This window comes from Monodon monoceros, unplaced genomic scaffold (genome assembly GCF_005190385.1).
Source record: "Monodon monoceros isolate NGI ecotype Baffin Bay Population unplaced genomic scaffold, NGI_Narwhal_1 Super_Scaffold_3, whole genome shotgun sequence".
Classification (NCBI taxonomy): domain Eukaryota; kingdom Metazoa; phylum Chordata; class Mammalia; order Artiodactyla; family Monodontidae; genus Monodon; species Monodon monoceros.
Genome location: NW_021703780.1, coordinates 37,679,312 through 37,750,627, shown reverse-complemented (window position 1 = coordinate 37,750,627; position 71,316 = coordinate 37,679,312). Strand labels below are relative to the sequence as shown.

The 71,316-nt window shown below is 43.6% G+C and overlaps 2 protein-coding genes, 1 long non-coding RNA gene and 2 pseudogenes across 5 annotated transcripts in view; 2 read left to right on the top strand and 3 right to left on the bottom strand.

The window, feature by feature from the left end:
* STK38 (serine/threonine kinase 38) overlaps nt 1–1,748 on the bottom strand; it is a 43,625-nt gene extending 41,877 nt beyond the window's left edge. Inside the window, exon 1 of one of the 2 annotated variants that reach the window (XM_029242376.1) lies at nt 1,420–1,748. The gene's annotated coding sequence lies outside the window, so the exon portion shown is untranslated. The remainder of the gene's footprint in view (nt 1–1,419) is intronic. The other variant, XM_029242377.1, reaches the window with a different exon arrangement.
* Nucleotides 1,749–14,525: 12,777 nt separating this feature from the next.
* On the bottom strand, nt 14,526–15,466 carry LOC114908024 (annotated as a pseudogene).
* A 9,188-nt stretch (nt 15,467–24,654) lies between these two features.
* On the bottom strand, nt 24,655–37,523 carry LOC114907958. Of its 2 annotated transcripts, none has more exons than XR_003796822.1 (3): nt 37,264–37,523; nt 36,533–36,604; nt 24,655–24,897 (listed from the first exon to the last, which is right to left on the bottom strand). It is a non-coding gene; the product is annotated as an uncharacterized LOC114907958 (long non-coding RNA). The 2 variants fall into 2 exon arrangements; XR_003796823.1 differs by lacking the exon at nt 24,655–24,897 and adding an exon at nt 29,608–29,802.
* A 621-nt stretch (nt 37,524–38,144) lies between these two features.
* SRSF3 (serine and arginine rich splicing factor 3) lies at nt 38,145–45,482 on the top strand. The gene is made up of 6 exons (XM_029243350.1): nt 38,145–38,265; nt 39,974–40,181; nt 41,473–41,607; nt 43,769–43,807; nt 44,018–44,104; nt 44,288–45,482. The coding sequence occupies exons 2-6, from the start codon at nt 39,976–39,978 to the stop codon at nt 44,313–44,315; spliced, it is 495 nt and encodes a 164-aa protein (XP_029099183.1). The 5' UTR covers nt 38,145–38,265; nt 39,974–39,975; the 3' UTR covers nt 44,316–45,482.
* An 8,119-nt stretch (nt 45,483–53,601) lies between these two features.
* Nucleotides 53,602–54,210, top strand: LOC114907741 (annotated as a pseudogene).
* The last annotated feature ends 17,106 nt before the right edge of the window (nt 54,211–71,316 follow it).

The window sequence follows — 71,316 nt, the reverse complement described above, 5'->3', positions numbered from 1 at the left end:
AAGCCTTCTTGCCCTGACCTATAGGCCACTGGAGGCCTTTGCCCTATTTGTTTCATTCTCCAACTCAGAATTAAGAAATAACAGGTACGTAAGAAATTCTTAAAAGTTAAAAAAAAAATTAACAAAAGAATGTGATCCTCATAAGTCAGGGCAAACATTAAAAGGAGATCATATGAAAACTACTGTTATATTCAATCTGGATAGTTACGCATGATTAACTGATTGACTTTAAAATGGTACCCTGTTAACTCCATAAATACCCCCTTTTCTCACCAAAATTATTTCTTTGTGACTGACAACCCAATATTTGGACAATTCAACACTGGGGCTGAGACTATTCATTAAGAGTTACATATCTAATTTCTCCTACTGAACTAACCGTAAGCCACTGGAGAGCAAGCACCCTATCTTTTACTACTTTTAATATCCTTCCCCATATCATGCACAGTGCTATGCATACTTAAGTACCTTATAAAAGATCTGCTAGGAAAACACTGGTCTCTTATGTCCATTACCCGGAGCTGAAAATATGTATGTATGACTGGGGTAGGGTTAGGACATGGAATGGTTTTCTATACAGAGTTGGATAGAGCTCTTCTCCTCGTCTTATGAGGAAGCTGCCATCTAACGCTTGGGTGGACAGTGGAGCCTGTTATTGTGGCGGTGGTTGTTTTGTGCTTAGGGAAACCACATCCACTGCCTGGCTAATTCTAAGTCAGAGCCAAAGGGAGCTGAAAGGGAGAGGAAGCACGGGGCTTCTTCACTCCAGCCTTCCTCTGTACACTTGAAAAAGAACAAGTTTCTCTTTGTGTCATTTAGTCAACTGGGAGATCTGGTCTCTCTACTTGCCGTTCTGCATGCTTTCTCTAAGTCTTTCTGCACAGACTTTGCTCCAAGTTCTATCTGACATTCCTTCTCCACTCATCTTAAAAGAAGAGTCTTCACTAAATTTCCCTGTGGTTTAGAGTCAGCTTCTCTGAAGGCCAGTACCCTAAGATTGACCATCAGGAAGGGGGCAGACGCAAAGGTACCAACATCTCTGCCTCACACAACACCTCTCAGGTTCTTAGAAAAAAGACAAGGAGGTGAACATTCATAACGACCGACATCCCGAAGGGCACTGAGCGGTGGCAGGGAGCAGACAAAGCAGGCAACACGGAAAGAAAGCCTGGCTCCCCGCCCCAACTGCACACGAAGACAGAGTGGACGGGGTGGGGAGCCTGGGACTGGGAAAACGCGCAAAGGACCGACAAGGAGCCTCTGGAAGCCAGAAGGAGGGAGACTGTCAGGAGGGGCCGAAAGGGCAGGGCTGGAAACAGGACGCCGGTGGGAAGGGGAAAACCACGAAAAGAGTCGGGAGAAGAGGAAAGAAGGGAAAAGTCAGGGATGGACCGAAGACAACAGCAGCTAGACACTCACCAGAGCCCCAGGGGAAGCAGGGCTGCGGGCGGCCGACAACCGCAAACGCCGGCCGGGCCAGCGGTCTCGACGTGAGGAGAAGCGAAACCCCAGCACCAGCAGCCAGCCGACCAGAGGAGGGGACGGGACGCCTGAGGGGCTCTGAGGTAGGGGCCGAGGGGCGGTTACGGGTGCGAACAACAGGAAGCGCCCCAACTGCCGGAAAAGACGGCAAGCGGAGGGGCCAAGGCGGCCCGGTCCCTCTCGGCGGAGACTGCTGCCGCGGCGGCCAGGCACCCAGACTGCGCAAGCGTTACTTCCCCGCGAAGCGGTGGGGATTTCAGGTCTGCGCGTGCGCGGCCCCGCCCCTCCTCGCCTTATTCCAGCAGGAGAGGCTGGGTTGAGCGCGGAAGTGTGAGGTGTGGAGCCTTCTCGGGGTGGGCGGAGCTGGGCTCGGGGGAGGGTCTTTTTATTTTTATTTTGAAATAATTATAAGCTCACAAAAAGTTGCAAAATTAGTACAAAGAGGTCCCTTTTACCCATCACCCACCCAGCTTCCCTCAACATCTTACATAACTATACTACATTATCAAAACCAGGAAATTAACACTGGCGGGATACAATTGACTAGACCAATGCAATTAACTAGATTACAAGTCTGACTCAGATTTAACCAGTTTGGCATGCACTCATTTGTGCGTGTGCGTGTGGGTGCGTGCTCGCGTTCATGTGTAGCTCCATGAAGTTTTATCACCTGTGTAATCTTGGTCCCCCACCTTCTCTTGATTTTCATCATAAATAGGTCCGCTGGAGCCCTTGGCATCCCAGTGTGTACAGAAGAACCTGCTTTTCAAGGCTACCTAGGCGCTTAGTCCATCCCACCCCTTGAGTTAAAGAGGTCCCAAGCCTTTGGTCACTCACTGGTTCCTTGAGAGTGGAGTGCAGTGCTCTTAAGTGTCAGGCTCCTGGAAACAAAGATGAGTAAGACATGGTCCCTGCCTGCCTTCAATAGAGGCCATGTAGGCAGAGAAAGAAGCGTGTGTGCAAGTCATTCATTAGTGTGTTTTGTGATATTAGGGTACCCCCACGCTCTTGTGTAACTGTGTAAGACCATAGGGCTTAGTTTTATCCTTCAGGCTTGGAGTCCCAGGCTTTGTTTCCTTAATGGTCTTAAAAACATAGGCTTTCCTTGAGTACTTTCATCTTTCTAGACTTCAAAGCCTAGTTTCCTTTTGTCTTAGCACATAAAAACCACGCCGCTGGGGCTTCCCTGGTGGCTCAGTGGTTTAGAATCCGCCTGCCAATGCAGGGGACTCGGATTCAATCCCTGGTCTCGGAAGATCCCACATGCCGCGGAGCAACTAAGCCTGAGCGCCACAACTACTGAGCCTGTGTTCTAGAGCCCGTGAGCCACAACTACTGAGCCCCGTGCTGTAACTACTGACGCCCGCGTGCCTAGAGCCTGTGCTCCACAACAAGAGAAGCCACCACAATGAGAAGCCCGCAAACCACAAGAGTAGCCCCCGCTCGACAAAACTAAAGAAAGCCCGCATGCAACGAAGACCTAATGCAGCCACAAATAAATAAATTTATTTTTAAAAAAATACCACTTCACCTTTCATTCTCCTTGCCCAGAGGCCCTTCTCCCTCAGTGCCTTTTGTCAAAGTTCTCCCCATCCTTAACGACTTAGTCACAATGCCAGATGTTTGCATAGCGCTTTTCAGTCTAAAATCCACGTGCAAACACTTAATCTCAGGTGATCCTCACAGCTCTTCTTCCATTTTAATTGAGGCATAATTGACATACAGCACTGTATAAATTTGTGTACAACATAATGCTTTGACTTACATACCTCATGAAATGATTATCACAATAAGTTTAGTAAACACCCATCATCTCATATAAATACAAAATTAAAAAAACAAAACTTTCATATATAACGTACAGCAGTGTAAATTATATTTATCATGGTGTGCATTACATCCCTAGTACTTGTGTTATCCTATAACTGGAAGTTTGTACCTTTTGACCACCTCATCCACCTCCCCCTTCCCACCTCACAAATCTGATCCTTTTTTCTATGAGTTTGTTCGTTTATTTGTTTTTGAAGTATAATTGATCTATATTATATTAGTTCCTGTTATACAACATACTGTTTCAATATTTCTGTACATTTCAAAATGATGTAAGTCTAATTACAAGTGTCACCATACAAAGATATTACATAGTTATTGACTATATTCTCCACACTGTACATTTCAGACCCATGACTCATTTATTTTGCAACTAGAAGTTTGTACATCTTAATCTCCCTCACCTTTTTCCCACTCACCTCCCCTCTAGCAACCACCTATTTGTTCTATCTATAACTGTTTCTGTTTCATGTTTGTTCATTTATATTTATTTTAGATTCCACATATAAGCGAAATCATACAGTATTTGCCTTTGTCTTTAGATTCCACATATAAGTGAAATCATACAGTATTTATCTTTGTCGGACTTATTTCACTTAGCATAATACCCTCTAGGTCCATCCATGTTGTTGCAAATGGCAAAGTTTTATTCTTTTTCATGGCTGAGTAATATTCATATGTATATGAATATTATACACACACACAAACATACCATCTTCTTTATCCATTCATCTATTGATGGGCACTTAGGTTGCTTCCATATCTTGGCTATTGTAAATAATGCTGCAATGAACATAGGAATGCATATATCTTTTCTAATTAGTGTTCTTGTTTTCTTTGGATAAATACCCAGGAGTGGAAGCTGCATCAAATGCTAGTTCTATTTTTTTAATTTTTTGAGAAATCTCCATACTGTTTTCCATAGTGGCTGCACCAATTTACATTCCCACCAATGCATGAGGATTCCCTTCTCTCCACATCCTGTTGTCTTTTTTTTTTTTTTTTTTTTGGCTGCATTGAGTCTTCGTTGCGGTCTGTGCGCTTCTCATTGCAGTGGCTTCTCTTGTTGCAGAGCACGGGCTATAGGCGCAGGGACTTCAGTAGTTGCAGCATGCCGGTTCAGCAGTTGTGGCATGCAGGCCCTAGAGCATGTGGGCTTCAGTAGTTGTGGTTCCCGGGCTCTAGAGCGCAGGCTCAGTAGTTGTGGCGCACGGACTTAGTTGCTCCACAGCATATGGGATCTTCCAGGACCAGGGTTCGAACCCGTGTCCCCTGCATTGGTAGGTGGATTCTTAACCATTGCACCACCAGGGAAGTCCCCTGTTGTCTTTTTGAAGGCAGCTATTCGATCTTCACAGCTCTTTGGCAGGTCTCAAAGGATAAGATTTTTGTTGTTTTTTCTTTTAACTTTTCAAGATCAAGGTCTTGCCCTTTACTTTTTTTTTAAAGATTTATTTATTTATTTTTGGCTGCGTTGGGTCTTCGTTGCTGCACTCGGGCTTTTCTCTAGTTGCAGAGAGCAGGGGCTACTCTTCGTTGTGGTGCACGGACTTCTCATTGAGGTGGCTTCTCTTGCTGTGGAGCACAGGCTCTAGGCGCGCGGGCTCAGTAGTTGTGGTGCACGGGCTTAGTTGCTCTGCGGCATGTGGGATTTTCCCAGACCAGGGCTCAAACCCGTGTCCCCTGCACTGGTAGGCAGATTCTTTAACCACTGTGCCACCAGAGAAGTCCTTGCCCTTTACTTTTATTTTTGCTTTTTTTTTCTAACTTATTTATTTTTTTAACTTTTATTTTATATTGGACTATATCTGGTTTACAATGTTGTGTTAGTTTCAGGTGTACAGCAAAGTGATTCAGTTATACATATATATATATTCTTTTTCAAATTATTTTCTCACTTCGTTTATTATAGAATATTGAGCAGAGTTCCCTGTGTTATACAGTAGGTCCTTGTTGGTTACAAGGGATACGTTTTTAGTGTTAAAGAGAAAACCACAGGCCCAAAATGGCATCACTTGTGCTAAAGCCCACGATAATAAACTTAGATTTGATACCTGATCTAATTGCAGTTTCCACCTTCCCTCGGTAATGTAATCTCAATCATCCAGTCTGGAATATTCTGGTCAGCACCAGTGAGGTAATCTGTCACCTGGACCCTCTCCGTCTCCCCCACAACTCCCACAAAGGAAGAAGATGGAATCTGCATGATTGAACCTCACCTTTTCCCCAAAATATGGTGATCTGGCCTAAAGCAACTCTTTCTTTTCTTTTGCTAATAGCTTCCTTGCCCCACCCTCCTCCTGACCACAAAAACCTTCCATTTTGTACAAACCATTAGAGCACCTTTCTGTTTACTAGCTGGAATGCTGCCTGATTCATGAAGATTGAACAAAGCCAATAGATCTTCAGATTTATTTGGTGGAATTTTTGTTTTTTTAACAACAGATAAAGTAACTAACACTTGGGGAAGCAAAGTGACTTGCCTGACTTCTCACAGCTGGGAAGCCAAGTAGTGAAGCAGGGAACCCCATTTTCTAACTGAAAATTCACTGCTCTTTCTGCTTTCCCCTTTCCTTCCTCAAAAGCCCAGCTCAAACCTTATCTTCTCCTTGGAGCCTTCCCAGTTTCAGGAGAGGAATTTTGTTCTCCACCCTCTATAGTCCTATATTAATTTATCTGTATCCCAACTCTAATAAATACTAAAGGTTTCCTCAAAATAATCTAGCCAAAATATGCTGATCTAGCCCTTCATGGACCCAAATGGTGACATTTTACCATGACTCCATTAAGTGTAGTGGACATTTGTCATTCTTTTTGATGACCTAGCTCCTGAATCCCTTTCAAGTATTTCCCACTTCTCACTATCAAAACTGAAAATTACAGGTAGTCTCTTTCCTAGACTCCCTTGCAGCTAGAGAGTGGGCATAAAAACCTAAGTGCCACCAATCACTTTTTCCACCCTGACCCCCCACCTGTGGGTTGGAAATTAGGGTGACCTGATCCTACTCTTGCAGGACTCAGCCTCATTTGCCTCACTCTAAAACTCTGGTGTTGTCAGACCCAGCCCTTATTTTATTTTATTTTATTTATTTATTTTTGGGCCTTGTGGCATGTGGGATCTTAGTTCCCCGACCAGGGATTGAACCCATGCCCCCTGTAGTGGAAGCAAGGAGTCTTAACCAGTGGACCAACAGGAACGACCCTGGCCTTTATTATAAATGTTGATATTTCATTCATCATGGATATTTTTGCATTAATTTTTATTTTTTTAATATTGCATTAAAATATTACCTTAATTACTGATTTTTTGCCACCTTCATAAATCTTATACCAAGGTGAGTGTCTGACTCACTACACCCTACTCCAGGCCCTGGAAAGATCACTCTGAATCCATTCTGGTGAGAGTGGTGGTGGCTCCATATAATGTCTAGAGACCTCCACAGGGGTCTCATTGGCCAGAATTGCATCATATGGCCACCCTTCCTGGGAGAGCATACTCAGCTTTTTATGATCTGTTAGGGAGGCAGGCAAGGAAAAAAGAGGTTAAGAAAGTATATTGGCTGATACAGTCAATAATGTTTGCCATGGCAGTATATATTACTTTGCTGTTCTCTTTTAATCTAATTTACTAATCTAAATGGACAGCAGACATATAGCAGGACCCTTATTAATTGACTTCTGTTTATTAATTAATTGACACTGAAACAGAGTCATTCCCTTTGTATTTTCTATTCTATGTTAACTGCCTTCTTATAATTTTTTTTAATAAATTTATTTATTTATTTTTGGCTGCATTGGGTCTTAGTTGCTGCACGTGGGCTTTCTCTAGTTGCGGCGAGCAGGGGCTACTCTTTGTTGTGGTGCACGGGCTTTTCCTTGCAGTGGCCTCTCGTTGCAGAGCAAGGGCTCTAGGCGCGCAGGCTCAGTAGTTGTGGCGCACGGGCTTAGTTGCTCAGCAGCATGTGGGACCTTCCCAGACCAGGGCTCGAACCTGTGTCCCCTGCGTTGGCAGGCAGGTTCTTAACCACTGAGCCACCAGGGAAGTCTCTGCCTTCTTATAAATACAATATAATTCACCTAATCCAAGCTTCTCAGTTTTATAACAGATTTCTCTAAAAACTCTTGGAATGAACAACCTTATAGGATACTAAGTTATTCTTCATCCCCTTGGGACTTGAATTACTTGGTTTGAATATTAGCACTTCTTTTGTCTTGCTCCTTTCCTCACTTTCAGACCCATTAGACTTTCCCTTCTCTTTAAACTTTGCTCTAAATTGTTCCTTGTCCCAAAGGAATCACCTGCTTCTCCTCCATCAAGCTAACCTGTGATTGCTTCCCAGCTGAAGCTCAGGCTCTTGGCAAAGACCACAGTCCTCTAGAGAACAGACGTCTTACCCCCTGGCAGTGTGTGTCCAACCCACTGGGAGCCATGACAGCAATTGCCTCTGAATATTCCCTCCAATTGAGGGAAGGAACTGTGCTTGGTGCCTGCTAGCCCTGGGCTTCTCAAACTTCAACGTGCAAACAAATCCCCTGGGATTCAGCTAAAATGCAGATTCTGATTCAGAAGGTCTGGGGCTGAGCTGAGATTCTGCATTTCAAAGAAGCTCCCAGGTTATTCTAATGCTGCTGGTCCACATACCTTGGAGTTACAAGCAATTTAAATGTATATCTAAGTGAAAAATATGAAGGAGAAAGTGCCCACAATCCAGCAGCTCTATGTCCCTACCAGGGCAGAGACTGAGGCAAGTGACGCACCTAGGGCACAGTATTCAAGGAGGCCCTCAAGTTCAGGTGCGGCCCCTGCACTTGCATGATCCTGAGAGTGTGTTTCCTTTCATTGTGTGTCCTAACTCCTCACTTGCCCATCCTAGTCCCAGCCCCAGCCCTGGTCACTACCAAGTAACATTTTGGTGGGTATCCCTTCAGAGTACTTTCTTACTTTTTTAAAAAACATTATTTTATGTTTTGTTTATTTTAGTGAACTCCATTTAGCAACTACATGGCCTTATCCGACTGAAAGTATCATTGTGGATAATAATGTTTATTTGGGAGTATGTTGAGTAGTACATTGAGATTCACAAATTTCGGTAGAATAAATTAACTGCCAAGAAGTTAGTAGTTTTCCTTTTTCTTTATATGAGTTTCAGGTGTACAGATTACTTTCTAATACACACATAAACACATATGGGATCATACTGTATATGATTATACTGTATGTAGTTATACCTACAATATTTCGCATGCAGTATTATACTCTTATTATCTGTCCATTTATATCTGTTATGATATTTTAAAATCCTCAAGCTCTGACAGCTTAATCCCAATAAATTCATTTAATAATCCTTTTCCTCAGAAATGTGCATAGTTGGGACTTCCCTGGTGGTCCAGTGGTTAAGAATCTACCTTCCAATGCAGGGGACGGGGGTTCAATCCCTGGTCGGAGAACTAAGATCCCACATGCCGTGGGGCAACTAAGCCCATGTGCCGCAACTACTGAGCCTTTGTGCCACAACTACAGAGCCCACGTGCTCTGGAGCCCACGCACTGCAACGAAGAGCCCAAGTGCCGCAACAAAGACCCGACACAGCCAAAAATAAATAAATAAAAAAGAAATATTAAAAAAAGAAATGTGTGCAGTTGCACAACATTGTAAATTAACTATATTTCAATTTAAAAAAATGTGCATAGTTACCTTCTCTGAGTGGAAGAATTGTGAGTGGTTATTATTTCTTTCTTATACTTTTCTGTATTTTCCAAATTTTCCATATTGGACCCACATAACTTTTTTTTTTTTTTTTTTTGCGGTACGCGGGCCTCTCACTGTTGTGGCCTCTCCCATTGCGGAGCACAGGCTCCGGACGCACAGGCTCAGCGGCCATAGGCTCACGGGCCCAGCTGCACCGCGGCATGTGGGATCTTCCCGGACCGGGGCATGAACCCGTGTCCCCTGCATCGGCAGGAGGACTCTCAACCACTGTGCCACCAGGGAAGCCCCCCACATAACTTTTAATTTAGTTTTTATTTTTATCAAAGTAATACACATATGGACGAAAAAGACCAAATGATCTACAAGATTTATAATGATAAACAGCAGCTACTTGCCCACCCACTCCCACTGGAGTCAATCAGCAAGCAGCTGCTTTCAATGCTTTCAGTTGTTTCTTCTGCTATTTATCTCCTTGTTTCTAAATAATATTGCTTTTTCTCAAATTTTCAATTTTATATTTTTTAACTTCCTCAGTGAAGATGAGGATTTGACTTACTTACACCACAACTTCCATATAACTTCTTCCATCACTGTCATTTTCCTTAAACCGATATTCAGCATTTATTCTCCAAAGAAGATATACAGAGGGCCAACAGGCACATGAAAAGATGCTCAACATTGCTAATTATTAGAGAAATGCAAATCAAAACTACAATGAGGTATCACCTCACACCAGGCAGAATGGCCATCATCAAAAAGTCTACAAAATAATAAATGTTGGAGAGGATGTGGAGAAAAGGGAACCCTCCTACACTGTTGGTGGGAATGTAAATTGGTGCAGCCATTATGGAGAACAGTATGGAGTTTCCTTAAAAAACTAAAAACAGAGTTACCACAGGATCCTGCAATGCCACTCCTGGGCGTGTATCTGGAAAAGACAAAAACTATAATTTGAAAAGATGCCTGCACCCCAGTTGATAGCAGCACTGCTTACAATAGCCAAGACATGAAAGCAACCTAAGTGTCCATTGACAGATGAATAAATAAAGAAGATGTGGTAAATATATACAATGGAATATTACTCAGCCATAAAAAGGAAATAGTGCCATTTGAAGCAACATGGATGGACCTAGAGATTATCATACCAAGTGAAGTAAGTCAGACAGAGAAAGACAAATATCATATGATATCACTTATACATGGAATCTTAAAAAATGATACAAATGAACTTATTTACAAAACAGACTCACAGATATAGAAAACAAATTTATGGTTACCAAAGCGGAAAGAGGAGGAATAAATTAGGAGCTTGGGATTAACAGATACACACTGCTATATATAAAATAGATAAACAGCAAGGATCTACTGTGTAGCACAGGGAACTATATTCAATATCTTTTAATAACCTATAATGGAAAAGAATCTGAAAAAGAATATATATGTATTTCTTATATATATATATATATATGTAAAACTTTGCTATACACCTGAAACTAACACATTGGTAATCAGCTATACTTCGATAAAAAAAATTTTTTAATTCAGTGTTTATAACTGAACCAAATGAGGAAGAATAATTACTCTGTCTTCTTTGCCACTTTTTGTTTTCTCTGGAGTTAACAATTGCTTCAATTTTTTCCCTTGCACAGTTTTATTTTAAAGTATCTATCACTGACTTATCTGCAAGCTCTCTGCCAAACTGGAAATCTCGTATCAGATTATGGTCAAACAGCTCCATTTTTTTCTCTAGGGTCATCCTTCCTAGAGCCCTCTGTATTAATCAGGCTTCTCCAGAGAAACAGAAGCAATAGGGTAAAGAGAGAAAGAGACAGTTTGTTTTAAGGATTGTGGGGGCTGGCAAATTCTAAATCTGTAGGGCAAGCTGGAAACTCAGGCAAGAGGTGATGTTGTAGTCTTAAGTCTGAAATCCACAGGGTAGCCCAGTAGGCTGGAAACTCAGGCAGGATTTCTATGTCATCATCTTGATGCAAAATTCCTTCTTCCTTTGGAAACCTCAGCCTTTGCCCATAAGGCTTTTAACTGACTGAATGAGACCCACCCACATAATGGAGGGTAATCTGCTTAACTTAACAGTCAAGTAATTATAAATGTTAATAATATTTAAAATATACATTCACGGCAACATCTAGACTAGTGTTTGACCAAACTGGGCATCATAACCTAGACAAATTGACACATAAAATTAACCATCACACCCTCCATTATTGTAAGTAATCTGTCTCCCATCTTGTTTATTTTTTTCTCTTTGATGTTTCCTTCCCACTTAATTTCATAGCCTTCTCTTTAAATTTCAACCATAGCAACAGTTAATATTTCCCAGGCAAATTAAGACAACCCATCAAAGAACTGGTGCTAAGGTAGAAGGAGTGGGCGGGAGAGTCAGTGGGTACCTCCTCCACCCCCATCCAGCTGCCTTCTCATCTCCATGTCTTTCTCACTGACCCAGGAGAGCACGAGGGGACAGCATATACTATGCGGTAACTGCCAATAACGAAAGCTGGTCAGGAGAAAAAGAATTTATTTGCAGCTGCAATTCTTCAGGGAAGCATTAGTATACTCAGCTGGCCCTGCAATAGCCACCTGACTGGTCATTTTTAATGCTTAGGCCACAAACCTGAAAACTCAAAGAAAGTGCTAAATGTAAAAGCAGCTTTTCATATTGTTGCTTGATTTCAGACTTACAGACATGCCAACACATAGTACAATGATAGTTTTGATCATATGATTTTGCCTGCTTAGAGTCTTTCTTTAAACTAAATGCTTAATGATGAGACCAAAATAATTGAGAAGTCTTAAGAAATACAGATTTTAAATTAATTTTTTCCAAGTGACTCTGTGTGTGTGTGTGTGTGTCATGATGAATCAATGTTTCTTTGGGAATTGAGGGTGGAAAATCTCAAAAACAAATGCAGGATGTGAAGTGGGGCAGGTCTAGCACCCAAATAATGCATAAACTTTTCCTACCTGCCTGTTTGGGAGTGAAAACATTAGGAGGGAGGGAATTAAACCAACCTTTTGCAGCAAGGAGAGAAAGAGAACTATAATTTCTGAACAAAAAGAGTGACAGAAACAAATTTCCCAAAGCAAAAATAAATCTGACCTCACTGTGCTTAGACGGGAAATTTCCTGTAAAACAAGGGAGTTTCTGACGCTCCCACTGTTGAAAGGTTTTTTTTCAATTGGTGGGGTGGAAAGCTGCATGAATCACAAGACTCTCAGGCTCCCTTAGGAATGTGTTCAATCTTCCCATGTTTGCAGAAGCCCCAGAACTGTCCTAATTGCCAAATGATAGCTGATCTCATGTATTCCCTAAAAATAGAGGTATGAGAATCCCACTTGTTCTAAGTAAAGGTAATAGGACACACCAAAGTGTTCCATATGCATAAGTTTGGAAAACGCTAGGTTAAGTAAAATTAAGTGTTTCTTTTTTCACTTTTTTTTTTTTTTTTGGCTGCGCCACACGGCTTGCAGGATCTTAGTTCCCCAACCAGGGAGTGAACCCGGCCACGGCAGTGAAAAATGCCAAGATCTAACACGTGGACCGCCAGGGAATTCCCTATTTGAGTTTCTTTACTGCAGGATTTCTCAGGTCCATTAATACCATTGTGATTCTCCATTGGGAACGTTTATTGTACAGGATACCCCAAATTCATTTGAGATGTTTCATGGAGCACTAATTAACATTTCCCTAAACTAGTGCTCTGAGGAACACAGATCTAGTCATCATCAGGGTGTGTGTGTGTGTGTGTGTGTGTGTGTGTGTGCGTGTGTGTGTGTGTGTGTGGTCGTAGGAGACAAGGGCCAAGAAGATCACTTGATGGTTCTTGTTGTAACTTCAGGTCAAAGGAGCAAAAGGTGACCCAACAGTCCATAGCCATTTCCTGGCCTTGAAAAATGATCTCATAAATTCCCCTTTAGTTCTAAACTGCTAACAACTGTTTCAGACTCCAGTCATATCAGAGAACCTAGAGATCACTTCATCTAATCCTTCCATCCTAAGGAGAGGAATTAAGTTGCCCAGAGTCACAGGTGAATTAAATTGCAAAGTTCGGTTAGAACCAGCTTACCTGTCTTCCTGTCCATTGATCTTTGTCCTGCTCTGTGGTGCCTCTTCATATGACTGAATCCACAAACTAGCAAGGGGCTGTTACTGCATGATTTTGACAAATCTGTCTATAATCAAAAACAAGATCTAAGGCCAGCTAATGGCCCTCGTTATCTCAAACAAATCTCAATATGACAAAATAACTCCGACTGTCATGGGCATTTGAAGCAGCAGGATTTGACCTGTGGTTTCAACACCAGATTCTTAATTTATTTCTGAGCCCATAGCCTCATAATGTCTTCCTTGAAAACTGAATTGTAAGTCATGTAGATGTCAATGGTCCATCTCTCTTTTAAATAGGTTTTATTGTTCAAAAAAATAGTTCAAGGATTATAAAAGGTTCAAAGTGAAAAATCTCATTCCTACCCCTGTCTCCCACCCTCCCATTTCTCACCTTCCCTCTCCATATAGTTAGCCATTGGTATTAGTGTTTTGTGTAACCTTTCTTCATATCTTCATGCAGATATGGATAGAGAGACTATATTTTGTCCCTTATTTACACAAAGTGGCATTATCTCTTTGTTAGGCACAACTCTTCCCCTTTAGCCTTAGTCTCCTCATTTAGAAAAAAGAGGATTGGGGCTTCCCTGGTGGCGCAGTGGTTAAGAATCCGCCTGCCAATGCAGGGGACATGGGTCGGAACCCTGGTCCGGGAAGATCCTACATGCCTCGGAGCACTAAGCCCGTGTGCCACAACTACTGAGCCTGCGCTCTAGAGCCTGTAAGCCACAAGTACTGAGCCCATGTGCCACAATTACTGAAGCCCATGCACCTAGAGCCCGTGATCTACAACAAGAAAAGCCACAGCAATGAGACGCCCACACACCGCAACTAGCGAAAGCCCGCGCGCAGCAACAAAGACCCAACGCAGCCAAAAATAAATAAATAAATATATTTTTTTTAAAAATCCCACTTGGTCATGGTATATAATCCTTTAAAAAAGAAAAGAAAGAAGAGGATTGTACCAACTCTCTCCAGGGTCCCTTCTCTCTGACATTCTCAGACGCTGGGAATGCTTCTGAGCATTGACACTTGACAATGTTTGGCCTTTTGGAAAGTCACACTTGCATGGCTGGTTTTGTTGGTGACCTCAAATTTAGAGCACTCAGGGTGTGGCTTGCAGACTCTGGTATTTCATGCTTTAAGAAAATCCAATACACAAATGTCAACATTTCCAAAGCAAATTAGGGAATGACTTTGTATTACAAACGAACCTTATATAATGATTCACCAAAGGCATCTCTTATATATTTACATATATTTATTTATTAAATAAATAATACTTGGTACAACATTCAAAAGAGTGTGCAATGCAAACTCTCTGCCTTGATCCCAGGTCACTGAGCTCTCCTCCCCATTGGCCACCTTTGTCATCAGTTTCTTGTTTTCTTCCGTATTCTTTGTATATGCAGACATATCCGTATAGGTCCTTTTCTGAGAAGAGCACTCTAAATGCAAGGCTTTGCACTTTGTACTTTTCACTGAAAAAGATATCTCAGAAATCAGGACAAGTAGAACTGCCTCATTCTTTAAGGGTTGTATAATTTTCAGTGATGGATATACCAAAATAAATTAATCTAAAAGGGGTCGTTAGGGAATTCCCTGGCGGTCCAGTGGTTAGGACTTGGCACTTTCATTGCTAGGGCCCGGGTTCAATCCCTGGTGGAGGAACTTGGATCCTGTAATAATAATAATAATAATAATAATAATGATGAAAGGGGTCATTCTTTTTTAACAGTGAACTCCATTCGTCCATGCATAACCTGATTTAATCCCTAAAGTCCTGTTTTCAGTTGCACTCTGTTATAGGAACGAGATTCTCTCAGGGTGCTTCCATTTCTGTGCGAACAGAGCAGGCATCAGTGCCTACGGACGAACTTGTGCCAAACAGAAGCTCACAGTTTTCACCTCCTAAATCTTTTTTTTTTTTTCCAACAAAAGGTCTCACATATTTTTTTCTGAGCCAACCTACTAGTGCAGAAACATAGAAACAAAGAGAAAAATCATTTTCCCAATAAAACACATCCAGCTATCCAGATAGTGATGTTTTCAGAGTGATATGGTAAGAAGCAAGTGAGTTGATACAGAATAAATATGTGTGCCATCTCATGTGCGATTCCTTATAGAGCCAGCTTGATTCTTCTCCAACGTCTCCTCTTGGAGTTGTATCTGATTTTATTACCAGTTTTCATCCGAATCCACTGGGGAATGGGACGATTCTGCTTTTGTTTCTTAGCCAGGAATTGCTTGATCCTGAAAGTCTTGTGAGAAGACATGGTGAAGAGCAGAGTCCTCACCTCCTAAATCTTAAAGTTGAATTTCAGACTGCTTCAAGATCCTCAAAGCTTAATCTCTCTTTTTTTTTTTTTTTTTTTTTTTTTTTTTTGTTTGGCCGTGCCACGTGGCTTGCAGTATCTTAGTTTCCTGACCAGGAATTGAACCCAGGCCCCACTGCAGTGGAAGCACAGAGTCCTAACCACTGGACTGCCAGGGAACTCCCCTCAAAGCTTAATCTTCCTAATTTTTAGAATAAGTTTTTCCCTCTCCTAATTTTTACAATAAGCTCCTTTCTCTCTCTCTCCACCTGCTCCTCATTACTGAAGCTGAACAAACTAATGTAGCATTTTTATTTAAGCACCGAGCTTTTGACACCTGCCTCATTCTCTGAGGCTCTGGTGACCACTAGCAGCTTTTAGCCCGGGCAGTCCCCAGCTCTGCCCTCATAACAAGAAAACTTCTCTACAGTCATACTCACTCAGTTAATATATGACTGATTGGTTGGTTGAATGACAGAATCAGGCACTATATACTCAATAAATAGTAGTATTATGATTATATCCTCTGTTTTTTTTTGTGTGTGTGCCCCAACTCAAAGAAAGAAGACATGACATCCATGAATATTTTATAATCCTAATCCTAGTTGACCTCTTATTTCACTTCAAATACTCACTTCTCTTAGTTCTGTGACATGACATTCTCCTGCTTTTCTTCCTACCTTCTGAGTTTCCTTTGCTGATTCTTCTTCCTCTACTGGGCCTTTCCCCCAAGTTGGGCTCTTTGTCCCCTTATTTCTCACTGAGGCATGTCAATGACTCCTGGGACTCCAGAGACAAACACTGTGTTCTGATGAACCCCAGATGGATGTTATCAGCCCATATCCCTCTCTGAGCTCCAGACCCATGAATCCAACTGCCTCCCTGTCATCTCTTCCTGAACTGACTGAGATGAAGCCTCTGCCACCTAGAGGAATGAGAGCTCAAAACAGAAATAAAGGTACTGGGCTGTAAGGTTTTGCTGGCACGTCGGGAATTTGTACCGACTCTACTAGCTGTTTCAGATCTCTTCTATGTTTTTCAATTCTTTGATTTTACTAACCCTTCCCATCCACTGACCCACCCCAATTAGCAGATCCTATCTCCTCCCGCTTCACAGAGGCCATTAGACAGCTCCCTCACCTCTGCCACCAAATCTACGATTTCTCCAGCTTTTTCTCCTCCTATTTAGGCCAGTTTCCTACCTGAGCTTTGGCTCGTGTCACTTCCTAGTTCCCCAGGTGTCTTTTGCTAATGAGAGTCCCCCCTCTCCATCCTCTCTTCCTTACCTGCTCTCTACTTGCTGCTTCCTATCAATGTTTACACATGTTCAAAGGTTCCCCAACCTTTTAAAAGCCTTTTCCTTTGACTCCCTATCCAGCTCCTACTATTGCCCTTTACCATTCCCTTCACAGCCAAATTTCATGAAAATTTGTCTGTTTATTTCTACCATCTTTATTTCTACACCTCCCACATCTCAGCCTCCTGCAACTTTTTTTTCTTCCCACAATCTGCTGAAACTATTCTTGACAAAGTCAACACAATGTCTTCCGTGTTCTTTAATCCACCGGTCCTCATGCTGCTCTGACTTTTCTGCAGCATCTGCTGCTATTGAGCGGTCCCTTCTCCTCGCCTTGCTCTTTGCCTCACGACACTGTTTCATAAGTGGTTCTGGGTAGCTCACTGGGTAATTGCCAGCCCAGGGACTGTATTTTCTTTCTACCTTCACAAACACCTAGTTACCTCTATCTCACCCTTCGGGTCTCAGCTCAGGGTGCCCTTCCCTCTCTGCACAGACCAGTCCACATGGCTTCCTGTGCTTTGCCTGACTAGCCATTATCACAGATTACAATTAGATGTGTAGGGTCACTCTATACCCCTAGATTTTCCTCTGAGTCATATCTAATTTCCAGGGACTCTGGTGGTGACAGGACATGGGGGAGAGTGGCTTTCTGCTCCTGAATATCACCTGTTATGCTGGCCAAGCTGAAATGTACCGAGAGGTCACAGCCCTCATGAATGCTAGTTTAAAGGGATCTGAATGCCTCCCTTCATCCTCCTCACATATTTAAATTTTTTTCCCTATGTTTTTCCAGGCTTTGTCCAAAGTGATCATTAGGAATGATTAAAGCAGCAGTCTCTGAGGGTGGCCTGATAGTGGTCACACAGCCTCTTTGTATGAAATTTTGCCTAGCAACCACCGAAGACACAAAAACAGTTATCAGGGCACTCCTATCATCCTCGTTCCTAACTCCACCCCAGAAGGCCTGGTCCAGTTACGGGGGCACAGCACCGGGCCTTGTGTGGAATGTACAAGCTCCCCAGCCACACTCTCCTCAAGTCTGGGAACATTGATCTCATCTAGAGGTCCAGTAGACTCTTGCAGACCTTCAGTGTTGTCTCTGTACATGAGTCCTTTCTGCTTCCAAAAGCCAGAAAAAGACTCCTCTTTCAGATGGGTCCACCCTTCCCTGAGTTGAGACAACAAAAATTTAGTTCACCGAATGGGGGTAAAGGCCATGGAGAAAAGAAAATCCTGTGGACAAAAGCCACCAGTTAATATTCCAAAGTAGCCTCCTGACATAGTACTGCGGATCAGAATAGAGGGAAATAGGGGTTTGGAGGCAATAGATGAATCCAGAAGTGCCTGATGCCCTTAGTAGATAAATAGATATGGCAGAAGGAAAGAAATCGTTTTGCCAGTGAGTAGAAAAAGAAGGGCTGTTTCATCTTCAGCTTTACACAGAGGAATTTCTGGGGGAAAATGGGGAGAGTCTGTGATTGCTGAATTACAAAGGGTATGAGTCATTTGTAAATATTAAGAAAAATAAAACATGTGCTTATGCCTAAATGTAACTAGCAAGAAACTTAATAATCACCCACGTATCTCCCCTTAATTATCGAATTAATCTAATTACTTCCTACCATCTTTTGACCCTTCTCTTCCCACACATCCCCACTTATTATTTTTTAGCTAAATGACACAACAGTCACCCGAAACAAAAAACCCACAGATAACCAAGAGAAGCCACACGTTTGAGAAAGACTCCTGTTATATTTTCATGTCACTCTATATTAACATACCTCCTTTTTTTAGAATCTCAAACTCTGAGAGGAGAATATAAGATGTAAGTGGAAGGCAAAGTGACCTCATGCGTTTCTGCAAATACTGTTGGTTCTCCAAGGGGCAGGAAGCCGACTCCAGAGGCCTCTTGCTTTTTGATAATCCCTCAGGACACAGCAGAACAACAAGCATAAAATGTCTGAATACAGGTGACTAAAACTTGACTCTACCAGGATGGAGTTTGTCCAGCTGCCTCCTCTCTCAACGCCAAAATGCACCTTGAATGCCCCTTTTTGGTTTATTGAGAAAGATCTTAAACAGTTAAATATTTTTTCTTCTTATTGACATCCACACAGTGGAAATCTGGCCTTTGGGGGCCCCTGCAGCTGACTTTCTCCCATGATACTCTCTCTATATCTGCCTTTGTTTTTGAATACTCTGCTTTCTTATTCTCACTTATACTTCTCTTTGGAGAGAGAGCTTTGGAGAAACCAAAATAATTGGACTCCAGGGAGAGCTGAGTTACAGAGCTGAGGTGTAAATGCACTGACACAATACTTTTTCTCCATATCGTGTTTTTATTTCAAAACCTTGCTTAAAAACTGTTTTCTAATTGAAGTATTCTATTTTTAAATTATTATTATTGCTATTAACAATTACTTATTGAGTATCTAATTAGTGAACATTGTACTAGGCTCTTCAGCTAGGTCCTTTCAGCTGATCGTCTGGCATCCATGAGAAATAGGAACTGCTACACCTATTTCAGAGATTAGAAAACCGAGTGTCAGAAAGAAGGGGCTAGGGACTTTCCTGGTGGCACAGTGATTAAGAATCTGCCTGTCAGGTCAGGGGACACAGGTTCGAGCCCTGGTCCGGGAAGATCCCACATGCCACAGAGCAACTAAGCCCACGCGCCACAACTACTGAGCCTGTGCTCTAGAGCCCGCGAGCCACAACTACTGAAGCCCGCGCGCCTAGAGCCCATGCTCCGCTACACGAGAAGCCACGACACCACAATGAAGAGTAGCCCCCGCTTACCGCAACTAGAGAAAGTCCGCGCACAGCAATGAAGACCCAATGCAGCCAAAAAATAAATAAATTTTTAAAAATTTTGTAAAAAAGAAAAGAAATAAAGGGCTAATAAAGGGCAGACAGAGGCAAATAAGCAGAAAGCTAAGGAAGCTTAAGCCACAGGGCCCTCTCTTACATGGGCCCCTTTCAAGGCGCGGCACTTAATTCTGAATACATGAGCTCTATTCTTCTCCTTAGGAAGAGATTTCAAAATTGCATAAAGCTTCAGTTCCCACAAAGACTGGATCTGTCCCTGGTGTGGAGCCAGTATGTGAACTCAGAATTATCTGACTTGGAAGTCTATGCTCTTCACAGAGAACTATTGTTGATTATGAAATATGAGTCAGAAAATATAACTTCTGCTCCCTAAATCTGCCATAAACTTGAACACTCCAATAATCTTAATAGAGCACTCTGTTCAAATACCACTTGAATCACTCCTTTGGAGAATCAGAGACATCTATCAGCAGATACTCACTTACCACCATGTGGCAGGTGGGATGAGAGAGGCCTTGTAAGAGAGTAGTTCAAAGGACTGTCTTTGAAGCTGGCTCCCTGGGTTAGAATCCTGGTTCTCCCACTTTATCCCTACCTGTGTGTGCTTAGGCAAGTTATTTAACCTCTCTGTGCCAGAATTTCCTCTTCTGAAAAATGGGTACAATAACAGTTTCTACCTCATAGGAGTTTGTGTGTGTCTGTACATATATTAAACGAATTAAAAGGGTTTTACAAACTGCAGGTCAAGACTCATCAGTTGGTCATGAAATCAACTTAATGGGTTAACTGCATTTTTTAAAAAAAATGAAATAGAATCAGAATACAATCTAACAGAAGATATCAGAATGCATTGCACACAGTCAGGGTAGGTAATTATTTTCTGAAATCTTTGGCTTCTATTGTGTATGTATGAGTGTGCTGCATTGCTTTGTAAAATGTATCTCTTATGGTGAGTCACCACCCAAAAGGTTTGAAAATCTGAGTGAATACAGGCAAAGCAATTAGAAGTATATGAGGCGGGCTTCCCTGGTGATGCAGTGGTTGAGAATCCGCCTGCCAATGCAGGGGACACTGGTTCAAGACCTGGTCCGGGAAGATCCCACATGCTGCGGAGCAGCTAAGCCCGTGCGCCACAACTGCTAAGCCTGTGCTCTAGAGCCCGCGAGCTACAACCACTGAGCCCGTGTGCTGCAACTACTGAAGCCCACATACCTAGAGCCTGTGCTCCACAACAAGAGAAGCCACCACAATGAGAAGCCCACACACCACAACGAAGAGTAGCCCCTGCTCGCTGCAATTAGAGAAAGCCCGCACACAGCAACGAAGACCCAACACAGCCAAAAAAATTAATTAATTAAAAAAAAAAAAGAAGTATACAAGGCTTCAAGGCCTGGGAATAATTCTCTATGCCTCTCAGTTCTGTCATCTGGATTTGAAGCTCCATCCTCTGAGCCATCCTTCCTTTTTCCTGAAAGGTGCACATGTTTACAGCTAAGTAGTTTTATCAGCCTGCTTCCTGTCTGGAGAATTTTGGGGGTACAACTTCTTTCATTTAATCTTCTTTTTGTCCCTTTCAGTTCAAGCTGTCAATGTTTCTGCTAGTATAAAATTCTCAAGAGTCTTGTGGGCCTCCTGTGCATGTCATGGGAATTCACTCCAGTAGACAAGAGGCTCTTCCTCTTACCTTTCCTGGATAATTTCATCTCTATTTTTTTCTTTTGTTGAGATGGCTGATGGGATCTGTGAGTCACACCCTTAATCTCTTCAAAGAGTCTTTTTGGTCTACTACAAAGAAAGCTGCTGTGAACATTCATGTATAAGTCTTTGTATGGACGTATGCTTTCACTTCTCTTAGGTAACTATCCTGGAGTGAAATGGCTGAGTCATATGGTGGGTATATGTTTAATTTTTTTTTCTTTAAATTAATTATTTTTTGGCTGCGTTGGGTCTTCCTTGCTGTGTGCGGGCTTTCTCTAGGTGAGGCAAGCAGGGGCCACTCTTCCTTGTGGTGTGCGGGCCTCTCATTGTGGTGGCTTCTCTTGTTGCGGAGCATGGGCTATAGAGAGCATGGGCTTCAGTAGTTGCGGTGCGTGGGCTCAGTAGTTGTGGCTTGCAGGCTCGGTAGTTGTGGTGCACGGGCTTAGTTGCTCTGTGGCATGTGGGATCTTCCCCGACCAGGGCTCGAACCCCTGTCCCCTGCATTGGCAGGCCAATTCTTAACCACTGCGCCACCAGGGAAGTCCCTGTTTAACTTTTAAAGAAATCTCTAAACTGTTTTCCAAAGAGGTTGTACATTTTACATTCCCACCAGCATTGTATGAGAGTTCCAATTACTTCATATCCTCACCAACATTTAGTATGGACAGGCTTTTTAATTTTAACCATTCTAATGGGGGGATTACCTAATGATTTTAACAGCAGTTCACAATATTTGCTTGAATCAAATTCATTAGAGCTTGCAAAATGCTGATTTATTATTTCTGCATTGATTAGCTGGCATTCTTTAGTAAAACAGACCTTTCTCTCATAAACTGAGTTACCCTAAATATAGGGCCCATTAGAAAGGAGGTTAAATGTTTAATTCCTTCCCTTTAATTGCCAGTTTTCAAAACAAAGAGTTATTTTAATTCTTACATACCTTTTTTTTTTACATACCTTTTCGATTCAAGTAGGTCATTCTTGTTTTCCTATTTTGCAATATGAAAGATATGACTATGAGACTCAAAAGAGCTTAAGGAAATTGCTTAAGGTCTCAATCTCAGCCAACAATCAAAAATCCTGATAAGAGTTTGCTTCTAAAATAAAAGTCTTGGTTGCCAAAGTACTTTGAAGACTCATCACAGTATGCCTGTACTGGGCGCCTGCTTCCTAGTAACGTGCTCAGATTTACTGAGAAACATCTCATCTCCCCACCATTAACTCCTTCCCTGACAGCAGGGTCATTACCCTGAGTGTCTCACGGGCTGTTGTGCTGCCCTTCCCAGCACCTGCTGGCGTGAGGCGGAAGCTGAACACTGGCGCAACAGGCCTGGAATACTTTCCTTTGCCGGGAAAGACCCTTCACTGACTTCTGTCTGAGCAGGCTGCTTTTCTTTCAGAAATTAGAATTAATTAGGGCTGACCTCCTGGGCTCTTTTCCGAGCAAGGATGGGGCAGAAAGTAGCAAGTGGCAGAAAAGCCAGGAACCTGAAAGTGGGTTTAGATGGTGGAGTCAGTAAGGGACACAGAAGTTAAGGGGTAGATGGAGTGACTGACGTTCAGCTGGAAGGCTCTAGAGCAGAGGTAGCAGTTGCTAAAATGTTCAAATACATCTGTGTTCTTCCATAAACAGCTGCTGCTCTGTGAACTCCCCACCCACACCCCAGTGCCTGTCTTCTTCCCACCTTGACACCCAGTCTCTTCTCTCATAACCCTCCCATGACTGTTTTGATTAGCTAGGGTCCAGGCTGAACTATGGTTAAATATTTTGAATAACTGCCCTGGGTGTGGACACAAAATGGATTGGAATTCTCACTGGTGTGACCTGGCACCTATACTCTAACTTGAACATGAACGTGGTGTTGTCAACCACTGTTGAGACAGCCTAGATGCTGCCTACCCTTGGGGTCATGCACTCGTGGGTACTGGGTTGTGAGGTCACATGTATTTCTTACTCTTGGGATCAAAAGTTTGAAAAACCCAAACTAGGGCATACCAGGCAAAGGAGGCTGAATGCAGAGGTACACAGCTTGTTTCTGGAAAGGAAAGACAAGATGACTAGGCGGCAGGCCAGGCCGGAATGAAGGCTGTGTGACTCACGGTCAATCAAGAGTGGCCAGGAAGCAGTGAGAGTCAGATGTGGGGCACAGGATGGAAAGATAGTGAATTGGAGGTCTGAAGTACATTAGGGATAAAAGAAGGAAGCATGTGTATTGGATGTATGGTTCAGGCATGAAGGAATAATCACCCCACCAAAGATAAAGCAAAGAACTTAAGTCCTGAAAGTAGAGGAGGTTCCTCATGGACAGACACATACAGGGAGCCAGGAAGAGACCAGGAAGGAATTCTAAGGGCTCCCTGCATTAGTAGGCAGTGGAGAAAGAAGCACTCTGAAGGGCACTGAGAAGGAGGAGCCAGAGAGCTGGGAACTTGCAAAACTGGGAGGAGACAGAAATGCAAGAGTAAGGGCTTAACAGGATGAAATATAATCAGTCAAGTAAGATAAAGGCCTGAACGGGCCTATAGTTAGTATCCTGACTGCAGGGGCAAGCCTTGCTTGGTAATTCTGAACTCTAGGACCTTGGGCAAGTGACTTAAATTCTTGTGACTCAGTTTTTTAATCTATAAAATGGAGATAATAATAGGAATTCCCTGGCAGTCCAGTGGTTAGGACTCGATGCTTTCACTGCCTTGGGCCGGATTCAATCCCTGGTCAGGGAACTGAGATCCCTCAAGCCATGCGGTGCAGCCAAGAAAAAAAAAAGCAAACATAAAATAGATATAATAAGAACATGTACCTCAGAGAGTTTCAAAAATTAGATGAGAGAGAGAGAGAGAGAGAGAGAGAGAGAGAGAGACTCTGAACCGGGTTTAAAATGTTATTCATGCAACATATAAGCATATGCTAAATTATGATAACTATGGTACCAGCTACCTAAAATTTTTTATACTTTCTGGGCTTGAGTTTCCTTGCATTGGTGTATAAACTCTAGAAACACAGGAAAGAGGAAAGAAAGAAAGACAGCCATGAAGGAGCTGAATAAAGACAAATCTCTTTCTAATCACAGAATTAAGCACACATTAAATGGGGAATTCCCTGGCGGTCCAGTGGTTAGGACTCGGCGCTTCCACTGCTGTGGCCAAAGTTCAATCCCTGGTCAGGGAACTAAGATCCCACAAGCTGTGCAGTGTGGCAAAAAAAAAAAGCACACATTAGAAATTGTGACATTGGCACCTCCACTCTGCCCTCTTCAGTTGCTTTTTGTGGTTGTTTTTGAGACTAAACTTTCTTCCCTGTATTTGTGACTTTCAGAGCACAAGCCAGGGTCACTAAAATAAAGATTTCTCACCCACTAGCTGCACAAGCAATACTTTTATTCTGGCCTGGATCCTTTTCCAGACTTCTTTGTGGGCCCCAGAACCAAATAAGGTAATACACTGAGGCAGGCATGGAAGTTCAGGCGCCACGGAGAGGGGAAGAGGGTGGAGCTGAAATCAGAAAAGGAGGCTCAGGAACTGAGCTGACTCAGGAGGCCGGGCGCAGCGAGGAAGGACCACTGTTCACGTGACACTTTGCTCCTTAGGGTTCCCGGAGGAACGTGGGGAGCTGAAAAAAAACACACACACCCAGAGACATCAAAGGCAGTCTTTCCAAATGGCTAAAATTTCTGAGCATTACTGCTTTCCACTTAAGTTATCACCAGGCTTCAGAGCCAGACTTGGGTTTTGAATCCCATCTCCATCCCTTACAAGCTGTGTCACCTCGGGCAACTTACTAAACCTCTCTGTATCCCAGTTTCCACTTACTTTAAATGCTATAATAGGGCTTCCCTGGTGGCACAGTGGTTAAGCATCCACCGGCTGATGCAGGGGACACAGGTTCGATCCCTGGTCTGGGAAGATCCCACATGCCACGGAGCAACTAAGCCCGTGCGCTACAACTACTGAGCCTGTGCTCTAGAGCCCATGAGCCATGATTACCGAGCCAGTGTGCAGCAACTACCGAAGCCTGCATGCGTAGAGCCCATGCTCAGCAACAGGAGAAGCCACCGCAATGGTAAAGCCCACCTGCCGCAACGAAGAGTAGCCCCCGCTCGCTGCAACCAGAGAAAGCCCACGTGCAGCAATGAAGACCCAATGCAGGCAAAAATAAATAAATAAAAATTTTAAATTTCTAATAAATAAATAAATAAATAAATAAATGGTACAATAGGGAAATTCCCTGGCGGTCCAGTGGTTAAGACTCACGCTTCCACTGCAGGGGGTGCGGGTTTGATCCCTGGTCAGGGCACAACCCTCATGCCACACGGTGCGGCCAAAAAAAAAAAAAATCTAAATGCTACAATTACATTTTATAAATCCTGTAAATTCCAGAGAAAACTACAGAGTGAAAATTATTGTGTGTGCTGTCGGGGGAGCTGCTGCTGCATGTGGAGAAAGGTATTTGGTGGGGGGAGCAGGCGGTGCCAGCGAAATAGAATTACTCACATGCTCTCAGCTAACTCACAAACTTCAGTTGTCATGTGACATATCCCCAGACTAGGAGAAATTAGATAATCAACTGATGAGCATTGGAAAGTAATTATGGACCAATTTAAAATGAAAGTTTTAAACCCAAGTTATTTTGGCTCTTCAGTAAAAAGAACTTTCATTAATTTTCATTAAATGTAATTATAAAAAATTAGACCATACAGAGAAATAAACAGCCAAAAAAAGAGAAATCTTCATCTTACCACCTAGAGGTAAATGCTATTATTCTGGTATATAAGCTTTCCTACTATTTCTCTGAGTCTATACGTGTGTGTGTGTGTGTGTGTGTGTGTGTGCGCGCACGTGTGTGTGTGTATGTATATAGGGCATATGCACACACGTATAATACTTATATATTTGAAAAATAAATCATACCTGCATTGTTCTGTAACCTGCGTGGGTTTCTGTGGGGGTTATTTGGTGGTGGTTGTGCGGGGAGAGTGTTAAGAATAGTTGTGAATCCTCTTAAAGTCCACTATGTGGCCACCAGCCTTCTCAGTTTCCTTACACACATAACTCCTCTTTGCTGATTCAGTGTTTCCCAACCTTTTTGATTCTGTAACACACTTTAAGAGGACTAAACTTTCCCAGGACACAGCATGGTGAATGAAAGGAAGTATAACCTGAATAGAGCCATAAACTATAACCTGAAATGAACAGGTTATAGTTCATAAATGAACACATTATAACCTCATTTGCTGGCCCTGCCCCTTAAAGTTTAAAACAAAAACAAACAATGAAAGCTCATGAAGCAAGCTACAGAATTTTATCTGGAGAATAAAGCTTTATCTGGGTATATTTGTAATTTAAATTCTGAAATATGTGGCAAGCAATCAGCAGCAATCTAGACATCCTAGGGAATGTACATCAACTATACTTCAATAAAAATAAAAATAATAAAAATAAAATAAAGTAAGGGACTTCCCTGGTGGCGCAGTGGTTAAGACTCCGCGCTCCCAATGCAGGGGGACCGGGTTCGATCCCTGGTCAGGGAACTAGATCCACATGCATGCCGCAACTAAGAGTTCGCATGCCACAATTAAGGAGCTGGTGAGCCACAACTAAGGAGCCTGCAAGCTGCAACTAAGGAGCCCCCATGCTGCAACTAAGACCCAATGCAACCAAATAATAAATAAATAAATATTTTTTAAAAAATGAAAAACAAAATAAAATAAAGTAAAAGACATGCTAGGGAAGGCTGAAAAGAGACCAGGAGCAGGAGGTGCAATTCTGGGGTTCCCTACCTTCCAACCTCCCTTTGCTCTAAGATCAAGGCTGGAAAGATTGCAGCAGAGCCTCTGGGCAAGTGTGGCGAGGGCTGGGAATGAGAGCTTTACACTCATTTTTGATGAACATTTATCATCTTTTACGTGTCAGGCTGGCTTCAGGCTTGTGACAGGAAGGGATCTTGTGGCTGAGAAGAGGTTTAGGAAGAAGCTGGGAGCCAGCCTGTCTCTTCCAAGTTACATGAATATAAATGTTCTGTAAATTTTCTATAAAATGCTACACCATTTTGATATCATCAACAGCATAATTATTCTTTTTCTTTCTCGTCTTGCTCTCCTCTTGCGGATTCTCTCCTTTTCTTTTCCTTTTTTTTTTTGACCTTTTTTTAAGTTTTTTTGATGTGGACCACTTTTTAAAAAATAAATTTATTTATTATTTATTTTTGGCTGCATTGGGTCTTGCTGCGTGCAGGCTTTCTCTAGTCGAGGTGAGCGGGGACTACTCTTCATTGTGGTGCACGGGCTTCTCATTGCGGTGGCTTCTTTTGTTGCGGAGCATGGGCTCTAGGCGTGTGGGCTTCAGTAGTTGCAGCACGTAGGATCAGTAGTTGGGGCCCGCGTGCTCTAGGGCGCAGGCTCAGTAGTTGTGGTGCACAGGGCCTACTTGCTCCGTGGCATGTGGAATCCTCCGGGACCAGGGCTCGAACCCGTGTCTCCTGCATTGGCAGGCAGACTCTCAACCACTGCACCACCAGGGAAACCCCACCTGCACTTTTGAACACAGAGCTACAAATGTAGGAGTTCCCACAATCCCCGTAGGTTTGATATTCACCAGAATGACTCACAGAACTCAAGAAACCACTATACTTGCTGTTCCATTTTTATCATAAAGGATACAGATCAGGAACAGCCAAATAGACAAATGCACTAGGCAAGGTCTGGGAGGGTCCCCGACACAGTACTTCTGTGCCTTCTCCTCGTAGAATCAGGGTGCATCACCCCTCCAGCATATCAACGTTTTCACCAGCCAGGAAGCTCCACTGAGCTTCAGTCCATGGTGTTTAATGGGAGTGTCATTGCATAGGCTAGATTGATTAAATCAATGGCTCCATGATTGAATTCAATCTCCAGCTCCTCTCCTCTCTCCAGAGATTGGGATGGCTCAAAGCCCCAACCCTCTAATCATGTGGTTGCTCAGGAAATTCCAAGGGTTTTAGAAGCTCAGTGCCAGGAACCTGGGACAAAGACCAGACAAATTATTTTTCACACAACAGTTGCCTTTTCACTTTCTTAAAGAGCACTTTCTTAATGCTCTTTATTGCACAAACATTTTTAATTTTGATAAAGTTCAACTTTATTTTTTCTTTTGTTGCTTGTGCTTTTGGTGCCATATCTAGGAATCCATTGTCAAATCCAAGGTCATGAAGATTTGCGCCTATGTTTCACTGTAAGAGTTTTATGGTTTTAGATCTAATACTTCGGTGGTTGATGCATTTGCAGTTAATTTTTGTATATGGTATGAGGTAGGGGTTCAACTTCACTTTGTTTTTCATGTGGATATCAGTTGTCACAACACCATTTGTTTTGAAGAGACTATTCTTTCCCCATTGAAAAGTCTTGGCCTGTGGCCCTTGTCAAAAATCAATTGATTATAGATGCATGAGTTTATTTCTGGACTCTCAATTCTATTCCAATCATCTATATGTCTATCCTTATGCTAGTACCACAATGTATTGATTACTATAACTTTGTAGTAAGTTTTGAAATTGGGAACTGTGAGTCCTCCAAATTTTTTCTTATTTCTCAATATTAATTTTGGCTTTTCCACTTCTGCATAAAGTCTCTTGGAATTTTGGTAGGGATTGCACTGAATCTGTAGATTGCTTTGTGTACTACTGCATATCTTAACGATATTAAGTCTTCTAATCCATGAACAGGGGATATCTTTCTTGTTACAATTTTAAGTCTGCTATGATACACCTTTGAAATATTTCAGAGAATTAAATGTACTGAATGTACAAATGTTGCTTGATACATTTAAAGGAATGAAATCAGTCAAGTGTGTAAATAAAGTTAATTGTTTAGGGAAATTCTGCTTAACTTCTGATTCTATTAAAGATTTATCTAAGGACAGTGGGAATTATTATTTTTAGAAATTTATTTTTAATTTATTTATTACTTTTGGCTGTGTTGGGTCTTGGTTGCTGTGCTGCGGGCTTTCTCTAGTTGCGGCAAGTGGGGGGCTACTCTTCGTTGTGGTTCCCAGGCTTCTTATTGCGGTGGCTTCTCTTGCAGAGCATGGGTTCTAGGCACGCGGGCTTCAGTAGTTGTGGCGCACGGGCTTAGTTGCTTGCTCCACGGCATGTGGGATCTTCCCGGACCCGGGCTCGAACCCATGTCCCCTGCATCGGCAGGCGGATTCTTAACCACTGCGCCACCAGGGAAGCCCGGAATTATTGATCTTACTTTAAAAATTAGGTTCTTAGAAAATAAAATAACAATGATTGGAAATTTACCTTAACCTTACAGAAAGAACTGGATTTCAGAATTTGAAACTTCGATAAATTTAATATTAATCAAAACACTAGAATCAATCATTATTCCTTTCCAGGCACAAGAACACTACTCAGAAAATAAAAAGTCCAGGGAGGGAATTCCCTGGTGGTCCAGTGATTAGGACTCCGTGCTTCCAGTGCAGGGTGCACTGGTTTGATCCCTGGTTGGGGAACTAAGATCCCGCAAACTGCTCAGCACAGCTAAATAAAGAAAAGAAAAGAAAAGAAAAGAAATCACACATAAGTACGCCTCTTACTCATAAGTATACCTCCTAAAGATTCCTAACCACCGTTAGATATTCCCCCAATATCCCACCTCTCAGAAGTGATGAACGTTAACTTTTGAAGGAGGGGGGGAAAATCTCCTGAGTGCACATACTTCTAACATACCATTATAGCAGCTCTCTGAGCCTTCCAGAGAGAAATATAATAAGTACTCAATTAATGTTTATTGACTGAATGAAAGTGATTGATTCAGCTTTGCTTCACTGAAAGCACTTAGTAGGCACTTTGTAAACACTTGTTGATATACAAATAAATACACGTATAACATGGACATTTTACATATTAATGAAATTTCAAAATTATTCCTCACTTTGTGCTTCAACCACACTGGCGTATTTTTTTTTTAATTCCTCTAACTTACTACAGGAACTTTACATATTCTGTACCCTCTTCCAGGAACATTCTCTCACTGCTCTCACAAACTTTGCCAGATATCTCCGGCTTCTGCTAAATCATCACTTCCTCCAGGAAGCCTTCTTTGGTTTACCTAATCAGGCCAATCTTTCCTATGACATGTTCTTAAGACACCATTTCCCTTTTCAGACCATTTTCTACATAAATAATTTCACAACCACTTGTGAGATTCTTTTTTCTAATTCCCCTCTATGTTGGAACTTAGCCCCATGATGGTAGTCTGAGACTCTGTTTTGGCTTACTACTTTTTCCTCCAAATCCATCTCAGTGTTTGGACAATAGAAGGCACCTAACAAATACTTCTTGACTGAATGAATGATTGTTAAATATGTGATATGATCTAAAAAACTGTTTCAGGGAATAATATAAAAATACCTAAAAGGTGGTACCTCAAAGGATCAAGGCAATTAGGTTTAAAAAAAAAATTTAAGGGCTTCCCTGGTGGCACAGAGGTTAAGAATCCACTTGCCAACGCAGGGGACACAGGTTCCAGCCCTGGTCTGGGAAGATCCCACATGCTGCAGAGCAACTAAGCCCATGTGCCACAACTACTGAGCCTGTGCTCTAGAGCCCGCAAGCCACAACTGCTGAAGCCTATGCGCCTAGAGCCTGTGCTCCACAACAAGAGAAGCCATTGCAATGAGAAGCCCGCGCACTGCAACGAAGAGTAGCTCCTGCTCGCCGCAACTAGAGAAAGCCCGCGTGCAGCAACGAAGACCCAACACAGCCAAAAATAAAATAAATTTTAAAAAATAAATAAATTAAAAACAAAAGCTTTAAACTATGTGATTTGCAGAAACACTATTTTCACATAGTTGTCCTGGATATAGAATTAAAACGAGTTTTTAAATGATTATTTGTTGGAATTGTGTGAGGTTATTTTCCATTTGTCCCTGTAGATCAACACTGTCCAACAGATATGTGAGCCACACATGTAATTTTAAGTGCTCTAGTAGCCACAGTCAAAAAGTATAAAGAAGGCTTCCCTGGTGGTGCAGTGGTTGAGAGTCTGCCTGCCGATCGATGCAGAGGACACAGGTTCGTGCCCCGGTCCGGGAAGATCCCACATGCCGCGGAGCGGCTGGGCCCGTGAGCCATGGCCGCTGAGCCTGCGCGTCCGGAGCCTGTGCTCCGCAACGGGAGAGGCCACAACAGTGAGAGGCCCGTGTACCGCCAAAAATTAATCTGTTTCTTTATATATCTTTTTTTTTTTTGGCTGCACCGCTTGGCTTGTGGGATTTTATTTCCCCAACCAGGGATTGAACCCGGGCCCTTGGCAGTGACAGCGCAGAGTCCTAACAGATGAATTTAACTGTAATAATATAGTTTATTTAACCCAGTACATAAAAAATAATTTCAACATGTAATCAATATAAACATTATATTCTTTTTTAATACCCAGTGTTTGAAATCCAGCATGTATTTTACATTTACAATACATCTCAATTTGGACTCAAATAACCAACCACATGAGCCTAGTGGTGGTTGTATTGGACAATACAACCCTAGATCAATTCCCAGTCTTTGCTTTCCTCTGTGCCCTGGGAGGCTGACTTGGGCTTGCATCACCCAGCTCTCTTGCCCTCAGTTTTCCAGATAGCTTTGGGCAATAGAAGGCACCATCAAAAGATGGGACTATAGGAAGAGAAAGTAGTCCAGTTATTTCATCTCTGGTCACCCCCAACCCCTGCCCGAACTGGGCTGCCACGGTTCCTCTACCTAAGGCCATTATGGCCTCTCTTCATAGCTACAGCATTTGTCTGGTTCTGGTAACCCTGCTCCCTTCCATGACCCACTCAGCCTAAGAGCTGCCTCTGGGAGTTCCTCCCTCTTCTGTGGGTTTCCTTAACCCTGCCCATAATTCTATAAATAATTACCTCTTCAGTTAACCATTCGTTGAGTACGTCATCTGCTTCCTACGAAGACACTGACTGAACCAAGTAGTTAAGAAACTATAGGTCTATGCTTTTATTAGATTTTCCTTCATGGATACTGGAAGTCAATCACAATACTGAATGTTTTAATTCTTATACATAGATGTCAATGCCTGGCCATCAGTAATTCTTTTTTCTTAAAAAAAAGAAGCACTCAGGACTTCCCTGGCAGTCCAGTGGTTAAGACACTACGCTTCCAATGCAGGGGGCCCGGGTTTGATCCCCGGTTGGGGAACTAAGATCCCACATGCTACATGCTGTGCAGTGTGTCCAAAAAAAAAAAAAAGAAAAAAGAAAAAAATACAAATCTCGGGGCTTCCCTGGTGGGGCAGTGGTTGAGAGTCCGCCTGCCGAAGCAGGGGACACGGGTTCGTGCCCCGGTCCGAGAAGATCCCACATGCCGCAAAGCGGCTAGGCCCGTGAGCCATGGCTGCTAAGCCTGCGCGTCTGGAGCCTGTGCTCCGCGACGAGAGAGGCCACAACAGTGAGAGGCCCACGTATTGCAAAAAAAAAAAAAAAAATCTGGGAATTCCTTGGCAGTCCAGTGGTTAGGACTTTGCACTTTCACTGCTGAGGTCAGGGGTTCCATCCCTGATCACTTGAACTAGGATCCCGCAAGCTGCACGGCAAGGCCAAAAATTAAAAAATTTAAAAAGCACTTAACCTACTGTATAGCACAGGGAACTATACTCAATATTATGGTTTTTTTAAATTTTTTATTTATTTATTTATTCATTTATTTATTTTCGGCTGCATTGGGTCTTCCTTGCTGTGCGGGCTGTCTCTAGTTGTGGCGAGCAGGGGCTACTCTTAACTGCGGTGCGTGGGCTTCTCATTGCGGTGGCTTCTCTTGTTGCAGAGCACGGGCTCTAGGCGTGTGGGCTTCAGTAGTTGAGGCATGTGGGCTCAGTAGTTGTGGCACACGGGCTTAGTTGCTCCACGGCATGTGGGATCTTCCCTGACCAGGGCTGGAACCTGTGTCTCCTGCATGGGCAGGCAGATTCTTAACCACTGCACCACCAGGGAAGTCCTAGATTTTTTTGTTTTTGGCCATACCGCACACCATGTGGGATCTTAGTTTCCCAACCAGGGATGGAACCCACAACCCCTGCAGTGGAAGGGAGGAGTTTGTTTTTTTTTTAAATTTATTTATTGTTTTGGCTGCGTTGGGTCTTCGTTGCTGTGCATGAGCTTTCTCTAGTTGCAGTGAGGGGGGCTATTCTTCATTGCAGTGCGCGGGCTTCTCATTGTGGTGGCTTCTCTTGTTGCAGAGCATGAGCTCTAGGTGCATGGGCTTCAGTAGCTGCGGCATGCAGGCTCAGTATTTGTGGCTCACGGGCTTAGTTGCTCCGTGGTATGTGGCATCTTCCTGCACCAGGGATCGAACCCATGTCCCCTGCATTGGCAGGTGGATTCTCAACCACTGCGCCACCAGGGAAGCCCCGGAAGGGAGGAGTCTTAACCACTGGATTGCCAGGGAAGTCCTAGAATTTTTAAATTTTTTATTTTATTTTTTGGCTGTGCCACACAGCTTGCCGGAAATCCCTGACCAGGGATTGAACCCAGGCCATCGCTGTGAAAGTGCCAAGTCCTAACCACTGGACCACCAGGGAATTCCTTATACTCAGTATTTTTTAATAAACTATAAAGAAAAAGAATCTGGGGGGACTTCCCTGGTGGTCCAGTAGTTAAGTATCCGCCTTCCAATGAAGGGGACTTGGGTTTGAGCCCTGGTCAGGGAAATAAGATCCCATATGCTGCAGGGCAACTAAGCCCGCGTGACACAGGTACTGAGCTCACGTGCCTCAACTAGAGAGCCCACGTGCAGCAAACTACGCTCTCTGGAGCCCCTGCACCACAATTATAGAGCCCACTCGCCCTGGAGCCCGCGTGCCAGAACTAGAGAGAGAAAACCCGCAAGCCACAACTAAGACCAACGCAGACAAGGAAAATAAAAGTATCTGGAAAAGAATATATGTATACCTACATACCTATATATATATATATAACCGAATCACTGTACTGTACACCTGAAAGTAACACCACACTGTAAATCAACTATACTTCAATTTTTTTTTAATTAAGAAGAAGCACTTAGGGGCTTCCCCGGTGGCACAGTGGTTAAGAATCCACCTGCCATTGCAGGGGACACGGGTTCGATCCCTGGTCCGGGAAGATCCCACATGCCGCGGAGCAACTAAGCCCGTGCACCACAACTACTGAGCCTGCACTCTAGAGCCCGCGAGCCACAACTACTGAGCCCATGCACCACAACTACTGAAGCCCGGATGCCTAGAGCCCATACTCCGTAACAAGAGAAGCCACTGCAATGAGAAGCCCACGCACCACAATGAAGAGTAGCCCCCACTCACCACAACTAGGAAAGCCCGCACACAGCAACAAAGACCCAACGCAGCCAAAAATAACTAAATAAAATAAATAAATTTTTTAAAAAAAGAAAAAAAGAAAAAGCACTTAACAAATTGGTAACAGGTGAATTTTAGAAATGGACAATAACTTAGAGCCATGGTTCTTGACTTGAGGTAGTGAGATGTCAGAGTAATTTCTGTATTTGGAATCCTTCTGTTCATAAGTGACAGGAAAAAAGACCAACTCAAAGTGGCTTAGGCAAATCAGAGGAAGAGGTAGGGAACATGTATGTTCAAACAACTGGGAATCTCAAAAGTGGAATTGGGGTCAGGGCTTCTTAAACAAGAGTTTTAGAGCTCGTTATTCCCCATCTCTCAGCTCTCCCTCTCTTTAGGTTGGGTCCACTGCAGGCTGCTTCCTCCCTACTAGAAGGAGGATGGCTGGCAGGTTCAGGACCCCACTAGTCGGAGGAAAGGAACACACCTCTCTCTGGCTGGCCTAGCAGCAGCGCTGGCAAGATAGCTAATAGTTCATGGAATTAATACTGTACATCAATAATTACTGCTGCTCTTATAAATTTATATGGGCATTTTTGGCAGTGTACAACTTACAGTCTTAAATTGGAAGGGTTTCTGTAAAAAAGATAATAGATTATGGCTATAATGCAGCTAATACAGAACCTGATGATAAAAAGTTAGCCCCAGGAAGTTATCCTTAGAGTTCAAATTTGCAATCACTTTAACCAGAAGCCCTAGCACAATTTTATGGCTTGTAAAAAATATGGAAAATGAAAATTGTTAAAAATCTTACATTCTACACTTAGATTGTGGCTATTTAAAATTCTAAAATTACTGTAATTTCTAAAGTTACAAGTCCCGTTAGCTGACAGGTCTGATTGGATTAGTCATCCATTCCTGAACTAATGGGGGTGGGGCAGGCCACTAAGAACCAGGATGATTTAATTAACTAGGGGTGCTCATGTCTCTACCCCTAAAAAAGTGGGGTGTAGGACCCAACCACACCTAAATCAATAACGTGGTCTACTGTGAGAATGGTAGTTCCTCAGAGAAAATCAAAGGATGTTTGTTTACTACCACATATGATCCCCATTCTTTGTCTAAGAAATTCTGCTATGTCCCGTTGAAGCTTCCTATGGTTCTAGGGTCTAGACAAGAGTGGTTGATGGTCGAATAAATTTAAAGGAACATTAAAATATTCCATAATTTAAATGGATAATTCACTTGGCTGCAGTTACTAGAAGATAGAAAGTGTGTGTGGATGGCCAGAGGAGGTTCAAAACGTATTTGAGAATGCAGTTGGAGGGATTAAGAGTGCTCCATTGAGGACTGCCCTGGTGGCACAGTGGTTAAGAAACCGTCTGCCAATGCAGGGTTCGATCCCTGGTCTGGGAAGATCCCACATGCCGCGGAGCAACTAAGCCCGTGCACCACGACTACTGAGCCTGCTCCCTAGAGCCCAAGAGCCACAATTACTGAGCCCGTGTGCCAGAACTACTGAGCCCACACGCTGCAACTACTGAAGCCCACGCGCCTAGAGCCCGTGCTCTGCAACAAGAGAAGCCACCACAATGCGAAGCCCGCGCACAGCAACAAAGAGTAGCCCCTGCTCGCTGCAACTAGAGAAAGCCCGTGTACAGCAACAAAGATGCAACACAGCCAAAAATAAAATATAATAAGTTAAAAAAAAAGAGTGCTCCATTGAAAGATGCATGCTAGACTAGCATTATATGCACAAACAACAACAACAAAAACAGGAAAAATGGTGGGAAAGAATGGGGTACTTTGGGATACTAAAGAATGAGATGTGAAAAGAACACAGAATTTTTTTGAGCAAACATTGTGCCAGCTTATTTACATACATAATTTCTTTTAATTAATTAAATAATTAAACAAATAAGTTTTGATCACCTGCTGTGTGTCAGGCTTGTTTCCAGGCCCTGGGGATGCACGTGTGACCGCAATAGACCAAAGTTGAAGTTCCTGTGAGGGTAGACAGCACATAACAACCCTGCATTGATGTAATTATCCCATTTTACAGAGAAGAAAGTAATCTTGAGAGAGGGTAAGGGACTCTTCTCCAGACACTTTAGCAGTAAGTAGCAGCAGTACTGTGGTCCAAATCTAGGACTGTCTGACTTCAAAAAGGCTTCGCTTTGATAGAAGGAAATAAAAAGAGGAGAAAAACTTACAGAGCAGGAGGGGAGCAAATATAAGTGAGCCAGAAGAGAAAAACAATTACAGAAGGAAAGAAAAGTAAGACGAGAAACAGAAAGGTTTTGCTAGAATCCCTCACCTGGGAAACACCCCAGGGTAAGGCCAGCTCAGGGCCTGGCTCAACAACTGCAGTTCCCATTCCCCCTCTTACCTTGGGAGTATGAAATCCCCATTTTACAGGTGTGAAAACTAAGGCTCAGAGGCATTAAATCTTTGTATTTTTCCCCCACTATGGATAAATCTTTTACAGGCACAATAAGAGAATATCTGGGAGAAACAAAACAAGTAAATAATTGGTATATCTTTCAGCTAATGGTGGAAAAATACAAGTTATCGCTTCTCTTGAGAGCAGATTTAAGTAAGTTTTAGCAATAAGTCAGACTTCACAGAAAGAGGGTAGGGAACACCAGCAAAACTGAACTCACTGTTCCGGCGAAGGAGATTTTGGTGATTTTTCTGACACCATCGCGGTATTTCTCTCCCAATAGTTAATCTTGTGGCTCGGTTTTTTTTAGGTGAAGTGGGAAACAGAGGAAGGTGTGAGTGACCCATGGACCCCACCCCTGCCCCCGGTGCGGGGGTGGGGTGCTGAATTTAAATTCAGTCTTCTTCAGGAACTTCCTTGTACTTCTACTTGCTAAAGGTGACAGTTTCCGCATGGCCTGACCGGTCGGTCTCATTTGCGTTTGCGTTTCTATTAAACATTTCAAGAGTCCAGGATGAAGCCAAATCCTGCAGTTTGGGTGAGGGGTGGGAAACCAGCCAGAGTTCGGCGGACTTTCCAGGTTTGGGCTTTTCCCTAAGTGTGGGACCCCGGTGGGCACAATCTGGTGACAGCTCGCTCACAAACAGCTCCTTGACCTTGGGAGCAATTCCGAAGCACGTTTGTAAACGTGACGGTCTTAGTTCCAGCCTCACCGCTCACGAGGATGAAGTAATCAGTGAATTCATCTAATACTTTAAACTTATTAGGAGCAAAACGCTCTATCAGTGTTTGGGAGTGACGGCGGAAGTGTTATTAAACTCCAGCCTATTTGGATGTGAGGGACAGGGGACTGAGAATAACTCAGAGGTCAGCAGCTGGGGAATTACACCCGAGGGAGCTCCGAGCCTGAGACAACCTGAGCCCGACGCTGCTACCCTCCACAGACAAGGCGGTACAACCAGAGCGCGCTCCCAGCAACCGCTGTTCTCGCTGAGTTTGTAGCCATTACGTCACAGCCTCCTCCGCCCCCCATTGGGCGAGCCCGTCCAGTCATGTGACTCCAGCATGGCCTATAAATAAGGGCGAGGAGACGGCGGTGGTCCGCCATTTCGTGGACGACGGGTGTGGGAGAGTATCTGTTTGTGCCAGGCGCGAGGGGACCAGGAAGACCCAGCCGAGGGTGTGTGGATTTGAGCCTACGCGTTTCTAACCCGAGGTCTCGGTAAGTGACCAGCGGCTAAAGGAATGAGGTTGGAAATGGGCCTTAACGGGACCGAAGTGGAGCCAGGCCCAATGGCGGCGCCAGATTGAGACAAAGAGACGCTGCCGCCATTTTGTGACGTTCAGCACGGGGCGGTGGCGGGGGCCCCCGGCCCCTCGGAGGATATATCCAGGTCTCAAAGTGGAGGTGTTTTTAACTCTTCACTGGGGGCGTGAACCGGAAAGTGAGATTGCCCGAGAGTTGATGCGAAGGAGGACTCGGTAGTCCGTCGTACTCCGGGCCGCGGCTTTTCAATTTATGGCGCCTTTTTTTTTTTTTTTTTAGGCCCCGCGTTTTCTTAGGTAGCTGCTCATGATTTTTTTCCTCAAGTCAGTAATCAAGATTGGGCCTTTCGATCCATCCCTAGTAAATGATTTCTGTACTCATCTTCATTTTTATGTTCTTTTAACTTGTTATAGTCTGAACCCAATCACTTTTATTTTTTTAAACCGTTCTTCCTTGAGCTGTTTTGTTCTTGTAGCTCTTTCCATTAATACGTAGGCCTGTAGCTGGTCACGGTAAAGTTTTTGGAAAAAGGAAAAGAATCTATTCCCCTGCAATGGTTTGGTCTCATAACTCTCCTGGGTGCAGGGTGGGGTCACACAAATAGGATGTGTCTGGACTGGCTTGTTTAATTGGATAAGCCCGGAGAGAGAAGAAAGTGGCTCTTGAGCTGAGTTCTTGGACAGGCTGCTCTTTTATGCAGTTGTTACTGGCCTATAAGTTGATTAGATTCATTGCAGAGATGACTTCTTAAGTACTTAAGATTTATCAAAGCCCCCTAAGTGCCGTAAATTCTTGTATAACTTTTTTCCCCTGAGGTGAAATTAACGTAAGATTCATTTTAAAGTGCACAAGTTCACAGTGTTATGCAGCTATCACCTCTCTAGTTCTAACGCGTTTTATACCCCCTAAGGTGACCCGTACACATAAGCAGCCACTTCCCTTTTGCCTTGTCCCCTTTTCCTCCACCAGCCCCTGGTAGCTACTGATCTGTTTCTGGATTTACTCATTTTGGATATTACACATGCACGGAATCGTAATATGTGCACTTGTGTGTCTGGTATCTGTAACTTAGCATGCTTTAAAGTTTCATCCACGTTTGTAGCATTTATGGGTACTTCATTCCTGAATAATACTCCATCGTATGGATAATATATTTTGCTTATCCACTTACCTGTTGCTGGACATTTGGGTTAACACTTTTTGGGTGTTGAGAATAGAATGAGGTACATCTTTTAATAACAAGTTTGTCTTGCTGCTTGAGGAATGAAGCTGGTTAACTTGGCCTGTGAAGGCACATTAGTATCACTTTTCTAGTGGTTTGTCTTCAGCGAGTTGTATTTGCTTTTGAGTAGGCTGTCCTACTTTTCTAGGTGTTTTTTGTTTAGTTTTTTAAGATTAATTTGAAATAGGTAAAGTCTTTAACTCAGTTTCCACTTTGTGGTAAATGCTCCTCCAGTGTGTTGTTTCCCCTCACTTTTCAAGGAGGCTTCTTTTTTTTTTTTCCTTAGGCAATCTGTGCTGGCTTCCATGCAGTTATCGGTAACTGTTTAAAGGGTAGTGTTTTTAGTTTTGGGGGGTTTTAGTATTTTTGAATTCTTTCTTAAGGATCTGTTTTTCACTGTGTGGATTATGATATTTTGGGGTTTTTTTTGTTTTTTTACAGAAATGCATCGTGATTCCTGTCCGTTGGACTGTAAAGTTTATGTAGGTAATCTTGGAAACAATGGTAACAAGACTGAATTGGAACGAGCTTTTGGCTATTATGGACCACTCCGAAGTGTGTGGGTTGCTAGAAACCCTCCTGGCTTCGCTTTTGTTGAATTTGAAGATCCTCGAGATGCAGCCGATGCTGTCCGAGAGCTAGATGGGAGGTAATTTTATTGATTAATTTATACTAATGAGAAATAATGTTGATTGTGTTTTAATATTTAAAATCTCTAGGATACGTGACTTGTAGATGGCTTCTTGGCTATCTGAAATTGATGTTACTGGAGATTTACATAAACCTTTTCTGACAATCAAAGGAGTGAACAGTTTTAGTGTAGATACCTAGGAAAAGTTTCTTTTTATTCAGTTGGCCATTGAAGAAAATAATTTTAACGGTCAGTTCTTGGTGGGTGGATAGCTGCATATGGTTGAAACATTTTAATCTAAATGCACCACAAAGCATCAACTGTGCTGTCACCTTTGAATTGTTTCTAAAATAATTGTGGAATCAGACATTTCTCTTATGGTCACAAACTGATTGTAGGTGGATGATGGTTACGTGGGTTTATTGTACTATTATCTTTTACATGTTGGAAATAATTTTGTTTAGGAACTGTGGCTCATACAGCTATTTCCCTTTGCATTTACAATGGTCTGTTAGCTGGCTGATAAGCAACACCTGAGTCTTAACAGTGAACAGGTGTTGCCCTTCTCCTTCCTGGCATTTGAAAACCATTGGATTTCATGAAAACAAGGAAAATAATCCTTAAGATCCAAAAATTAAAGGGTCTCAGAGTTGGCTGTAAAGCTGTATAAAAGGTCATTTATCTAAGCAGGTTACAGAAACATTTTTCCAGGGCCCCACCTCTTGTCAGTCACTGTCCACATATGGTGAATTATCTAAACATAATGGTTGTGGACCAGTGAAGAGGTGGAAAATAACTGCCCTTTTTTTTTCCTCCTGTTCTCAGTAGCAGTTTCTTATGTGTCAAGTATTGTGTGTGATGATTGAGGGGAGAGGGAGATGTAAAATGGCCAGAATGCTTACTGCTACTTACCTGGCGGGGGGGGGGGGTTGGGGAGGAGAGGAGACCAACGGATACACAGAGTAAGATTGGTAAACAGTTGTTGCAGCCTCAAAGGAAGAAGTCAAAACAGGATGTACAGATGAACTAGTTCTGGGAGGATGAATCCAGGCGTTTTCACACTTAGATTGCACCTGTTAACATTGAGTCCAGTGATCAGACTAACGGCAATAAAATGTAAGGAAGTTGGTTTCCTTTACTAGAGAAAATAAGGGAACTAAAACTTGCTTTGGTATTAAGGATTCTGCAGACATTAAGATGTATTTTTTGCAAAGAAGCTAGTTATAGGAGTGGGTTTTTTTTTCACTTGCTTTAATCTCCTAGAAAGTCAGTTGGGCTGCTTTAAATTTAACGTTTCTTCTCCTCCTAGAACACTATGTGGCTGCCGAGTAAGAGTGGAACTGTCGAATGGTGAAAAGAGAAGTCGAAATCGTGGCCCACCTCCTTCTTGGGGTCGTCGCCCTCGAGATGATTATCGGAGGAGGAGTCCTCCACCTCGCCGCAGGTACTTAGAGAGAGCGTGTTTAGAGGTATTGGTGTAATGGAGTAGCTAATAGGAGCAGGTATTTCTCTTAAAGTTTGTTGGTGGGTTTTAAGTTTTGAGGAATCAGGTTTTTATGAAACATTTGCTGGGTGTAGTTTGGGATATGTGAGTTGTGCTGAGTGTTGGCTTGTCTTTAGGTCATTGTTCATGTTGGTAGTCAGTAACGTCTATCTTGGATCTATCTTCTAGTTCATCTTCTAGTTGCATCTTTCCAAGTCTTCCCTTATACTTCAATTTAGGCCTTTTTCCATTTCTTGACTCCATAATGACAAACATTACATTCAACTCTAGCTCTTCACAAAAATGTGTTTTCTATTAGCACGATTGTAATATTTATCAAGCAGGCAGCTGTTTTAATGTTACAACTGGTAAAGTAGAAATCATTCTGAAACTAACTTAAGTCACTGACCGATAAAGGGGGCTAAAGTAATCCCAGTCATCTGTTCTTCAAACCCAAATAGGAGAGAATGCAGTTTTTTTTATAATTGAAAATGGCATCATTCTTGGACCAGGCAGTATTGTCTGGATGCTAACTCCACATCTCCTCAAACCTCCAAATAGTTTCTGTAGGACTGAATTTACCTCTTACAGGTGAGTGAAGTCCTAGGAGATAGGAGTTCAAAATCTTGCCCCTTTTGCTGTTTTGAAAAACAAAACACACTGTTGCCCATCATAATAAAGAGTATTTGTTAGCTAATAGATGGTTGTACTGATGGCTTGTTTTTCATTTTTTTTTGTGCTTTTTGGTCCATCTATTAATAAAAATGAACCCCGTTACAGAGTCACCATCATGTCTCTTCTCACCACCCTCTGAGTCTGCATTAGCCAGTCAACTAGCCCTTTCAGCGTCATGTGACCAGCGCGCCCCATTCAGCTTGGCTGGTGTCGTTTCACATGACCCAGGCATGGCCAGTCGTCAGGTTGCACCGCCCTTTGGTTCCCGAGCATGCTGTTTTCTCTCAGCCTTCTCTCCAACCTTAACCAAATCGGCAGCAGCCACCTCGACCGCCCACACATTCCTGGCCAATCAGCTCAGCTGTTTATTTACCAAATGTCTTCACAACAACTACAGCAGCAGCCTTCGGCTAACAAAAAAGCAGGAAAAATCCACAACACCCCCTTCGCCAACCAACTAAATCCAACGCAACATCTGGCAAAACCTTTTCAGCAAATTCTTCCTGGCCGTCAGTCCGGCAGCCTCACCTCACCATTTCTAGCTTGTTGAAACCCAAAAACTAGTAAGTTTTTCCTGCTTATACAGTTTACTGCTGGTTAAAATAAGGAGTAAGCGGCTTAAAGTAATTCTTTTTTTCTGGATCAAAGGCTGGCTGTGCATAATTGAATGGTAACGTACATATATATATTGCTTGAATAAAACTTTTAAGGGTGATAGGGAACTCATAATGTAACTAGACCTTCAAGTGAAACTTATTTGCATGTGTGAGATGCCAAACTAAAAATTTTAATAACTCTAACAGATTTAGCTTTCCTTTCTAGCAAAAATTTGTTGAATCCTATCACCTTTAAATGGTTTTACTAACAGTTTTCAAAATTTTTAAATTATGGGGGTGAAGTGGGCCAAGCTAAGGTAATTTTGATAAGCCTAAACACACTCTTAAATGTGATGATCACAAATGCAGTTCTAATGTAGCACTTAATGGCATCAGTATTTACACCTAGCGCGTTTTCACAAAATTACACTATCCACCTGGTACCTAAGTCTTGTCATGGACTTGCAGGTTTGCATGGGTTCCAAATACTGGTTTATGGTACTGTTTTTGGAACTACTTGTGGGACTACATTTTGGTGTGGTGTTTGGGTAGTGAAGTTAGTTTGACATGAAGTTTTGCATTGGACAGATCTGCTGTGAAGCATTCTTTGTTAAAGTGAATCCATGGTTGGAATACCTGCTTTTCACTTGAGCTTTTGGTTCCTTAATCCTTCTGTGCCTTTTTTTTCTTTTCTTTTTAAAAAAAAAATTTTTTTTTTATTTTTTGGACGATGGGTGCCAGTTCTTCGGCACATTCACTGGGCCCAACAGTGAGATTGAAAAGTTGGGAAATGCCTCACGCCATAAATGCTAATTGACAATTGGCCTAATTTTCCTGTTTTCTGCTTTTAGATCTCCAAGACGGAGAAGCTTCTCCCGCAGCCGGAGCAGGTGAATAACCTTTTTTGGGGGCCACATTCTCAGAAGTGGGAGTGTCTGTGCTATTCCTAAGCTGTTTCCCAAATGACTTGGTTAATGGTGATAGACCTTGACTTCAGTAATGAATCAACTGGCATAGCTTTTAGCTTTCAAAAACTTCTCATAAGTATTTGTTGTGTATAATCCTGAATGGCACTGTTTTTCTTTTCCCTCTGACTTCAGGTCCCTTTCTAGAGATAGGAGAAGAGAGAGATCACTGTCCCGGGAGAGAAATCACAAGCCGTCCCGATCTTTCTCTAGGTCTCGTAGGTAAGATCTTTAATGACTTGAGCCATTTAAGACCTTGCATACATAACGTATTAAAAGTAGAAATAGGTCTTCTTTTAAGCCACTTGGATAAAAATTTTACAACTTTTTCCCATAAAAATCTTTTGATGTTTTGTCAGAGTGTAACGGAGTTACAGGTGTAACTTCTGTTTTTCTGTTTATCAGCCGATCTAGGTCAAATGAAAGGAAATAGAAGACCAGTTTGCAAGAGGAGTGGTGTACAGGAAATAACTTCATTTGACAGGAGTATGTACAGAAAATTCAAGTTTTGTTTGAGACTTCATAAGCTTGGTGCATTTTTAAAATGTTTTAGCTGTTCACATTTGTTTGTCTCTTGGAACAGTGACACATAAAGATGTAATTCTCTATGGTTTGAAATGGATCATATGAGGCATGTAATATCAAGAATTGTTACTTTACAATGTTCCCTTAAGCAAAATTGAATTTGCTTTGAATTTTTAGTCTTGCACAGACTGATAATAAACCTCTAACTCCTGCCCAGCTGAAGTGTGATGTTTAATATTACGGAAACAAAACTGGCAAAAATTGAAAAGACTCTGTAGCTGGGTATGGTATGCAGCTGTAGTTAAGCGGTCTTTAAAAGCTGCTGTGAACACAAGCCAGCAGGTAAAAATTAAAGCTGCACCCTTAAACTAGATTAGAGGTTTAAAAATTCCACTAGTCTTCACACCGGACAAGAGGTTGTCCAGTGGGTTTAGAATCTAAGAAGTTTCAAGAAAGTTAGTTTACCTTCTGTGATTGGTGTATATGGATACATAGCTCTTTGTAATATTATTTGGAAATTTGAGACTATTCAAGATACCTGTGTCCTGCCAGCTTAAGGGTACATTGTAGAGCTGAACTTTGAGTTACTGTGCAAGATTTTTTTTTTTCATGCTGTCATTTGTAATATGTTTTGTGAGAATCCTTGGGATTAAAGTTTTGGTTACAAATTGTTGTTTAACCTGAAAGCCTGTTTTTCCTTGCAAAACTAAAATCTGAGCTTGGTACCAATCAAGTCCAGGTATAACATTCCTATTGGAAGCCATACTTACATTTTCTTGTAAAGTGCTTTTGAAAATAAAATATTAACATAATTGTGTAATAGTTGAACCCACTATTACCATAGATCTTGTCCCATAGAAGGCAGTTGGTTACACAAATCTTATTCTGTAAGAAACACAATTTGAGGCTTTTGAAATGAAGGAAATTTTTGGTTGTCCACCTAAGCGATGATACATTTTTAGGAGTAGAAGCCAGTTCAAAGTCCTTGATATTCAGTGACCAACATTTTAAAATATAGCCACCTGATACATTATAATCCAAAGTTGCTGGTTAAAAAAAAAAAAATTAGCATGAATACGTTCCACAAAGCTTTTAAAAATTGCTTCCATTTTATATAATTTGAGGTGTTGCATGGGGATTCTAAATTGATCCATCATGATGTGAAATTCACTATATGGTTCAAATGTAACAGTGCAGAATTGAATATGGAGGCATGCATAACCTTCCTCTTAGAAATCTAGAGGAGTTGTAATTTCAAATTTTTGTGCAATTAGATTAAATCATAATGCAACAGTCTTTTGGCTTAGTTTCCTTAAATGTGCTGTTTAAAGATAGTTTTGGATTATGCTGTACTGACAATATGAAAGATAAGTCATTATATTAATCTATAAGGATGTTTTATAAGATGCAGATCCTAAACAAATTATTTCCAGTGGTCCTTCTTCACCCTTCATGCACATATCAAGGGAGGGAGAGTCCTGGGTGTCAGAGGGGGAGAATTGGTGTCAGTGGAGTTAAGTATGAGCCTCGTTAACAGAAGATACTTTTAAGACTGCCTATTGATTTACTGGGAGCTCGGGCTTTGGGCCTTTTGTCTTCTGGCATTTCATAGCTTAAAACTTTTGTTGGGGTCAAGCAAGGCAAGATAGCTAAGAATTCATGGAAGTAATATGGTACATCAATATTACACTGCTCTTATAAATCTACATGGGCATTTTTGGCAGTATACAACTTGCAGAGTCTTAAATTGGAAGGGTTTCTGTAAAAAGGATAGTGGATTATAGCTATAAAGTGGCTAATACAGACCTGATATAAAATTAACCTCTGGGATTTATCCTTAGGGTCCAAATTTGCAATCACTTTAACCAGAAACCCTAGCACAGTTTTATGGCTTGTTTAAAAATATGGAAGATAGAAATCTTTAAAACCTTACATTCTGGCTATTAAAACGTTCTCTACTGTAATTTCTGAAATTAACAAGTCCCGTTGGCCAGTTTTGTCTTGCATTCTCGGTTGAATATGATACTGAAAGTAGTCACAGAAAGTATGACTTGTGGTGTAATGATTACAGGTGTTCACTAGAGGTCACTATTAATACTTGGTGATAATTTAAGGAACATATCTAAGTTATAGTTGGTTTTTATGCTTTCAAGAATAGTTAATATTCTGTGGTTCTCAGTTCATTGTGGGTTACTTCTGACCTCCATGTCTTAAGCAGAAAGGTAAAGACAAAGATAAATTAGCCAGAGAAATTTTATTTTTATGAGATGTAGATACCTTTTATCTACTGTTTCTATGGCTTTTTACAGTTCCTTAAAAGATCATGTGATCAGTAGATGGCATCACCACCTTTTAAGACTCACCCATGTCTGGATGGAAAGTCCTGGTTGCTTTTATTGTAGAGTTATAGTTTATATTCTTACAGTGCTTCTTTATCAGGAATGGACTTTTCCAGGCCTACTGACTCATTTTTCCATCCCTGGTTATATAGGAACCACTGGTTTAGTACTTTGTATTAGTGTGCTTTTATTTTCAGAATCCCCAACATGATTTAGTTGTCAGACCTGGTTGGTGGTAATGTCTTCCAGTTGTATATTTTTGTACTAGACTGTTGCCTTCTGGTTTTCCTTTTTTTTTTTTTTTTTTTTTTTGAGAACATGGAAGATTTTTATAATTAAAGTAGCTGAAGAAAAACTGGGTTGGAGTATATTTTTATCAAAACATTCTGATAGTGTTGAATTCAATTTTATATGTCCACACAAGTTCTCTTCATCCTACTTTATTAAATTCGTTGGATACTTCAAACAAATTCAGCTGTATACAGCACACTTTAGAGAAGATAGAAAATTTGAAAGAGATATTGAAAATTTGTCTTGATAAACCTGGTATAACTGCTTAATTTTGTTGTACAAATTTTTGCTTATTGGAATTGCAGAAATTCATAATATGGTATTCTCATCATTTTGTATCCCAGTTCTTCCACTAACTACCTGGATGGAAGATGTGACAACAGCCAAAATGTTTCCCAGACTAATACATGAAATACATGTGTAGAACATTACTTCTCATCCTTAGTTTTTCCTTGGTTCTTCTCTGACATACATAAAACATTGTATTATATGATTATTTTACTAAAGTCTTAGAATCTGGCCACTTAGTGCCTTAGCTGTTAGTACATGTGTGTACTTGGTCTTGGAAGTGAAAATCTCTGGAAACATTGATACTTAGCTTCCTTGATAGTCTCATTTGGAGAGGTCCTGAGATGGAGAATATTTCCTTTATTTCCAGAGCAAAATTACACCTTCCAGAAAAGTAGTCTGTAGGTGACTTTTCCCCTCTCTTTTTGAAGTCCTATTCACTTGTGAATTGGCATTTTTGCTTCAGTACATAACTCATTCAGATTTCATTTGGGGGCAACTGAGCATTCTTTAGAGGTCTTTTTTTTGTGTGTGTGTGGTACGCAGGCCTCTCACTGTTGTGGCCTCTCCCGTTGCAGAGCACAGGCTCCGGACACGCAGGCTCAGCGGCCATGGCTCACGGGCCCAGCCGCTCCGCGGCATGTGGGACCTTCCCGTATTGGGGCACGAACCCACGTCCCCTGCATCGGCAGGTGGACTCTCAACCACTGCGCCACCAGGGAAGCCCTAGAGGTCATTTTTTTGTTAAGTCCCAAAACCTCAAATCAGAGCCAAGAGGGAAAGTTGCTGAAAAACTGCTTAATGAATGCTGCCTTGGAGGGGGGTGGAGGTGGCTGTTTGTATTGAACATTTGGAAAGAGGAATGGAAATGCTCAGTATATCATCATCAGTATATCAAGTTTTGAGAGCTGAAAGTTATTTTTGAGAGAACAACTCCCGCAGGAAACAATTTCTAAATCCTTTTAAACTTAGGCAGCTACTACTTTTAACCCAATCCAGCTGGCTCTGCCACCAGAATTTTTTATAATGAGAATTTATTTTTAGTTTAGATAAAATCCATGTTAAGCTTCAATAAGAGTGCTTTGCAAATAAATACAAATTGGAATGTTGATTTGTCATTTAATCCTTTTCGTGTCACACCTTCCCCACATGGTAGTCTATGACACAGGCATTTAATGGGGAATGGGGTACAGTGATAGGGCATAATACCAGCTCAGTATCTCAAAACCGGTAATATTTGACCTGTGTTCAATATTAGGATGTTGAGACCTTGAACTAAGTGTAAGTTCACCCCTGTTTTAGATTAGGATAAGTTAAGAGGTGTTGGTTGTAGGGCTTTTAAATACCCTAAGAGAAAGGCTCTTGGATCTTGAGGTGGCAAATAATCTTGAGAGTGCTTTGTAAAGCCCCTTACCTAGAAGTGGAAAACGAGTGAATTGAGTCAGATGGTAAGGGCTGTGTACTAAAGGCAGAGCTCGCAGTTAAAGGCTATGTGAAGAATGAAGTGAAGAAGTGAGTGTGAGTACCTTAATCATAAAGTAGAAGAGGGTAGGAGTACATAACTGCTTGGAGGTAAAAGTGAAAGGATTCTAAAACCATGAATTTACACCAATTCCAGTTTAATGATTTTTTGACTTTCCTTCAGCCCTATTGCCATACAAGCAGTGTGGGATAATTTGTCCAGCTTTAGTACTGGCAGGAAGGCCAAGAAGTTGGGAGTGTTACTGCCCTAATGAAAAGGCTGGCTCATGTGTCCCAGCTGTCTGGGGTTTAATGGGGACAGGAAATTCACTGAACTGGCAATCCTGGTTGGTTTTCAGTTGGCAATGTATAGCAGTCCCTCTGAAATGAAAGTGGCTTCCAGAAGTGAGGTTGGAAGTAGAAGTTGCCCACTTTGTAAATAGAGTAGGTGAACACTGATAGTTTGGAGAGGGCTAAGAAAGTAACTGCCTTTTCAGGTGCTGGAAGCTCGGGTGAAAACCAGTGGAGTAGTCAGGAAGTTTAAAAACACTTTTTTTTGCCCCATCTCTGCCCCACCATGCCTACTCACTCTGGCCAGCTATATCCTCCTGGAAAGGAAGTTTTGTTTTTGAGTACAGCTCTGCCAAACACTATCCTTTTTCTTATGTAATGCTTAATCACTTGGGAGGTGAGTATCCCTGTTAAACAGAGGGCAGAAAAGCTCCTCATACATAATTCCTCATCCTACCAAACAAGTACGAACACTCTTGGACTTAATGACGATTCGAGGTGATTTTTTTTGACTACGGTGGTGAAAAAGCAATAGGCTTAAACTATGAATTTTGATCTCCTTGGCTAGTGATGTTTGGCAGTATACTTTTTTTTTTTTTTTTTGCGGTACGGACGCGCAGGCACAGCGGCCGACTCTCAAGGGCCCAGCCGCTCCGCGGCATGTGGGATCCTCCCCGACCAGGGCACGAACCCGCGTCCCCTGCATCGGCAAGCGGACTCAGCCACTGCGCCACCAGGGAAGCCCCGGCAGTATACTCTTGGTGCAGGGGCAGCAAGCCAAGCAGTGGCTCCCAGTCAGCTATGTGATCACGAGAATAAACGACAAATACACTTAAAAAGCATTCTGGACTCATACACCCATTTTGTTTTTCGCTTTCTGTATTCAGTGAGTTACATGAGAGATTCAGTACTTTATGTTAGATGATTTTGCCCAACTGTAGGCTAATGTAAGTGTTCTGAACACGTTTAAGGTAGGCTAGATTAAACTGTGATGTTGGTAGGTTAGGTGTATTAATTAAATGTGGTTTTGACTTGGATTTTCAATGTATGACTGGTTTATCAAGATGTAACCCCATCATAAGTTGAGGAAGATCTGTAGTGTATTCAGCACTGAGGCCATACTTGGCTCCACAGCCCTTGTTTTCTGCTCACTGCATTTTTATTTTACAACCCAATCATAAGATGCCACTTAGTGACTGTCATGTTTATGGTAAAAGTAAATTGTACAGACACTGGAAAAGACTTACCTCCTTTCTAGAGGTAACTCGTTAAATTTGTTTTCTAGAAAGTTAGGCATACTGTAATGAGCAAGTATTTATACAGCTAAAATGCTAATCTTAGCTTTATCCTTATTACACATCTGAAGCATGCACATCTGAGGTGTATGTACATGTCATCTGGGCAAGTACCACAACTGTTAAGCAGTCAAGGTATTTCTTGCCAAAGGCCTACCTGGCTTAATTTAATGACTAATGCTTAATGACTAAAATGTCACTGTCAAGGACGACAAAGCTGTGCTAATGTGGATGGGTTGACGTTGATTCTGTCTGTCCATGTTCACTATTAACCTTGTGTCATGGGCATGCTTCAAAGCTATGACTAGTTGCTATGGCAACTCCGGTCTCCTGGTCTTGACATCACCCTTATAGGAATGTGGGAACATTGGTGAGTATTGCATTTTATATGAGGACCGGTAAACATCAAACTTACATTTGGGGCCTTTTAATTTTTTCAACTTTATAGAGAAAAGTGCACACTTTTTTTTTTTTTATAATGGAGTCTTCGAACACCCCAGAATTCCATGGCCAGACAAGGCTGTTGCAAAGATGAACGCACCTTCTCTGGTTTCAAAACTGGGTGGTTGAAGTTAATGCAGCATTTCTTAGTTGCTGGAGGAAGAAAATACTGGTTAAGCAGGTACATTCAAGTGATCAATTAGATTTTGACAGTGGACCTGGTGATTAAAGCTATTGAATTGCCTCCAGCAGCTGCAGCCTATTGACCTGGAAGAACATTCCATTCCTTTCCTCAAATGATTTGGATTCTCATAGAGGTGAATGGAAAGAAGGGTTTTTTTAAGTGCATCATCCAAGATTGGTTCCTCAACCAGGGCCAACTTTTTGGACTTGACAGCAGGTGACAGGAAGAAAATAGTTTAAAAGGGTATATCAGTAATAAGGCGAATGTACTCATCCTAGTATAGAGAAGGCTGGACAAGTTGTCCAACGTCACAGCCCACGAGTGATTGAGCTGTAATGGTGTAACCCAAGTTGCAAGACCACTTAACTGGAAGTGGCCTTAGAGTCCATAGTCCCAGTTCTACGTTTAGAGATGAGAAGGCGGATTTGCCCAAAGTCAACGCAGGGGCACCATGGCAGAGCTGGAACAAGGATTGCCCCAACAGCTAATGAAGTGCTAGTTCAGGGAGGAGTATAATGTTAAGGCCTTCAGGCTTTGAAGCCAGTAGCCAGGGTTTGAATCCTGGCTTCCTCACTTATAGCTCAATGACCAGCTGCATAATTTTTGACACTTCCATTTTTCTCATCCATAAAATGGGTAATGATAGAAAATAATTACCTCCTGAAAATATCTTGAGAACACAGTGATGTGATGCATATATGGCACTCAACACAGAGTGACACTGCTCAGTAAGCATTAGCTGTTATGTGGCAGGCTAACACTGGTATGCAGTAAGCACTAAAGGAATGGCTTTTAAGCAAAACTGACCCATTTTGGTGCTGGGCAAGCAAGAGCGCCCCCAGTGCATTCTTGCATTCCCCAGTGCATACGAAGAGTGTTTCCACTGACCCTGTTCCTTACCCACTTTTGAGTCCACTGTCCAGTTTGAGTTGAAGAGGCATGGATTTGAGGGGTCCAAGGTCAAGAGGGACATTTGTGGTAAAAGGGGTCTGGGCAGATTTCAAGAAAGGGGTTTCTGAAGTCACAGGGATAGGCAGGTGGGAAGGATAAGATGAAGGATTAAAACCGCTAGATGGCTCTTTAAAAATGGGTTTTCACATTAGCCCAGCCTGTAATCAAATTTCCATCTTCTGGCTGTGTGTCTGGGACAAGTCACATCTTAATTTCTTATTTGTAAAGTTGGGGATAACAAAAACACCTCAGAGGGCATTAAACTGGTCACTCTTTATGTCTGGTATTTTCCACTCTTTGCTGGAATCACATGGGGGAACTTTTGAAAACTAATACCTGGGCCCAGCCCCCAGAGGTGTTATGATTTAGTTTGTCTGAGCTGGGAGCTTGGTATCGGAATGCTTTAAAAGTTCCCCAGGTGATTCTAAGGAGCAGTCAGGATTAAGACCTGTTTCTGATCCCACAGTAGTCCTGTGGGTCTGTCTCCTCCCTATGCCAGTTCTCCCAGGCCTCCCCGTATATGGAGCAAGGCACATCCCTGTTCTTGCCTCTTAACCTTGCTGGGAAAGGCAGCTCTGGTTCTGTTCTGTATAGAGGCTGTGAAGCCGGATTGAAAACTCCTAGCATTCCCTGGGTGCTTGCCTTGGTGTCACCTAGCCGCTGGATGAGATTGCTTTCACGAGAAAATGCTTTGTTCCTTCATTCATCAAGCTGGTTGCTGGTGCTGGGGTTATCCCTTGAGCAAGGTGTGGGAGAGAAAATGTAGACCAGAAAGGGCGCTGAAATTGAATTACCGTGCGCTGAGCACACGTATGGTGCTTTTTCTCATCAACTCTGTGATGTTGGGGTTCTCTCTCATTTACTCAAGAAGCTCAGACAGGGAGAGTGGTCTCAACCATATCAGACTGGGGCCCCCTTTCTGTAAAAAAAAAAATTTTGAAATGATCCTTCACTATTCTGAAGTGAAACCCATTTTCTACACTATTTAAAAACAAACAAGATGAAGGCTTTAATATAAAAAAGGAAAGCGGTTTATAAAATATTATGTATTTCTGTATATTAGGCATGACTGCTAGAAGACATAAGAAGTCAGATGCTTAAACCCACTTGAAGCTATTCCATACTTGCCCTATAAGAAAATTAAGAGTGAAGGCACATATAGACATCAGAATAAAAACTACAGTCAGGGGGGCTTCCCTGGTGGCGCAGTGGTTGAGAGTCCGCCTGCCGACGCAGGGGACACGGGTTCGTGCCCCGGTCCGGGAGGATCCTACATGCCGCGGAGCGGCTGGGCCCATGAGCCATGGACGCTGAGCCTGCGCGTCCGGAGCCTGTGCTCCGCAATGGGAGAGGCCACAACAGTGAGAGGCCTGCGTACCGCAAAAAAAAAACAAAAAACAACCTACAGTCAGGAAGTAATGATAGATCAGACTTATTTGGATATGATAGGAGAGAGGGAGAAATAAGCTTAACTGAAGTAGGGATAACATGCCAAGACAAATAGACTGCTGAATTGGAGAAATGAGAAAGTACAGTATTCTCACAAATGAGCTGGGCCTTAAAACTATAATGTCAAAAAATAAACTCACAACAGGACTTCCCTGGTGGTCCAGTGGTTAAGACTCTACACTTCTTTTCCAGTCAACAGCCTGAGGTGACCTCTAAAAATGGTTCGCTATTCACTTGACCCAGAAAACCCCACAAAATCATGCAAGTCGAGAGGTTCAAATCTTCGTGTTCACTTTAAGACCACTCGTGAAACAGCCCAGGCCATTGAGGGTATGCATATCCGAAAAGCCACCAAGTATCTGAAGGATGTCACCTTAAAGAAGCAACGTGTGCCATTCCGTTGTCACAATGGTGGAGCTGGTAGGTGTGCCCAGGCCAAACAGTGGGGCTGGACGCAGGGTCGGTGGCCCAAAAAGAGTGCTTAATTTTTACTGCACATCCTCAAAAATGCAGAGAGTAATGCTGAACTGTAGGGCTTAGATGTAGATTCTCTGGGCATTGAGCACATCCAGGTGAACAAAGCCCCCAAGATGCGGCGCAGGACTTACAGAGCTCATGGTCGGATCAACCCATACATGAGCTCTCCCTGCCACATTGAGATGATCCTTACTGAAAAATAACAGATTGTTCCTAAATCAGAAGAGGAGGTTGCCCAGAAGAAAAAGCTATCCCAGAAGAAACTGAAGAAACAAAAACTTATGGCCTGGGAATAAATGCTGCAAAAAATAAATGCAAATAAAAGTAAAAAAAAAAAAAAAAAAAATCCACACTTCCACTGAAGGGTGCACGGTTGGATCCCTGGTCGGGGGAACTAAGATCCCTCATGCTGCAAGGCCAAAAAACCAAAACAAACAAACAAAAAATCCAAACCTCACAACATGGGGCAGGGGGAGGGGAGTAAATTAAAAAGTACCTATCCCATGGGGTTGTTATGAAGGTTTAAGTGAATTAATACATGAAATGTGCTTAAAACAGTTCCTGGCACTTAAACACTGTTTCAGTATTAAATAGTATATATCCTTTGATAGAAGGGGAATGACAATTAGAAAAAAATTTAGTGCAAGTGCACAGGGTAAAGTACTCAATTACTTCTAGACAGTGTGTTTATTCCATTTAATCATTCTTTCTTTAATGGCTTTATGCAGGTGCTTTTAATATTTTCTACCTGTAGTTGGTTCAGACCCGTGGGCATGGGTAATTCTTTGTGTACCAGACATCGAGTACCTCTGTCCCCTTCCCCTAAAGTCAGTTAGCTCCCTGGCCAGTGTGACCACCATAAAAAAAAAAATCAGTTCCCCAGGCACCCACTAGGAGGCAGTACTGCCCTGTTGAGAATACTAAGCCAAATTCTTTGCCTGAGGTCACATACCTGTTTAGTAGAATTGCATCTCCACTGACTCCAAAGTCTTTTTTTCCACTATGATAGTAACAATAAAGATAGTAATAAAGACAATAGTGATAATAATTAGCATTCCTTGAACTCATGCCAGCATTTTACTAAATGTTTTACATATATATACCACCAGCTCACTTAAACCTCACAATTTGAGGGCAGTTTTTCATTTTGCAGATGAAGAAACCAAGGCTTAGGTCCAAGACCCATGTTAAGTGTTTTGCGTAGAAGAGGTTGCACTTGAGCTAAGTGTTGAAGAATGGGATTGGCATAGAAAGCTGGTTATATAAAGAAAAAAACCACATGCATAAAAGCAAAGGCATGAAACTTCAAGATTTTATATGGACTGACAACTTTAAGACCCCATGAATTTATTCAGGGTTTAGAATTGGAGATTGGTAGAAAGAGCTAGAGGGGAACTTAGAGGTCATCAGGGATTGGTGATTTTCAAACTTGAAAACTAGCCAAATCCTTTTTTGGAATGAAATCTTATATATAATAACTATAAAATATATAAAACAATTTAAATGATATTGTTATAAAAAGTATAAGTTCTAGTAGATAATATTCACTTATAAAGATAGGAAAAATAATGTTGTTTTGATGAATGCAGTATTAGATTGACCTCAGAACCCAGTTTTTCCTGTTTTGGTTGTACAGAGAAGTGAATATAATAAGTAACATTTTAAAACACCTCATTTTGCAATCCCATAAGTGACAGGATAGGAAGGTCTACTCCAAAACCACCTAGAAACACAGATTCACTTCAGTATATTAATAGCCATATGGTTGAACAGGTTTAATGTTTAAAAAAATACTTTGAAAAATCATTAGATACACATGTATATATTTTAAACAAACAAATGTCTGTGAGACTCCTGTAGCACCATGTGAGAATTCCTCATGCTGCCCTCGTCTTTACTCTGCAGACAAAGAGCCTGAGGTGAAGGGACAGGGGAGTGAGTTGCTCAGACTCATGGGGCCCAGCTAGGGCCATCTCTGGGCACTCAGCCTCCTGAGTCCCAGCCCAGTGCTCCTTCTGAGAGACCAGTCGACATCTGGTGTGGCAGCATGCCACAGCCTGGCTGTACAACCCCTCACCTGAGAGGGCCCTTGGCTGCTTGCCCATCTCCCTGGCAGATAAAGCCTCAGACGGAGGGCAAACAGTACCTGGCTCCAGGAGTCAGTGCAGGTCTGATTCATGCATGGTTTGTGCCTGTGCCAGCCGTGAAGGCTGTCTCCTGATCCTCTGCTCATTTTCATCACTTCCCTCACTGTGGCCAGACTGGGACTCTTGAGCAACAGGCAGACACCTGTGAGCTTGAGAATGGTGTTGGCTCTTTTAAGGAGGGTTTTCCAGGCCACAACAGGACTTGTCTGTCCCATCCCCCTGGGCAGCTCAGAGCATTGCCCCATCAACGTCAGTTTCAGTATCAGGGTGGGGCGGCATCATGGGGTGGGGTGCCGTGTTACCAGGGCGCAGACACATTGGCAACAGATGGTGGCTCTGGAGCATGGGAGAACAGGTGGGCTACCTACCACCAGGATTTCAAAAATACCATTTATCAGCATTTGCCTTTTGAAAGAAGCAATTTGCTTACAAATGGCAAGACATTTAAAAAATTAACTTGCTCTTTTTTTCAGAAAAGCATATTAAGTCACTATTAGGAGATTTTTTTTTTTTTTTTTTGTGGTACGCGGGCCTCTCACTGTTGTGGCCTCTCCCATTGCGGACCACAGGCTCCACTCGCGCAGGCTCAGCGGCCATGGCTCACGGGCCCAGCCGCTCCGCGGCAGGTGGGATCTTCCCAGACCGGGGCACGAACCCACGTCCCCTGCATCAGCAGGTGGACTCTCAACCACCGCGTCACCAGGGAAGCCCTAGGAGGTATTTTTAATCACAGTATATTAGCATTTTTGTTTACAGAATGCATTCTGTTGCTACTGAAGAGAATACCATGAGCAAGCAATGTTTTTATACAGAAACAAATGTTTTAAAAGTAGGTTCAGACACTGAAACCTTTGGCTAGACACAGGCTGTTATGTAATAATAAACTAACCTGACCTTGACTCAGAACAGGTGCCCCAGAAGCAGGTTCATAGAGTGTCACTCTGCTGGGAAAGGCTCTTCTTCGAGGCTCTATGGTCACGTTGCAGGAGAGGGAGAAGGTTCTGCTTTCTTCCAGAGTTGAAGGGATGACCTTGATCAAATCGTTGTGCATTTGTATACCCGCTCCTGGCACGTCACCGTGGCCTCTCGTGATAGTGAAGCCTTTGACTTCTCTGGGAACTCAGTACCCACAGCTAAGAAGTGGGAGCTACACTGCTTCCCTTCCAGGCTTGTTGGGACAAAACCTGAGGTAACGCGTGTAAAGCTTCAACAACTCTGCCTGGCACAGAGGAAGCCCCAAAAGTTGCCAAGCTCAGCGTTTTTCACATGAGCTCTACTCCATCCCCTTTAATTACTCATTTTTAATTCAAAGGTAATCCATGATGTGGTAGAAAAAAGAGAGAATACATAAACAAAAAAGGAAGAAAGGGACCCAATAGTTTCTGGTTTTCCTAAGTTTTTTTCTATCCTGTTTTCTTTATTTTGTGTGCTTGGAATGGGAAGTGTCCTCATTTGTGTTTAGGGAGTGTTAGAGAGGTGATATCATGGCCCCACTTTGCAAATGAGGAAACTGAATCCAGAAAGAAGTGCCTTTCCCAAGGTCACGAAGACAGTAGGAAGGTTAAGTCGGGTTTGAAACCCACAGCCTGTGAGTCCGAGCCCAGCACTTGTTTCAGGACCAGGAGGGGCCTCAGAGGTGCCGTGCACTGAGGTGTCCACAGGTGAGTCTCAGACACCTGCCCCTGAACCCCCATGTGTGCAGGGAGCCTGTGCCCATGATATCATATTTCCCTCATGATGACTTGAGGTACTCAAAACCATTCCCCACTGAAGATAAATTCCTATTTTGCAGCCTGCCCAGTCCTGGGAGTGGGCAGGCTGTGAGTAAACAACTCACCTAAGTAGGGTTTTTTTAAATTATTATTATTTATTTTGGCTGCGTTGGGTCTTTGTTGCTGCGCATGGGCTTTCACTGGTTGTGGTGAGCGGGGGCTACTCTTCGTTGTGGTGCTCCGGCTTCTTGTTGCGGTGGCTTCTCTTGTTGTGGAGCATGGGCTCTAGGCACACGGGCCTCAGTAGTTGCAGCACGTGGGCTCAGTAGTTGTGGCTCGTGGGCTCTAGAGTGCAGGCTCAGTAGTTGTGGCGCACGGGATTAGTTGCTCCGCGGCATGTGGGATCTTCCCGTGTTGAAGGCTTGAACCCGTGTCCCGTGTTGGCAGGTGGATTCTTAACCACTGCGCCACCAGGGAAGCCCTAAGTAGGGTTTTTAGGTGCCTCAGTTTTGCTTTCCCAGGGATACTGGGTTGGCACTGTCCTTAGTCTTGCAAGACGTAAGTACTGTCCTTCTGGGCTTTTCCCTCACTTTATTTTTAAGATTTATTTTTGGGACTTCCTGGTCCGGGAAGATCCCACATGCCGCGGAACAACTAAGCCCGTGTGCCACAGCTACTGAGCCTGCACTCTAAAGCCCACGAGCCACAACTACTGAAGCCCGTGTGCCTAGAGCCTGTGCTCTGCAACAAGAGAAGCCACCGCAATGAGAAGCCTGTGCACCACAACGAAGAGTAGCCCCTGCTCGATGCAACCTAAGAAACCCCGCGTGCAGCAATGGAGACCCGATGCAGCCAAAAATAAATATATATTTTTAAAAATTTTTTAATTTATTTTTGGCTGCATCAGGTCTTAGTTGCGGCATGAGGAATCTTCGTTGCAGCCCGCGAGCTTCTCTCCAGTTGTGGCCCACAGGCTTCTCTCTAGTTGTGGTGTGTGGGTTTTCTCTTAGTTGTGGTGTGCAGGTTCCAGGGCACGTGGGCTCTGTAGTTGTGGCGCTCGGGTTCCAGAGCACGTGGGCTCTGTAATTTGCAGCACGTAGGCTCCCTAGTTGAGGTGTGCAAGCTCAGTAGTTGTGGCGTGCAGGCATAGTTGCCTGTGGCACATGGGATCTTAGTTCCCTGAAAATGGCCCACAGTGTCCTTCCAGCTGAATTCTGACTCAGCCTCATCCACTGCTTCAGGCAGAGGCACCCCTTGATCAGATACAAGTTTGCTACACTGGGACCAAATGGCCTGCAAGGTCTTTTCCAGCACTCACTAGGACTTGCCAAGACCAGAAAAAGAATAAGGTTTTCTGTAAGGATGGCAGGTCCAGACAGTCTATTTCCTGGAGGGGAAAGGAAAAATGTTAAATGCATATAGCGGCTGACAATTCATCCAAGGCGGCATCAGGCTTTTTAACAGGCTTTTTGTTCTACAGCGGTCAGGCAAGTGTTAATATTTGATTAAGATTTGAATAGTCTCTGAAAACTTAGTCCTCAAACAACTCTGTTAATAGTTACTATTCCCATTGCACAGATGTGGAAACTGAAGCTTAGAGAAGGAAAATAACTTACCTCAGAGTGAGGAAATGCCACAGCCAGGACTAGAACCCAAGGCCTGACTCCTTAGGCCCAAGCTCTTCCAGCACATCTCAGCTGTGTGTATGTGCTATTAGCAGGGCTGGCACTGGGATTCACATTGATTCAGAGGCTGCATGGATACCCACGAAACCCCTGGAGGAAGCAAGTTCTTTCTCAGAGAAGGCCAGTGGGTGTAAAGGAGAAGGATGCCAATGAGAAATGAACACTGCCAGGGCCAGAAGTTGTCTGTGCAATGGCCACTGGGTCACCTTTCGTCATTCAGAGCAGCATCAAGAAGGTTTTACATAACATTTCCAGGTTGCACAATGGGGCTCGAAGTCCTATGGCTGTCTCTGGTGGGAAGAGCACAGCATTCAGAGTCTGGAGACCTGGATTTGGCTACTGTTGGCTTCCAGCAATACTGTATTACAAGCCTGTGCACATTACTTGGCTCCTTGGGCCTTGGTCTTGTCATCTGTAAAACAGGAACATGGGGCTATTATAGGATTTAAATGGAAAAACAACAACAATCTTTAATGAAAGCTTCGTAGGTGCCCAGCACTGTTCACCGGCATTAACTTATTTAGTCTTCACAGCAACCCTCAGAAACTAGGTATTATTACTATCTTCAGTTTAAAAAAGAGGCACAGTTAAGTAACTTGCCCAGTATTACACAGCAGCAAGTGGGGAGGCTGGAATTGGAACCTAGACAGTCCATTAGATGAATAAATGAATTCTAGGGCTGGTGAATCCTAGACAACACCTTTCTGAGTGTCAAAGACTATTCAAGGTAGATGGGCCCTTAGAAGGGCCTTAGTTTAAGGACTGTTTAGCAGATAAGGAATCCATGGGTCAGAGGGTGAAAAACCTGCAGGACGTCTTGGTAAGTCTGTGGCAGAACTGAGGTGAGGATCCAGGCCTCTGGGCAGCCTTGCCCAGTCGGGGCACCCATGGTCCACAATCCTGAGGTTATGTTCTAGGAAACACAACTCAGTGAAAAAGTGCAGTCACTTCCATAATCACTAATGCAGAGAGACTCAGTGAACACTTAAGGCACTTCCGCGACTCTCGGACACATTGTATCCATTAACCCTTTCCCAAACACTTTAAATAACACTGTTAGGAAAATGGTAATGAAAGAATAAGGCACTAGGCAATGCTGTGTGGTAACACATACCTACAAAACCCTGCCCTTAGAATACATACAAATAAAAGGATATACTAGAATGGCTGCCTACGCAGCAGGGGATTGGGAGTGACCTACACGGTAAAGGGGAATACATAAAACAAGAGGGGACTAGCCAGGACTAGTGATGACTGTGAGCCATCATCTGGGGAGTAGGATTGACTCATCCCACTGCACTGGAGGGCCAAAAATAAAACTGAGTAAAATAAGACACGAGATGAAATCACTTTGCCTGAAACACATTGGCTCTGGGCTCAAGGAGGAAAAGCGGGCACACATCCCGGGCTGCCTCACCAAAGGCAGAGGCCTGGAAGTGTCCCTGAGTGGAGTGAGTCAGGTCAAGGGGAGAGCCAGTTACACGTATGTCTGTGAGCTCAAGCCTACCACACACTGGTCCAAGTGGCACACCTACCCATCTCCCATGCCAACGGACTGTGCCTGGGAAGATCAGGTGAAGGAAGAGGGCATCTTCATTTACTCAGCTTGCCCACTGTAGATGGGACAGTTGGATGCAGACCTCCCCTAACAGCCCACCTGGCAACTGGAACCTCCCAGGGAAGCGGGTATCCTCTGAGCACAGAGCCCACAGTTCTGGGCTCGGGTCACAAGGTGGCAGCATGGTGAAGAAAGCTGGTTCTCAACTCCATACAGAGGATATCCAGGTTTGCCTGTGAGCACAGGAAGAGGGGGGACCATGGTCCTTAGAGAGCGAGAGTGGCTCATTTATTAAACATGAAATGAGGCAGAAGCCTTAACTCCAGTGGCTGGGAAAGGGCATTAAGGAGAGGCAGGCATGATTTTCTAGAAAGTAGTCCTCACCCATGAACCACCACAGTGGTGAGTGACTCTGTCTGTATGTGTGTCTATAGGTGAACGTGTATGATTGAGTATGTCTGGTGTGTGTGTGACTAGTGTAATGCTGAGTGTGTGACTGTACATTGAGTGTGAGTGTGTGACTATGAGTCTGGGGGTGGGGGAAGAGGGAAGCAGCAGGCTCAGGTGTTGCCAGAGAGGCTAGGAGGAAACTATAAAACTGGCGATGCCCTCTTTATCAGGAAGCACTTCTGGGTCAATAAGGGCAGAGCACAAAGTTCACACAGATAGTAGTGACTGGAAGGCATGAAGCATGGCAATGGTATTGGAGAGGCGGTGGTGGTGCTCTCTTGGGATGGGAAGGGCACGTACTAAACTTCACTTAGTTCTAGACTCAGACAATGGACTCTGGGCCCAGGTTCCAGCCAGCCTGGCCATTTTCAAATGGTGCAGGTGCAACAGTTAACCTTCCTGGGCTTCAGGTTCACCACCTGTAAAATGGCAGAAATAATTGGGCCTGCCTTCCTGGCTGTGTGTGAGGATTAAAAGAGAGCTATGTATGTAATGTATGAGAAGAAGGCCTAATGTGTGATGAGTGTGTGCCTGCTGGTTGTGGAGAAAACATGAAATTATGCTATTCAAGGAGGCCCATGGACAGCCTGGTCCATAAATGCCACTAGTAAGGTCAATCTCCTGTTCTCCGCCCACCCTCGGCCTTCTGAAAAGGATCTTCCTGATGGTGCTGTGGTCCTTCAGGAAGTGGCAGTGCCCTGTCTCTGGGGAAGGGGGAGTTTGCAGGGACAGGCTTGCCTGGAAGAGGCTGTTAGGCCTACAACCTTCTAGATCCAACTCCAGCTCTGACACCGCACACTCCAGGCGGTTTAGAATATTGACTCACGCAAACTCGCGCTCAAGTTTTGCCCTTGTTTTTCCTTCTTATTAAGGACTGGGTGGAGAGCATTTGGTGTCACCAGGGATTACTTTGAAACTACCGCCTCACATTGGGAGCTGGCTTGAGTCAACTGGTCACCATGGAATTTCTTTTTTTAGTGCACAAACAGCCAAGTTACAGGCAGCTGTTGCCCCGTGCAGGGCGGAAAGTGGCCTATTGACGTAGAGCTGCCTGGCTCGTATTTCTTGGGCAAACAGATGCCATGTCTCTCAACTCACCAATTAGGAAGCCCAGAAACTGGTTTAGAGACCACGTGTCTAGTTATGTCTAGTTATTCAGGTGGCTTTACTTGGGAAGCACTCTGAATGTCAAAGCCACAAGATAAAGGACATATATAGTAGCTGGGGGTCTCCACTTCTTAGGGGCCACCCCAGGAGGTGGTGAACATTAAGTGCCAAATCAGCAAGGAAACACTGTTTTGGAGCCAGAGCGTTAAAAAACACCAGCCACAAACCACTGAGGCTTTACTGAGTGCTTGTTTTGTGCAGGTTCTGAGTCCGGGGAAGGCCTCTGAGGGGAGGGGAAGCTGGAGCTGGAAATTCAAAGTAGTAGGAGGAATTACACTGGATGGGGTAAGGCCCTTCAAGAAGCAGGAATGGCATGAGCAAAGGCATTGAGGTACAAATGTATAAAGTGTGTTACAGGGAAGAGTTAGGTTAGAACAGAGAATTTACAACAATAAATTAACACACATTCATTAAGCGTCTACTATGTGCTAGACACTGTTCGAGTCACCCGGATGAAGTTGGTGACAAAACAAAAATCCCTCCTCTATGGACAGCGTAGTGAATAGCAACAATATAAATAATAATAGCTCACATTTATTGAGAGCTTACTACATACCTAGCACTGTCTTAAGTATTTTATTTACTCATTTAATCCTTAAAACATCCACATAACGTAGGTATGGTTATTATCTCTAGTCCACAGATGAGGAAGTGTTGGCACTGAGTGGTGGAGGCAGAATTCAAACTCAGAGCCCATGCTCTCACTGAGACATTCCACTACTCCACTAACCTCAGTGAGAAAGGGTGAGAGGTCAGGTTGCCAGGTAACATGGTCTGGTCTGGATGGTGTGAATGGTGGGCAGGGAGAGTGGGGATCTGGGGGCATGTGTGCAGTCAACTGGAGAGGCATGTGGCTGGAAGGACTTGGGGGTTCAGGGGGCAGTGAATCCCTCTGGCCTCAGTAGGGGGAAAGGAGTGAAGACAGAGAAGAATCAGTAGATAAGGTTTGGGACATTCCTTAGGTCATAGTTTGTCTGGAATTAATGAACTTGGTAGAAATTATTCTGTCCTCAGCAAAGAGGACTGACTACCAGTTTACTGTGGATTATTCTTTGTATTATCATTAACTGCAAATCATGAGGGGTGAGGGGGCCTTTCTGGTAGGTCAAGTCCTGAGCCCAAAACAAAGGGGCTCTAAGGGTCTCCCAGACTTGGCCAGAAGATGTGATGATGTACGCAATGTCCAGTCTTTGTCCTTCTCTCCAAACTCCATCAGCTAATCCTCAAACCCAGTGTTCAGGTTAAGTCGCAGACCCATTCCCATTCTCCCCCATCCCCTGTCCCCTCATCTCCACCCCTGCCCTGCAGGTCCCTTCACATTTCTTCATCAGAAATCCCAATGCCAGCCCCTCTTGGTGGCCAGCCTGCAGGTCTCTGTGCATGGCTGGAGTCCTGCTTTTGTGTGGGTGATACCACTGCTTTTGCCTCCCTGCCTGCCAACCACTGCCATGCCTGCTCCAGACTTGCAGAAGCACAAGCCAGATCCCTGTTTCAACCTTTTCCAGTTTTCAGCCATGTTTCCTGAATGGATATAAAATTTCACTCCGGTTTAGGTAAGAGCAGCCAACTTTATTTTGGCTGCCACCACTCAGCTGCTGCCAGTGCAGCCTCCTAGAGTCCCCCTCCCTGCACCTGCACGCTCGCCCTCTTGGCTACACGGTTTTGCCAAGCCTTCTCCTTGCTGGGTTCTGTCTCAGGGAAAGTCCTGTCCCCTGGACTCCCAGAAGAGCCTGGATCCTCAGGCACAATGCCCCCACTGTGTGTCCCTAAGCCCTCCCCTCCCCTCCCCCTCCCTCCCTCGCTCTGCTCTGACCCTCCATACACAACTCCACCTTCATGCATATATCCCCTCTGGGGCAGGGTGGGGTCCAGGGGTCAGTACTCTTGTGAGTTGGCAACAATGTTAACAACAAATTTCAAGATTGCCCTTTAAGAATATCCTCAGCCAGGCATAGACCTTGACAGCTGGGGATTCCCGCCTGGGAATTTTTCCAGTATTCTGCCAGCTGTTTCTTCTCTTTCTGTGGTTTTATTATTTTTCTTTCTGTTCCAACTCCTCCTTTCGCTTTCAGTATGGTAGCTCAGGCCAAATGGCGGTAGAGGGTGGGGACCTGGCAATGGCTGAGGTAGGAGCTGCGGCCATGGTCAGCTGTGCCAAAGGAGGGGAAGGGATGGGATGAAGGAGGAAACGGGAGTGGAACACAGGAAGTGAGACCAGCAGCAGGGTGGCCTCTTGTTTTTCTGGTGATCTTCATGTCATTCAGCTCTGGGCATAGGGCCTTGTCTCCTCCTGGCCCCTGTCAAAAATGCACATTTGCTACTTGGGACAGTGACACATTAACCCAGTAACACCAATTCACTTGTCAGATGTGCTAGCTGTTGCCTAACAGAGCAGAGACCAAGGAGAAGGGCACATAGAAGAGATAAGTTGTGAAGAAGAGTGTAGGAAGGGTTGGGTGCATGGAGCACATGTTTGGGGAGGTACCATGGCACCTCTGAGCAGGCAGGAGGTGCCAGACACCCCAGGGATTTGGGTAAAAAGGATGAACTCCTACCTAGGAGAACTTTTTTCACTACATAATTAGGCTCCAAGAGGGTGGGTAGGGTGAGCAGAGACCCTTGGTGAGATCATTTCCCTAATGTGATGTTAGTATCACAGCATTTGCTTGTGTTATGGGGCCTCCACAGTGGGTCCCCTGGAAAACTTCCTGATGGGACAGCCACAGGCCTCCAGCTTCAGATAAGGATTAAACTCAGCTGTGTGTAACAGAAAAGCAAAATAAGTGGCTTAAACCAGAGAATGCTTTATTCTTCCCTCATGTACAAGAATTGTGGAAACAGTCCTGAGCATTTTAAAAGCAAGACTTAAAGGACTAGAGACATCCAGATATCCCTCACCTTCCTGACTCTACTTCAGAGATATTCCCAAGCAGACAGCTCATTCTGTTTAGAGCTTGATAAATGTGTCCTGCATGGGCTTCCTTCTCTCCCTGTCTCATGGCCCCATGTGCTTCCTGGGCTCACCTCCCAAATTCATATCTGAGGGTCTACATCTGAGGGACCCCCAACCAAGGTACTACTATTAGTGAGCACTTACTGCATTTGAGGTATTGTCTCATTTTTTCCTCAACCCTGTCTGGTGGGTTGCCTCCATTAAGTCCCATTCTAACTTGCTCAAGGTCACCCACTATTAGAGCCAAGACTCAAAAAAATCTGTTAATTTTGTGATATCTCCTTGGGATGGATTCCTAGACCTGAATTCCCAAGTCAGATAATGCACATTTTCAGGCTTTTGATCTGTTCTGCCAAATGGCCCCTGAGTAAAGTCAAGCCTACTGCCCCTCCCTACCAGCAGTGTGGGGGATGACTTGCTTCTCATGTCCTGTCAAGGGCTCCTAGCTCTTTTCAACTCAGCCCCTTGAGGCCATTCCTCCAAAATATGTATTTTTTTAAATGCAGAAAGCATTAATATTAACTAACCTGTTAGCCTTGTACTAGCAGACATACAATATGTATCTGTGAGTTGAACTGAAGAGATGGAATCAAGTGGACAAGCTCCTACCCTGAGCAGAACAGTTTTCCTGGGAGGGCAGCTTTTGCCCATCTCCCCTCCATGGAGCCAGGTGGGCGGAGGTGCCTAGGTGGGCAGATGGGAAAGGGAGAGAAAGGATCAAGAAGGAAGGGCACCTGATGGCCACTGTGTGGTAAGGCCTGGGGAGGGAATCTTTGCACAACTTTGCTCTCTTCCACCACATTCCTTTTCTTTGCAGAAATACTGCTGAGCTGGGGGGTGGCAGCAAACAGCCCCCTAACTCTTCCCCTTAGATGTTTGAATAAACTGAGGGTAGCAGGAAAGCATGTAGAGACTCACTGGAATTCCTCTCTCACCAGCATGTGAAGCTGCTGTTTCAGATGTCCTTGGTGAGCAGGGAACCCTACCAATGGCTCCAGGATGGGGCTGTGCCTGCCTGACCCCTTTCTAATAAAACTCTCCTACTAGGCTTTATAGTATCCAAAACACTTTCACATCAGGGAACTCCTCTGATCCTTCTTCAACTTGTAAAGTGGGCTGAGCCAGAGTATCATTATCCCCATTTTACAGATGGGTAAAGTTGAGGCTCTGATTAAAATGATGGTTCAATGTCACATGCTATATTATAAATCAAGATTTCTGTAGCCTTGCTGGGAGTTCTCTGGAGGTTCAGTGGTTAGGACTTAGCACTTTCACTGCTGTGGGCCCAGGTTCAATCCCTGCTTGGGGAAGCAAGAACCTGCAAGCCACATGATGCAGCACCCCCCCTGCCCCCCCCAAAAAAAAGATTTCTGTAGCCTTGCCTACTAATTATCATAAGCACATACTGTGTGGGGCTCTTTGTCCAAGTTATGTCTTTTAGTCCTCACAAAACCCTCTTAGGTGGATAGTCAACTGCATCTGGCAGAGCTGATATTTGACCCTGGGCCTTCAGACTTCATAAGTAAGGGGTTCTCAAAATGTGGTCCCCAGACCAGGAGCATCAGCCAGGAACTTAGAAGAAATGCACATTCTTGGGTCCTGCCCCAGAACTACTGAATTGGAAAACTGGGATGAGGCTCGGCAGTCTATGGTTTAACATGCCCTCCAAGTAATTCTGATGCATGCTCAAATTTGAGAATTGCTGTCCTAATACATTCTTTTAACTCAGTGGATTTTAATCCTGACTGCACCGTGGAATCACTTGAGCGCTTTAATAAATACCAATGCTGGGCCAGACCAGAATCTCTGACCAGCCCTGAGGTGGGGCTCAGGCATCAGTATTTTTAGAAACTCGTCATGTGTATTTCACTGCCTTTGACATGCACCAGGGAGGTAAGCCCTGGAATGCTCCACAGTTTACCAGAAGGTTCTAAAGTAGAAGAACAGGGCAGCCTATACCAGGGAATCCTGGAAGGACTGAAGGAAGACCTGGTGTCCAGGAATGAGAGACTCTGGGGGCTTAGCCCCTCCTTCTTGAGATGCATCCACGTGGGCCCAGGAAGCCTGCAGCCCTGGTAGGGCCCAGAGCACCCTGTTTGTCTTGGCATTTTCCCAAGCAGGCAGTTCTGTGTGGAGCTGCAGCTCTTTTGTTTGTGTGGTTTAGCTGTTGGCCCAGTTTTTCCAGGGCTGATTAGATATCCCTGTAAGCAGCACATCCCTCTCTAGTCCACAGGATTGCTGAAAAGGGGCTGAAGCAGATGTTTCCCATTAGAGTTCAGGCAAAGAAGGGGTGTGGGGTGCTGGCTCTTGCTTCTACCTGTATCACTTTGGGCCTCAGGTTCGAGTATCTGATAAGTAGCAGTCAGGGTCCAGCCAGGAGCCAGAAACCACACCAGTCACTTCAACAGAGAGAATCTAATATAAAGAATTATTAAGTACTTGAAGAATTGAAAAGACAAAGAGAGAATATCAAAGTATCAGTGGGTCACAACCACAGGAAGCAGTAGGGCTTCCCTAGGGCTGGAGAAACAAAGGGAAAAGGCTGCAGTTGTTAAAACTTAGAAGCTTGGAGGACGGCTGGCCTTGCAGCTGAAATCCAGAGCTTTGGAGAAGGGGTGCCAGCTGGCGGTGCTGGTGTCCCTGAGGGGAAACCATTACGTTGGTTCTGTGAATATTGGGAAAAAAATGCAAACTGGAATCAGCTGAAATGAACTGCTGCCATCTGGGGGGAAAAGCATTGCTAGGTAGGGGAATGTTGGGGCAGCTGGATTTCCAATTGTCTAACTTCTCTCCACCCTTGGAGACCCTCCATACTCACCTCAGGCTCACTCCCTCCCATCTCTCAGTTTTCTTCTTTTTAGGACCAATCCCAAACGTTGCTGGTTCAATCAATAAGCCTTTACTGAACACCTGTTATGCCCCAGGCCCCAGGGTCTGGGTGGCAGATACAGTAACAGCACCCACATTCATTGGAGTACACTTACCTGCCTGACCCTGCTCTAAGCATCTCACACGCATTAACTCATGTACTATTACCTTCATTTTACAGATGGGGAAACCAAGGCACAGAGACATTTAGTAACTTGCCTGAGGTTATTTAGCTAGTAAGCGGCAGAGCCTGAATATGAACCCAATCAGTGGGGCTCCACAACACACATTCTTCACCAAGTCACCTCATTACCTCAAGTCCTAGAGAGACAGACATATAAACAGTTAATTGCAGCACAAGGTAGAGAATGTCATGTGGTGAGGGCCTAACAGAGGTGGTAAACTCATTTCATCCATCCATTCAATAAATCTTTAGACAGGGGTGCAATGGAGCAGGAACAGACATTCTACCGACTCTTGGGAAGCCTAAAATGGAGACACGGAGGTTAATCAAATTTTAACACCCAAAAAAGTTAGGTCCAATAAACAGGATCCCTTTGCTATGAAAACTGTAATCACAGAGATTTGTCATAAACGTAGAAAATGAGAGAAAGCTGATTCCCAGAGGAAGTAATGGTTGGGCTGGGGCAGATGAGTGGGAGTTAATCAAATGAAGAAAACAAAAGAGTTCCAGGCAGAGGGAATAGTATGTGCAAAGGCTCTGTGGTTGGTAGGAAGTGGTAAGCATGAGAACTGGAAGTCCTGCCCCCGATCCTTGGCCAGCTGACCTTGGCCAGCCCTCTCAGGCATGTAGCCCACCTGTTTGGAGCCATACGGCTAACTCTTCCTGGATCATACTGCAGGCTGGCCATCCTCTGCTAGTGTAGATCCCAGCCTCCCTCAGCTCCAAGTGATAGGGCTGGCCTCAGGGGCCTCCTAAGGGAGGACTAAAAAAGCCCCAAAGCTGGAAGCTGGTACAGTGACTGATAGGAACAGTCTTGTCAGATAGGGAGTGGGGCAAGTCCCCAGTGAGTCTTTGGAGAATTAGTGGAGGAGTACACCATATAAATGACCTTTGTAAAAAGAAGGCTCAGAGCAGCTGGAGGCACAAAAGGGCGATGATCACCAGAGCCTCGACTGGGAGTCTTGGAGCACTCAACTCATACCAATTAACTCCTACTCCTTGACCTAGTGAGAAGGCAATGATTAAGCCTATTTTACAGGGCAGGGAAAGGCAAAGCTGTAAAGGAAAGTTGCTGTTTGGGGTGGCTTCTAGGCTTGACCCTTTTGGGAGGCAGCTGGGCCTTTGGAGAATGAGATTCTAAGGAACTATGTGGAGATTTTGTGATGATTCAGATAGCCTCTGGGATAAGTGGGTAAGACCCTAGCTTCCTATGGGTCAGGAAAGGGGGAGAGACAGACTAGAGGGAAGAAAGGGAACTTCCTCTTCCCAGGTTTCTCAGTGTCTCCTCTCTGCCTTGTTTACAGAAAACAAAGTGCCTTTGGCTGTCTCTGGACGGGTTCCCTTGAAGCAATTAGAGCAACCATAGTCAATGCTTCAAGGAGGGCACCCTCCTCCCCCATTCTGCCACTGACACAGCAAGGGTGAAGGACCAACCGGGGGCCCCATGCTGGAATCTGTTGGGATCTGCATGCCTGAGGTCCCCAGCTCTCCAACCCCACCCTAGGCAGCTCTGAAAGCTACCCAAAGCCTTCCAAGTTTCCAGGGGCCCAACCTTAATCAAGCACTGAGGGCTGTGTCATCCTCATCGCTAGGAACATCTGATGAGGAGGAACACTGAATGGGCCTCTCTGATTCCCAGTGGGAAAACAAGCCCCTCCCTTCCTGACCCCCCCGCCCCCCTCCCCACGCCTGCCTGAGGTATGCCTTTTATCAGAACCACCCAACCAGAGGCACTAAACAAAGTGTGAATTCTCTGAAGCTCCCTTCAGGGGCAAGGGTGAGGGTGTGTGCACAAATCCCTGTTGTATCCTGCTGGGCTGGGGGGCCCCGCAGGATGCCACCACCCATCTGCCATGCTGCCTAGGCCCTGGGACTACTGGAAGACAGGGGAACCATCTGATGGGATGACATGGGCCAAGACCCAAGGTCGTGGGTAGAGATTCAGTGGCTGATAGAGGGGCAGCCCCCACTGATTTATGGGGGTCCAAAGACTCTTTATCTTAATACCCCTTGCATGCCATCTTTCCTACCAACCTGCTGCACTGCTTGGGTGGCAGAGGGGGGTTCTTTTTCCCTCCTCTACTTTGTACCCACCAGCCTCACACCAGGTCTGGGGGGTGTACTGGAACCAGCTCATACAGGCTTGCAAGAGCCAATTGCTAAATATTCAGGAATTTTGTGAGCTGGTTGTTAAACAGAGCCATCATTAAAAATTCAACTATATGAATCAGTGTCTCTCAGCCTTTTGTTCATTATTGCCTCCTAAGGAAACTTTTTAGACATTTTCCCCCTAATCTCCTACCACCCTCCCTGTGAAATTTTAATATCACAGATATATTGTATGTCTGTTTATGCACTGGATGTATATTTGTGCTTTATATTTACATAAGAAGAGTAAGACTTTTTCATCCCCTGCCAAGAACCAATTTTCACCCCTGTTGTAAATGCATGATATAAAAACATAATTAAATAAATTATATTAAAAACAAAAGTAATATATATTCAAAATTCATCCCTTTCTAGTAAGGTGTTATGGAAAAACCCGAATGAACTTTCTGGCCAACCCAATACTACAATTGACTCTTTTGAAATTATTGATGTATCTCTTTTTCCCCTGGAGAGCTGGTTGTTCAACATTTACCAGTCCAACACTGGGCAAATATTTTAGAAAAATAACAGACACTTTGAGCTGTGGTCAAAGAGAGGCTTGTCTATAGC

What these genes read in the sequence shown, in the direction of transcription:
- SRSF3 (XM_029243350.1), top strand. Translation starts at nt 39,976, where the DNA reads ATGCATCGTGATTCCTGTCCGTTGGACTGTAAAGTTTATGTAGGTAAT. An exon ending in TTCTCCCGCAGCCGGAGCAG is followed by an intron (nt 43,808 to 44,017) that starts GTGAATAACCTT and finishes CTCTGACTTCAG; the next exon opens with GTCCCTTTCTAGAGATAGGA. An exon ending in TCTTTCTCTAGGTCTCGTAG is followed by an intron (nt 44,105 to 44,287) that starts GTAAGATCTTTA and finishes TCTGTTTATCAG; the next exon opens with CCGATCTAGGTCAAATGAAA.